The sequence below is a fragment of the Agelaius phoeniceus genome, chromosome 7, assembly GCF_051311805.1.
Source record: "Agelaius phoeniceus isolate bAgePho1 chromosome 7, bAgePho1.hap1, whole genome shotgun sequence".
Taxonomy (NCBI): Eukaryota; Metazoa; Chordata; class Aves; order Passeriformes; family Icteridae; genus Agelaius; species Agelaius phoeniceus.
The window spans coordinates 24,713-95,020 of record NC_135271.1 but is presented as its reverse complement, the minus strand read 5'-3'; the positions used below and the strand labels follow the sequence as shown (position 1 = coordinate 95,020).

The window sequence follows — 70,308 nt, the reverse complement described above, 5'->3', positions numbered from 1 at the left end:
GTCATTTTCCTCTCGAGCTCATCTTTTGCCACACTGGGACAGGCTGCTCCTTCTCCCTTATGATTACTTTCTTGAAATGTGTCCATAATTCCTGGACCCCTTTGTTTTTAAGGGCTTCTTCCCTTAAAAAAATCAGTACCTGATTTGCTACTCCCCAAATCTGCATCCTAAACAGGCCAAAGTCTGCCCTTCCTAATTCCAGTGTAGAAGTTTTGTTGCTGCCCCTCCTTCTCTCACAGAACATTGAAAACTTGATTATTTCATGGTCACTGTGCCCCAGGCAGCCTCTGAGCCCCACATCTGCCCCCAGCCCTTCTCTGTCTGTGAACAGCAGCAGACAGAGCTTTCCTTGGCAGTGGGAGTGTTACCAAACATTCAGTAAAACAGAAAACTCCTTAACACCAGTGTAGCATTAAGAAGCAGCATTCTTTATTCAGCTGGATGCACGGGGGAGAGCTCCTCCCAAAGGCCTGCATGCTGAGCACAGGAAAGTTTCTGTTTATATTCTGTATTTTGCACACACATTCATTGATTGTCCTGGACTAAACATATGATAATCATTTCCCCAAAATCATTGACATATTTCCCCTCCTTTTTACCCATGCGTTCTTCTGTCCTGGGGGTCTCTCTGGTGGTCCCTGGTGGTCGTGGACCTCAATGTTCCAGTGGGCCTGGCTGAGCTGGCTGAGAACTTCCAGTTCTCCTTTTCACACAATGGGCCTTGTGTGGTTTCCATAGGGGATGTGGAGAACAAGCTCCAGGTGTCAGCTCACCTGGTGTAGGCAATTGATCATCTGGTAACATGAGGTCACAGAGTGGGCTATGACATCACAGAGTGGGTCATGTGAGGTCATTGAGAAGCTATGACATAATAGACTGCCTCTGTGACATCATTAGGAAGAGGTCTAACATCACAGAGCAGACTGTGACATCACAGAATTGGCTGTGACATCAGAGACCAGCTGTGTGACATTAGAGAATGGGCTGTGGCATCACAGAGCAGGCTGTGCCATCCCAGAGGGGCTGTGTCAGGTCACTGGGTTGGTCACTCGGCCCCAGCTCCCCCTCACAGTTTCTCCCAACAAGTCCAATGCTGTCCATGCCCAGTGGGGTCCCTGTCCCCTGGGATCCCCCCGGCCCACCTGGAGCCACAGCCTCCACCAAAGGATGTTCCACAGGATCCACCCCAGAGCCTGACATGGGGACAAGGGGCCAGGGCTGTGTGGCCAGGACATCAAGGACATGGATTATCCAGGTCACTGTGGCCTGGGTTGGGTTGCCCAGGGCAGGAAAGATGTCTGGCAGCTGGAGCAGGGTCTGGGAAGGGCCTCCAAGGTGGGGCTGGAGCCCTTGGGCTGTGAGCAGAGGCTGAGGGAGCTGGGCTTGTCCAGCCCAGAGCAGGGAAGGCTGAGGGGCTCCTCATCCCAGCCTGGCAGTGCCAGCGAGGAGGGGATGGAGGACACAGAGCCAGGCTCTTCACTGGGGGCCTGGTGGGAGACAAAAGCCAATGGGTGGAAGGGGAAAGAGGGGAGATCAGCCAGGACAGGAGATGAAATGAGTCAGGCTGGTTTCAGCATTTCCTCAGCACCGAAAGCAGCCTGACCTCCCTTCTCCACCCACCACTGACAGCTTTGCAAATCAGGAATTGTTGGAGCTGTTTTGCCCCCACTCCAGGATGAGCATCCTGATACCAAAAATTAATAGTGTTTATATCTATCACAGAACCACATTTCTGTGAAATTAATGTTAGAATGGAAATGTGGATGGAGGAGTCATCAGACACTGCTGGGACGTTGCAGATAGCTCAAGGAAGAGTGAGATAGTTATAAAATTGTGTCCTGTTCAAATGTGATCTGTTGGCCATGAGGAGAAACTTTCTGTGCCTCTGAGTCTCACCAGTTCCTGGCCCCCAAAGGACACAAACCTGATGAGCTGTGGTTCCCATTCCAGTGCCTGCACTTGCACCTCCCTCCATCCCCAGAGCAGAGCTCCCTTGTCTCAGAGAGTCCCTGGCAATGTAGGTATGAAGGAAACAGGATAGGCTGGGGGGATCAGGGGCAGGGCAGGGCTGGGATTTGGGGTGGTTGTGAGCCCAGGGCAGGATCCAGCCCCTGGCCTTGGTGAACCTCATCCCATTGTCCTGGGCCCATGGCTCCAGCCTGTCCAGATCCCTCTGCAGAGCTTCCTGCCCTCCAGCACAGCCACACTCCCACCCAGCTTGGGCTCACTTGACTGAGGGTGCCCTCGATGGCCTCGTCCAGATCAGCAATAAAGAGATTGAACTGACCTGGCCCAAATCCTGAGCCCTGGGGACACCCCTGGATGTGACTCCATTCCTCAGCTGCTCTGAGTGCCAGGGGTTGGATGTGGGAAATGGTGGGGAGGGGGTAGAGACAAAGTCTGATTCATTGTCAGCCATGAAGGGTCTTGATTTTCATATCTGTTCAGACTGCATTAGGAGGTGCTGGGGGTTAATGTGAATTGGACATTGCTGAGATCAATCTATAAACAGGAAAATAAAACTAAAAAAGACAAAAGAGTTCTCTCTGTATTGTTTTCAATACAGTATATTCACTTTGAATACACTTCTGAAATCTGACTAAGTAGCCAAAGAAGAAGTGAAAAATTCAATTACTCCAATGAGCTTGTCTTACTTGGGTGTTTTGAACAAATCTTTATGAGCTTATATAACTGAATTCCTGAACCAAAGAGCTCAAGAAAGAAGAGGCCTCTGGAGTAATAAAATTCATCAGCAACCTCCAAGTGGCTGAGGATCCAAGCCCATGAGAGCAGCAATGAACAGAAATGGGCACAGCTTTGTGGCTGCCCCAGCTTTGGCATGGGCCCTGGGCCGGGAGCAGGAGCAGATCTTGAGGGCCCCAAGGCCGGGGCTCTTGTGCTGCCCTGGGCAGATGGGATGGCAGCAGGGGCTGCAGAGCTCTCAGCACCTCAGGCCGAGGGGAGCAGGGCAGCCAGGGAGCCTCCTTTGGCCTTGGCCAAGCACCTTCCCCCATGGCTGGGGCTGAGTCCCAAGGCTGCTGTGGGCACCACGGCACAGGGGCCGTTCCCAGCTGCAATGCTCCTGGCCTGGGCTGGGCCTGCACAGGGCCACAAAGGGGCCACGCAGCCGCTGCCGGGGCTGACAGCAAGGCCAGGCACAAACAAGCAATTGCTGAGCATGGCCTGCGCTGGCCAGGCCTGACTGTGCCAAAGGCAGCCCTTGGGGGCTGCAGCAACACTCCAGAGCCCAAAGAACCTCCATGGCTGGGCTGGAGACCAAGGCTGCAGCAGGGAAATGCAGGGCTGCTGCGGGATGGGGAGACCATTGAATTCCAGCACACACCTCAGCTGTCTGATGATCCCAGCACCATGCTGGGCCCTGTTTCATACTGGAGCAGAGCAGATGTTGATGGGACAGGAGCCCTGTGGGGCTGTCAGGGACCTGCAGCTTGCAAGGTGCTCTGCTGTCCCTCAGGTGCTCTGGGAGAGATCCAATCCCAGCTGGGCACCTCATGGCACAAGTGGCACTGCCTGTTCATGGGCACACAGCTGATGTCTGCCTGGAAAGGGGCACAGGTTTTCATACTTGTAAATTTCATAATATGCAAGCACATTTTAATTATCTGGGTCATTTGAGTACTCATAAGACAGGGCAAATTTTTCCCACCAGGAATAACAATTTCCTGGAAGTACACTGATGGCAGGAGAAGAAATACTGATCTCTCCTCTCCTTGAGTCTCCAATAATCTGTGTATTATATCATATCCTTTTTCCTTCAGGTGTTACCAGCTCACCTGTTTAAATGGTCGTCTCTGTGTATATCTCTTCACTAGACACACTGGATCTTTGTCCTTCCCACTGCTGCCAGATTTCTTCCTCCAGATGCTCTCAGGTCATTCAAGTGCCACTCAACTGACTGGGTTCCTGCTTTGAACTTCAGGGAGTTTCCCAGTCTTTCTGATATTGAAATAAATATCACCTTAGTCAACATCATAATTGTGTTTATATCGATCACAGAATTACCTTTTCTTATGTCTTTATCTAAAACTGTTCCAGCACAGAAATCCCTGGAGGATGGGGGACATGTCAGATGCTGCTGGGACATCCCAGAGAGCTGAGGGAAGAGCTGTGATGGTTATTAAACTGTTCAAATGTTCAACTTGTGTTTGTTGGCAAGAAACCTTTCTGTGCCTCTGAGTGTCACCAGGCCCTGAGCCCAAAGGACACAAACCTGATGACTTGTGGCCCCCACTGCAGAGGCTGCACTTGGACCTTGGCTCTGCACAGGAGAGCTCTTCATCCCCTTTCTCCCTTTTCATCCCTCTGGGCATGGAGGGAGCTCCTGACTTCAGCCTGTGACTCGTGTGTGCAAAGAGCAAATCTGGGCAGAATCGGGGCAGGGAGGGTTTGGGGGGAGAAATGGTGGGGTGGGGGTAGGGACAGAGTCTGATTGATTGTCAGCCATGAAGGGTCTTGATTTTCATATCTATTCAAACAGCATGAGGAGGTACTTGGATTCACTGTCAATTGGAGATTGCACATATCAATGAATTAACAGGGGAAAAGAACCTAAACAGGACCTGAAAAATCTTTTCTCACTGTTTTTTAAAATATATTGCATTCACTGTGGATATACTACTGAGATCTTTCTAATTAACCACAAAGGATTTGAAAATTAAAATCAAATTATTCCCAGAGGCTTGGCTTGTTAAGGTGTTCTGAATGTTAATGAGCCCTGCGACACTGAATTCCTGCACTGAAGAGCTGAAGGCTGAACAAGCCTCTGGAGCAGTGAAATTCAGCAGCAGCCTCCAAGTTGCTGAGGATGTCAGCAGCTCCCACTGAGGCCATCCCTGCCCAGAGACCGTGGGGGAATGGGCAGACAAGGAGAGCGTCCCTGGGGCTGGGGCAGCACAACTCAGAGGCACCAGCGGCTCCATCTGGGCAATGGAGTGTGGAATGTGGCTGGGAAAGCCCTGCCTGGGCTGGGCCAAGCAGCACACACAAGCCATGACCCCCATCCCTGAAACAATTCTCTCAAGGAGACATTTAAGAGGAATTCCAATTGTTTCTGTACTCTGAGTCTGATGTACTAGAGAAATACTGACTAGAGATTCTCAGGAGCTGAAAACAACAAAATAGCCTTTACTGGCAAGTTTAGAAAATTAGAGAAACTTGGGAAAAGGTTTAATACAACATTCAATCAATCAAAAAATCTTCTCAAAGCATTAACTTGGCCCATTCAACTTCAGAAACACGTAGCTTGTTCAATTTTAAGTTAATCAAAATTTGCAAGGGGACAAAAATAGAAGAAGACACAGGATGAGAGAAAAATGTGATATAGAGAAGCACACACAGAGCTCCCAACTCCTGGATTCCAGCACTGTTCAGATGGAAATTCCAAGAGGAGGTAGGGTCAAGATGTGTGCTTGCCTTGTGGTCAGCCTTCAATACCCCTTGGTCTCCCTGGGCCCTTCCCCCAGGTGGGGCTTGGGCTCATTTGGTCCCTCAGGAGCTGGGCTGGGGCTGCAGAGGTGGCTGTGGAGCATTGCCTGTGCTGTGCCAGGGACTGGCAGCCACTGCTGGGCTGGGATAGAGGCTCTGGGGGGATTGGGGTTCCAGGGCAGGGCTGGGGTTCCTGGGCAGGGCAAGGCTGGACCTGCCCCTTCCTCTCCCACACACAAAAAATGTTTTGAGCTGACAATCTCCGCCAGTCTGTTACAACAGCCAATGTGGGAGGTGCAACCCCAAATGTGGCCATGGGCATCTGGACAAGGAGGACAGTTCTTTTCCATAGGAAGGAAAGCACAGAGCCCCAGTATTTGAAAGGCAAGTGAGAGCCTCACTGGGCCAAGTCCAGCCAGAATTGTCAGGAATGTCAGATTTTTCTGGGAACAGTCTTTGGGCATAGGGAATTTTGGAGTGAAATCCCAGTCTCGTCCATGAGCACCTGGAGAAGCAGGACAGCTCTTTCCCATAGGAACGAAAGCATGGAGCCTTCCCCAGTGTTTTGGGGATAGAAGAGAGGTGACCTTTGTGAAACCATTGCCAGCCAAATTTGTCCTGGCAATATTCCTATTGGAACAATCCCTGGATATAGGGAAATTTGGAGGTGAAATCCAAATTTTGGCCATGGGTTCTTGGAGGAGAAGGACAGATCTTTTCCATATGAAGGAAAGCATAGAGCCCCAGTGTTTCAGGAGCAGAAGAGAAGAGACCCTCAACATGCCAAGATCAGCTGGACCAGTCAGGTGGCCCCTGGGAGGCCAAACCAGCCAGACCTTTTCTGTGTTCCCTTGGTTTTGTGGGGCCCCACAATGTCCCAATGGTTCCTTGGATCCATGAGGCCCCACAGTGCCTATGGGAATGGTGGAATGGTGACTTGTTTCTATGGGGGCACACAGTTTCACAATGACTCCTAGGTTCCAGAAGGCCTTGCAGTGTCACAATGGTCCCAAAAATTCCATTAGGCTCTGCAGTGTCACAATGGTCCCAATGATGCCATGAGGCCCCACAGTGTCACAATGGTCTCCGTGGTTCCATAGGCCCCACAATGCCATGTGACTCCTCTGTTCCATGAGCCCTGCAATGTCACAATGGACCTTTGGACCCTGGAGGTTTGCAGTGTCACAATGGTCTCCTCTGGCTCCACAGTGTCACAATGGATCATTGATGACAGGAGGCCCCTCTGTGTCACCCTGGAGCTTTGGTTCCATGCAGCCCTGCAGTGTCACAAAGGCTTCTTGGTTGCATGAGGCCCCACAGTATCACAATGATCCTCTTGGTTCTGTGGGCACCCCCAGAGTCACAATTGTCTCACCGGTTCCATGAGGCCTCACAGTGTCACAATGGCCCCTTGGTTCCATGAGGCTGTGAAGTGTCTTAATGGTCTCTCCATGGTTTCATGAGGCCCTGCAATGTCACAATGGACCTTTGGCTCTATGGGGTCATGCAGTGTCACAATGGCCCCTTGATTCCATGACATCCCAAAGTGTCATAATGGTCTCCATGGCTCCATGAGGCCCCACAGAGTCACAATGGACACTTGGTTTGATGGGGCCTCTCAGTGTCACAATGATCCCTACATTCCATGGAACCACACAGTGTCAGTATGGTCCCCTTGGTTCCATGAGGCTTAGCAATGTCACAGTGCTCTCCATGATTCCATGAGGCCCCACAGTGTCACAATGGACCCTTGGTCTCACAAGGCCCCACAGTGTCACAATGGTCCCTTGGTTCCATGGGCCCTGTGCTGCTGCATTCCCCCCTCCTCTTCTCAGGCCACCCTGCCAGCTGAGAAATGCTCCTTGGGCCTCGGCCTTGGCCAACAGCCCCTGGGCTCAGCTCCTCTGCAGCTCCTCACAAACACTTTCTGCTCCAGGCAGTGCTGCTGCCCAACCAGCTCCTGCTTTCTGTAGGAGCAGCCCTAGGAACTGGTTTTGTTCCCTCAGTGGCACAACATCCCTGTTCTCACACTGCCAAAGAAAGTTGCTGATGCCCAATGCGGCCAGGATGAAACATTGCCTGTAGGTAAGGTTAAGTCAAAAGATCTGTGTGAAGTTAAACGCTGCTAAGAGTTGTTCTTTTGCTAAGTTGTTATGTTTAATATAAGTTAAAGGCTGAGTTAAATACTGTTAAATGTTAATCCTCTCTTAAATTGCAAAGTCATAGGTTATAATTTAGCTTAAATACTGTTAGCTGCTGGTTTTGGCTAAATTGTGACATTTAAGATATCAGTTAAGGTTAAGGTATAAGTTAACTCCGTTAAGTTTGAGCTCTGTTAAGCTTTTTGGCCATGTTCCTTTTATCCTTGCCCTCACTGTCCTTGTGTCACACACCCACACACACAGGGACAGTTCTCAGCTCATTTCTGGTTTGATTGCCTGGATTTGCTTTGGTTTTGTTGTTGCTTTGTTTCCTTAGTGTGCCTGAAGTGTCCAGTCAGGAGCAGAGTGACTCTTGCCAAGGAACTTTGTGCTGCTGTCCCTTAATATTCAATCTGGTTTTTGCTGCTCCCTTGCTGGGGATTTTTTCAGCGCTCTCAAGGCCTCGTTGGTACCAGGGTGAAGGAGCCCTGGCCCAGGCTCTGTCCCTGGGGGACACGGGGACGCTGCCGGGGGGTCCCTGTCCCCCTGTGCCACCCCCAGGGCCCCGGCCCCCCGTCCCCGTGTCAGGCTCTGGGGTCGATCTCGTGGAACATCCTCTGGGGGAGGCTGCGGCGCCAGGGGCGGGGAGACCCGGGGGGACAGGGGACCCCGCTGTGCACGAGCAGGGTTGGACTGCTCTGGGGGGAACTGTGAGGGGGCCGGGGCAGAGTGACCTCCCCAGTGACCTCACACAGCCCCCGTGATGTCACACAGCCCCTGTGATGTCACACAGCCATCTCTGTGATGTCACCCTATGAGGTGATACAGCTGCTCTGTGATGTCACAGAAGCCTCTGTGATGTCACAAAGTCACCCTATGATTTCACATTCTATTCTGTGATGTCACAGCCTGCTCTATGATGTTACACAGCCTCCTGGTTATGTCACAACCCTCTCTCTGATGCCACACAGCCACACTCTATGATGGCAGACTTTGCTCTATGGCCTCATATCCTACCCTGTGATGTCACAACCCCCTCAGTGATGTCACAGAACGCTCAAGAACTCAGTTACATTGAAACTCTGAAGTTTCTTGTATTTTGAAGAGATCCCTGTCAGGGACACAACTGAGAAAGTGTCCCCAGGTTCCAGGTAGAGCAGAACACGGGAGGCAGTGATGGCAGCTGGGGACAAGCAAGGCAAAGGTGTCTCTGGTGCTGAGCAAACATGGATGTGGTTCAGGAATGCAAAGGGCCAAGGCCTGAGCCCCAGCCCCTGGCCAGGCAGATCCTGTCCCTCCCTCATTGCTCAGGGCTCTTCCCAGGATGGGCACTGGAATGTGAGGATGTGCAATGCTAAGGGCAGGAGCATGGGGCGGCCCCTGCCAGGCTGCTGAGCAGGCAGGAGGCAATGAGGAGGCAGGAGGCAGGAGGCAAGGAGGCAATGAGGCCCCAGGCCTGCTAGGGTCACTTGTCCCCTTGTGGCCTCAGGCCCAGGGCCAGCAGCCATGGCCAAAGTGCTGCCCAAGTTGGCTCTGTCAGGGCTGTCTTGCAGCTGCTGCCCATCCCTGTGCCCTGTGCAGCCCAGGCTGTCCTACGGTGTCCTTGCCCTGCGCCTCTGTCCCAGCAGGCTGTCGGCATCCCCTGGCTGCCCCACCTGGCTGGCCCCTTCCTTTGCTGATAGCTCTGCCTCCTGCCTGCCCACACAAAGCCTTGGGCTGCTCCAGGCTCCTCCTGGGGATGTGTTGCACCACAGCCCTGCCCTGGCTGGGGCTGCTTTCTCCTGGTGTCCAGTCTGGACCTCCCCAGCTGCCTTTGGAGTTAATTCTTTCTTTCTCTGGCTGTTCTCCACTATGTCAAAAGGATCCACCATCTCTGAAACCACCCTTCAATCCCTCCCAGGGCTCTCCTCTGATGTCCTCAGTCTCCACCCCACTGAGCACACAGCTCCTGTGTCCCTATAGAGTGGTGAAGTGCTTGAGGCCAAGAGCACCTGGACAAGAGGCACAGTTCTTTTTTATAGGAAGGAAACCACAGAACCCCAGGGTTTGAAGGCAGATGAGAAGCAGTCACCAGAGGCCAAGGCCAGCGAGACCTGTCTGTCCTTGCAGCTTTTGTCTGAAAGCAACCTTTGGATATATGGGGAGTTTTGGGTGTGGAATTCCATTTCAGACACGGGTTCCTGGACTGGAATGACAGTTCTCCATAGGAAGGAAAGGACAGAGCCCCAGTGTTTCAAAGGCTGATTAGAGGCAGCCCCAAGGAGGCCAAGGCAGCCAGATCTGTTGTCAGGGAAGAAGCCTTGGAGACACAGAATTTGGGAGGCCAAACCCCACATTTGTCTATTGGGCTCTGGACAAGAAGGACAGTTCTTTTCCATAGGAAGGAAAGTGCAGAACCCCAGTGCGTCAAAGGGAGATGTGAGCTGGCCCTTAGCAAGCCGAGGGAACCTAGATAGTCCTGGAAGCTTTTGTCTGGAGCTGTCCTTGGATTTAAGGAATTCTGGAGGCGAATTCTCAGTTTTGGCCATGGATGCCTGGACTTGAAAGATGTTTTTTCCCATGAGAAGAAAAGCACATGCCCCCGGTGTTTTGAAGGCAGATGAGAGGTGTCCCCCAAGAGGCCAAGGCCAGCCAGAGCTGTCTGTCCCTCCAGGTGACATATGGGAATAATCCTTGGATATAATCAAATTTGGAGGAGGAATCCCAATTTCAGCCATGAACCCCTGGAGGAGAAGGACAGTTCTTTCCCACAGGAAGGAAAGCACACAACTCCAGGGTTTCAGGGGCTGATGAGAAGCAACCCTCAATATGCCAAGGTCAGCTGAACCAGTCAGGCAGTCCCCAGGAAGCCCAGCCAGCCAGACCTGTTCCATGTTCTTGGATCCTTGGGGCCCTGCAGCATCACTATTGCCCCTTGGTTCCATGAGGTCCTGTAGCATCACAACAGGTCTTTGTTTCCATGAGGCCCAGTGATATAGCAATGGTCTCCTTGGCTCCACAGTGGCACAATGGCCCCTTGCTTCCATGAGGCCTTGCAGTGTCAAAATGGTTTCCTTGTTTCCATGGGACTGAGAATGCCACAATGGCCCATTGGTTCCATCACGTGGCAGAGTCTCAAACTGGCCCCTTGTTTCTATTGGGTTCCTCAGGGTCACAATGGCCCCTTGGTTCCACCAGGACTGGATGTGTCACAATGGTCCCTTGCTTCCATGAGTCTTTGCAGTGTCACAGTGGCTGCTTTGGTTATACAAGACCCTGTGGTGTCACAGTGGCCCCTTGGTTCCAGTGGGTCCTGAAGTGTCATAATTGTCTCCATGGTTAAATGAGGCCCCACAATGTCACAATGGACTTTTGGTTCCATGAGCTTTTGTACTGCCCACAACAGCCAACAACAGTCTCCTTGGTTCCACGGTGTCACAATGGGCCCTTGGTTCCATGGAGACTCACAGTGTCAGAAGGGGCTCCTTGGTTCCATGAGGCCCTGCAGAGCCCCTTGATTCAATGAAGCCTCAAAGTGCCATAATGGCCTCCAGGATTCCATGAGGCCCTGCAATATCACAATGGACCTTTGGTTCCATGTGTTCCAGCACTGTTCCATGAATCCTTAGTTCTATGGGGCCCTGTAGTGTCACAATGGACTCCTTGGTGCCACAGAGTGCCACACAGTGCCACAACTGCCCCTTGGCCTGCCAAGACTCCATAGTGTTACAATGGTCCCTTGCTTCCATGAGGCCTTGTAGTATCATAATGGCCCCCTGGTTCATGAGGCCTTTGGTGTCACCATGGTCTACGTGATTGCATAAGGCCCTTCAGGGTCACAACAGACCATTGGTTTCACTGAGCCCCACAGTGTCACTGTGGTCCCCTTGGCTCCAAGAGGCTCTGAAGTGCCACAAAGGCCCTTTGGTTCCATGAGGCCCCAGACTGTCACAATGGACCTTTGGTTCCATGAGGCCCCAGACTGTCACAATGGTATCCTTGGCTCCATTGGACCCTTCATCCCATGGAGACCCACAGGGATCACTGCAGTCCCCTTGGTTCCATGAGGCCCTGCCATGCTATAATGGCCCCTTGGTTCCAGTGGGTCCCAAAGAGTCAGAACAGTGTCCATTGTTCCATTAGGCCCCACAAAGTCACTGTGTCCCCCTTGCTTCCACAGGGCCCCACAGTGGAACAATGGACTCTCGGTTCCATGAGGTTCCTCAGTCACAATTGTCTCCTTGGATCCACAGTGTCACAGTGGCCCCTTGGCTCCATGTGGCCACACTGTGTCACAATGGCTCATGGTTCCATGAGGCCAAACAGTTTTAACAACGGACCCTTGGTTCCATGAGGCCTTGCTGTGTCACAATGGACTTCTGGTTCCATGAGCTTTCACACTGCCCACAGCAGTCTCCTTGGTTCTGCAGGGTCACTATGGACCATTTGTTCCATGAGGTTCCATAGTAGAACATGGTCACCTTGGTTCTGTGAGGTTCTGCAGTGCCACAATGGACCCATGGTTCCACCAGGCCTTGCTGTGTCAGAATGGCCCTGTTGTTCCCAGAGGTTTCTCAGTGTCACAATGGTCTCCTTGGATCTGCAGTATCACAATGGACCATTGGTTCAATGTGGCCCCAATGTGCCAAAATGGATTTTGGTTCCATGGGGTTCCATGGTGTCACAATGGACCCTTTGTTCCATGAGTTTGTTTCTGTGAGGCCTCGCAACAATCAAATAGCCGAAATATCAGAATAAGACTCATTAACACTAATTTGCTGTTTAAGAGGGTATCATTTATTCAGGCCTGAGGTCTAGTGAGGGATAACTTCTAATGCTATGTGGTCATGTAATTCTACCAGCATCACTAAATGTGTATTACAATTTACCCATTACCATAAAATCCACACCAAGTTCCCAGTTTCAGTCCTTCTTTTTTCTGCCATTACATTCTTGAGCCAGATGTCTTCTTGTCTTCCAACCATCCTTGCTGGGAAAGCAGCCCCTGCATGGCTTGTTCCTGTGCTGAAAGTTCACAGGCACAGTAAAAATTAAATTAACCCTTTAGATATCAAACCCAAGGCTTTGTGTGGGCAGGCAGAGGCAGGCAGGAGGCAGAGCTGTCAGCAAAGGAAGGGGCCAGCCAGGTGGGACAGCCGGGGGATGCCGACAGCCAGCAGGGACAGAGGCGCAGGGCAGGGACACCGTGGGACAGCCTGGGCTGCACAGGGCACAGGGATGGGCAGCAGCTGCAAGACAGCCCTGACAGAGCCGACTTGGGCAGCATTTTGGCCATGGCAGACACAAAGAGCACCAAAGCCCCAGAGGGTCATTAAAGCCCTTGTGCTGTGTCTGTGCTGCTGAGCTGGGCCGGGCTCCTGGCCCAGAGGCAGCTCCTGGCAAGGGCAGCAGAGCTGCAGAGAGACAGCTCTGGCCAGGAGCAGCTCCTGTGCACAGCCCAGCAGGGCTGGGGCACTGCCAGGGCCCCTGAGGGACACCAGCAAGGCACAGACAGAGCTCATAGGGGCTCAGCACTGGCAGGGGTTTTGGCATGTCCCAGAGGGGGCTGTGTCACAGCAGCTTCTCTGTGGCTGTGTCATGGAGGCACAGAGCAGCTGTGATGTCAGCAAGGGGCTGTGTGACAGCACGGAGTGGGCTGTGTGAGGTCACAGATTGGGCTATGACATCACAGAGTTTGTTGTGTGAGGTCACTGAGCAGCTACAGCATCATAGAGAGACTCTGAGACCTCACAGAGCAGGCTGTGACATCATGGCATGGCTGTATGACACCATGGAGCAGGTTTTGAGGTCAAAGTGTGTGCTGTGACATTACAGAGTGTCAGTATGACATCACAGAGAGGGTTTTGTGGCATCACTGAGGGGGTTGTGAAATCACAGAGATGGCTGTGAAATCATAGAGTAGGATGAGGGGCCATAGATCAGACTTTGCCATAATAGAATGTGGCTCTGTGACATCAGAGAGTGGGTTGTGACATCACAAGGAGGCTGTGTGACATCGCAAGGGGGCAGTGTGACATCACAGGGGCTGTGTGAGGTCACTGGAGAGGTCACTCTGGGTGACATCACAGGGCAGCTGTGTGACATCACGGGGGCTGTGTGAGGTCACTGGGGAGGTCACTCTGCCCCGGCCCCCCTCACAGTTCCCCCCAGAGCAGTCCAACCCTGCTCGTGCACAGCGGGGTCCCCTGTCCCCCCGGCTCCCCCCGCCCCTGGTGCCGCAGCCTCCCCCAGAGGATGTTCCACGAGATCGACCCCAGAGCCTGACACGGGGACGGGGGCTGGGGCCCTGGGGGTGGAACAGGGGGACAGGGACCCCCCGGCAGCGTCCCCGTGTCCCCCAGGGACAGAGCCTGGGCCAGGGCTCCTTCACCCTGGTACCAACGAGGCCTTGAGAGCGCTGAAAAAATCCCCAGCAAGGGAGCAGCAAAAACCAGATTGAATATTAAGGGACAGCAGCACAAAGTTCCTTGGCAAGACTCACTCTGCTCCTGACTGGACACTTCAGGCACACCAAGGAAACAAAGCAACAACAAAACCAAAGCAAATCCAGGCAATCAAACCAGAAATGAGCCGAGAACTGTCCCTGTGTGGGTGTGTGACACAAGGACAGTGAGGGCAAGGATAAAAGGAATATGGCCCAAAAGCTGAACAGAGCTCAAACTTAACAGGACTTAACTTACACTTTAACCTTAACTGATACCTTCAACTTGACAATTTAGCAAAAGAACAGCACTAAACTTTGATGCCGGCGGGGGGGTTTATTTACAGACACGAACGAGACGGGGCTGCTATGGAAAGTGTCTCGAGCTGTTTATTTTTTCATCATCAGTCTCATTACATGATTATGATAATGAGAGATTAGCTAGCAAGATGCTAGTAGCTCACAATCCAGGAAGCAGGCCAGAAAACTTAATGTTACAACATACTTTATATGCTTCTTGACCAATCACACAAAGCAAAAGCATATTGACAGTAGTTCTATCCAATCACCATAAGCACACGTACCTTTGGTTAAAACAATGCTTGCTTATTTAGAATACAATACCTGTTTGTAGGAGACAATGCACAGAGCTCCATTATTAAGCTTTAACCGTCCTAATATCTTGCTAGATAAACTTTCTGCAACTTAGAGAGCTATTCAGACAAGCATTAATACATAGGCTATTGTTCTATTTGCCCTTGCCTTTTCTACAGTTTTCTACAGAAAAAATAATTTTTCTGCTGCCCTATCTCATGACTGTTGCTTTAGCACTGTTCACAATTCTGCTGTATCTGAGGCCTGCCTTTTGCAGCTTTCCTAGAACCCTCTAATTGTATGGATTCCCACAAAGAGTATTTAACCTAACATACAACCTATGACTCAATGATTTAATGGTAGAATAACATTAAACAATATTCAACTTAGCTTATATTAAACTTTACTTAGCAAGAAAAGCTCTTAACACCATATAACTTATTTCTTATGATGTAACCTTACTTACAGGCCTGACTGACTCAGCTATCCAAGGCTCTCAAACCCCTCAGAGAGCAGCATTTCTGCCACATTTCCCCAGCACAGGCACTCCTGTGTGCACACAGACGCAAAGAGTCACTGCCAAATTCCCTATATCCAAAGACTGCTCCCAGACAAAATCTGCCATTCCTGACAAGTCTGGCTGGCCTTGGACTAGAGAGGCTCTCACTTGCCTTTCAAATACTGGGGCTCTGTGCTTTCCTTCCTATGGAAAAGAACTGTCCTCCTTGTCCAGATGCCCATGGCCACATTTGGGGTTGCACCTCCCACATTGGCTGTTGTAACAGACTGGCGGAGATTGTCAGCTCAAAACATTTTTTGTGTGTGGGAGAGGAAGGGGCAGGTCCAGCCTTGCCCTGCCCAGGAACCCCAGCCCTGCCCTGGAACCCCAATCCCCCCAGAGCCTCTATCCCAGCCCAGCAGTGGCTGCCAGTCCCTGGCACAGCACAGGCAATGCTCCACAGCCACCTCTGCAGCCCCAGCCCAGCTCCTGAGGGACCAAATGAGCCCAAGCCCCACCTGGGGGAAGGGCCCAGGGAGACCAAGGGGTATTGAAGGCTGACCACAAGGCAAGCACACATCTTGACCCTACCTCCTCTTGGAATTTCCATCTGAACAGTGCTGGAATCCAGGAGTTGGGAGCTCTGTGTGTGCTTCTCTATATCACATTTTTCTCTCATCCTGTGTCTTCTTCTATTTTTGTCCCCTTGCAAATTTTGATTAACTTAAAATTGAACAAGCTACGAGTTTGTGAAGTTGAATGGGCCAAGTCAATGCTCTGAGAAGTGTTTTGTGTTGATTGAATGTTGTATTAAACCTTTTCCCAAGTTTCCCTGATTTTCTAAATTTGCCAGTAAAGTCTGTTTTGTTGCTTTGAGCTCCTGACAATCCCTTGTTGCTATTTCTCCAGCACATCCAACTCAGAGGACACAAACAAATGTAAATTCCTTCTAAATGTCTCCTTGAGAGAGTTGTTTGGGGGATGGGGGTCAGGGCTTGTGTGTGCTACTTGGCCCAGCCCAGGCAGGGCTTTCCCAGCCACATTCCACACTCCATTGCCCAGATGGAGCCGCTGGTGCCTCTGAGTTGTGCTCCCCAGCCCCAGGGACGCTCTCCTTGTCTGCCCATTCCCCCACGGTCTCTGGGCAGGGATGGCCTCAGTGGGGGCTGCTGACATCCTCAGCAACTTGGAGGCTGCTGCTGAATTTCACTGCTCCAGAGGCTTGTTCAGCCTTCAGCTCTTCAGTGCAGGAATTCAGTGTCCCAGGGCTCATTAACATTCAGAACAACTTAACATGCCAAGCCTCTAGGAATCATTTGATTTTAATTTTCAAATCCTTTGTGGCTAATTAGACAGATCTCAGTAGTATTTCCAAAGTGAATGCATTATATTTAAAAGGACAGCGAGAAAATATTTTTAGGTCCTGTTTAGGATTTTTTTCCTATTCATAAATCACTATGTGCAATCTCGAATTGACATTGAATCCAAGTACCTCCTCATGCAGTTTGAGTAGATATGAAAATCAAGACCCTTCATGGCTGACAATCAATCAGACTCTGTTCCTACTCCCACCCCACCATTTCCCCCATCCAAGCCCTGGCACTCAGAGCAGCCTTGTGCAAATCTCAGCTCCCTCCAGCCCAGGCTGCACCTGCAGCTTTCAGCTCCTTGGCTCCAACTCCCACCTGCTTTCCTTGGAGAAGGAGCTGCCTGCGACACAGAGGGATGTTCATTTCTTGTCAGCCAACAAAGCCAAGGGAAGGCACAGCTCCATCCAATGCCAAAGTCATTCCTCAGCTGGATATTAAATCTACTTTGCACAGCAGACAGTCTCAATGCAATGGAAAACACCTTCTGTGCCCAGCACAGATCCCAAGGTCCCCCCAAACCCTCCCTGCCCCGATTCTGCCCAGATTTGCTCTTTGCACACACGAGTCACAGGCTGAAGTCAGGAGCTCCCTCCATGCCCAGAGGGAGGAAAAGAGAGAAAGGGGATGAAGAGCTCTCCTGTGCAGAGCCAAGGTCCAAGTGCAGCCCCTGCAGTGGGAGCCACAAGTCATCAGGTTTGTGTCCTTTGGGCTCAGGGCCTGGTGACACTCAGAGGCACAGAAAGGTTTCTTGCCAACAAACACAAGTTGAACATTTGAACAGTTTAATAACCATCACAGCTCTTCCCTCAGCTCTCTGGGATGTCCCAGCAGCATCTGACATGTCCAGATCCCCAAGGGATTTCCAAAAAGGAAAAGTGCTAGACAAGGACATAAGAAAACACAATTTTGTAATAGATATAAACACAATTAAGATGTTGACTAATATGGTATTTATTTTAACATCAGAAAGACTGGACAACTTTCTGGAGCTTAAAGCATGAAACCAGTCAGTTGAGAGGCACTTGAATGAAAGAGAGCGTCTGGAGGATGAAATCTGGGAGCAATGGAAAGGACACAGATCCAGCCAGTCTAGTGAAGAGAAGGCCACTTAGACATGGCCATTTCAACAGGAGAGCTAAAAACACCTGATGAAAAAAGGAGATTAAATAATAGAGTGAATATTGGTGACACAAGTAGATGGAATCATCAGCATTTCTTCTCCTGCCATTAGTAGAACAATCCAGTAGATCCATAAAATTCCTGTTCCTGATGGGAAAGCTTTGCCATTTCTCAAAAGAACTCAGATTACCTAGATAATAACGATTTTCTTGTATATTAGGAAACTAACACACATTAAAACCTGTGCCCCTTTCAAGGCAGACAATAACTCTGTGCCCATGAACAGACAGTGCCACTTGTGCCCTGAGGTGCCCAGCTGGGATTGGATCTCTCCCAGAGCACCTGAGGGAGAGCAGAGCACCTTGCAAGCTGCAGGTCCCTGACAGCCCCTCAGGGCTCCTGCCCCATCAACATCTTCTCTGCTCCAGTCTGAAACAGGGCCCAGCATGGTGCCGGGATCATCAGAGAGCTGAGGTGTGTGCTGGAATTCGATGCCCTCCCATCCCACAGCAGCCCTGCATTTCCCTGCTGCAGCCTTGGTCTCCAGCCCAGCCATGGAGGCTCTTTGGGCTCTGGAGTGTTGCTGCAGCCCCCAAGGGCAGCTGAGCTCTGCCTTTGGCACAGTCAGGCCTGGCCAGCCCAGGACATGCTCAGCAATTGCTTGTGTGTGCCTGGCCTTGCTGTCAGCCCCAGCAGCGGCTGCGTGGCCCCTTTGTGGCCCTGTGCTGGCCCAGCCATGGTGGCCCAGCCCCTGTGCAGGCCCAGCCCAGGCCAGGAGCATTGCGGCTGGGAATGGCCCCTGTGCCGTGGTGCCCACAGCAGCCTTGGGGCTCTGTGCCCCATGGCCTCCCTGCTGGGCAGCCTCTGCCAGCTCCTGCAGAGCCCGTGGCACCTGTGGGGCTGCACAGACAGCCCTGCCCCGGGCTCTGCCGGCCTCTGGGCCAGCAGAGAGGCAGCCAGGGCTGGCCATGGCCGGGAACAGGCCCTGAGCCCCGCAGGAGGATGGAGCTGGGCCACAGCCAAACTCAGCCCAGGCCAAAGCTGGGCTCAGCAGCCAGGGCTGCCAACACATGGGCACAGAGGCTGGCGCTGACAAATGTCCCGGGCCCCCTCCCTGCTCTGTCCCTGCCACCAAGGGCACAGAGCAGCCTCCTCTCTGGGCCACTTGCCTGTTTGCAATGCCTTGCACAGGCGCTGGCCCTGCCCCACAAGGCCTGGCCTGAGTCCTGCCCCTGCACGCTCAGCCAGGCTGAGATGGACACTGATGGTTTCTGGGCCAGGCTCTCGGAGCCCAGCCCAGCTCCCTGCAAGCTCTGCCAGCTGCCCTGAGCTCTGGGCAGCACCAAGGGCCTCTCTGAGCCCAGCCCAGCCCAGCCGGCTCTGGCCCCACAGCTCTGCTCAGGCCAGGCTGCTCTGGGCACTGGCCCCACGGCCTCAGCCCCTGCCAAGGGCACAGCAGCAGCTGCAGCTGCAGCTGCCACAGGACTCAGCCCCAGCCATGGGGGAAGGCACTTGGCCAAGGCCAAAGGAGGCTCCCTGGCTATCCTGCTCCCCTTGGGCTGAGGTGCTGAGAGCTCTGCAGCCCCTGCTGCCATCCCATCTGCCCAGGGCAGCACAAGAGCCCCGGCCTTAGGGCCCTCAAGATCTGCTCCTGCTCCAGGCCCAGGGCCCATGCCAAAGCTGGGGCAGCCACAAAGCTGTGCCCATTTCTGTTCATTGCTGCTCCGATGGGCATGGATCCTCAGCCACTTGGAGTTTGCTGATGAATTTTATTACTCCAGAGGCCTCTTCTTTCTTGACCTCTTCAGTTCAGGAATTCAGTTAGAAAAGCTCATAAACATTTGCTCAAAATACCTGAGAAAAATAGCCCTTGGGAATAACTTAAGTTTTCAATTCTTCTGCGGTTAAATAGAGAGATTTCAATAATTTGTTGAAAGTAAATATAATGTGATGAAAACATTTCAAAGAGGACTGTTTTGTCCAGTTTTCTTTTCCTTTTTATAGATTCATATCATCAATCCAATATATCAACATCCAATTGATATTGACCCCTAGCAACTTCTAATGCAGTGTGGAGAGATATGAAAATCAAGACCCTTTATGGCTGACAATCAATCACACTTTGTCCCCACCCCCTCCCCACCATTTCCCTCATCCAACCCCTGGCAGTCCTTTGGATCAGGAATGGTGTGGCCAGCAGAACCAGGGCAGTGATTCTTCCCCTGTGCTCAGCACTGCTTGGGCAGCACCTTGAGTGCTGTGTCCAGTTCTGGGCCCCCCAATTTAGGAAGGACACAGAGGGGCTGGAGCATGTTCCAGACCCGCCCCCCCAGAGAAGAGCAACAAGGCTGGGGAGGGGTCTGGAGCACAAGTCCTGTGAGGAGTGTCTGAGGGAGCTGTTTATCCTGGAGAAGAGGAGGCTCAGGGGAGACCTCATCACTCTCTACAACTCCCTGACAGGAGGGAGCAGCCAGGTGGGGCTCAGGCTCTTTTCCCAGGGAACAGGGACAGGACAAGAGGACACAGCCTTCAGCTGCGCCAGGGGATGTTTAGGTGGGACATTGGAAATATTCTTCACACAAAGGGTGATTGGGCATTGGAATGGGCTGCCTAGGGAGGTGGGTGAGTCACTGTCTCTGGAAGTGTTTCAGGAAAGACTGGATGTGGCACTCAGTGCCATGGTCTGGGTGACAAGGTGGTGTTGGGTCCCAGCTTGGACTTGATGCTCTCCAAGGTCTTTTCCAGCCTGGTTGATTCTCTGATGATTGTGACACTGCAGGGCCCTGGGGAAGCAAGGGGCCATTGTGGCACTGTGGGGCCTGGTGGCATCAAGAGGACCATGGTGACACTGTGTACGACATGGCAGCACAGAACCAAGGGGCCATGGTGACACTCTGAGGCTGAATGGAAGCAAGGAGTCCATGGTGACAGTCTGGGTCCTGCTGGAACCACAGAGGCCACTGTGAACCTGCAGGGCCTTGTGGAACCATGCAGAGCATTGTGACAGAGCAGGGCCTGGTGTCATGATGGGGCCATCGTGACACTGCAGGGCCCCGTGGAACCAAGGGGCCAGGGCTGCTCCTGAGGGACTCATGGAACGAAGGAAACATGTTTGACACCATGGTGGCCCTTGGGACCAAGAGGCCATTGTGACACTGTGGAACCAAGGAGAGCATTACTGCACTTCCAGACCTCATGGAACCAAGGATCCATTGTGACACTGCAGGGCCTGAGGGGACCAAACCACCATTGTGACACTGCAGGGCCCAAGGATCCCAGGGACTTTGTGACACCAAAGGTTACCATGGAACCAAAGGGACATTGTGACACTGGGAGGCCTCATGGAATCATGGAGACCATTGGGACACTCTGGGTTCTCATGGAACCCTGGTGACACCAAGGTGTCCGGGAGTGTTGATCTGCTGGAGGGTAGGAGGGCTCTGCACAGGGCCCTGGACAGGCTGGATCCAGGGCCAAATCCAGCAAGGAGAGGTTTAACAAGTCCCAGTACCGGGTCCTGCACTTTGGCCACAACAACCTCTGCAACACTACAGGCTGGGGACAGAGTGGCTGCAGAGCTGCCAGGCAGAAAGGGACCTGAAGGGACTGATGGACAGCAGGCTGGACATGAGGCAGCAGTGTGCCCAGGTGGGCAAGAAGGCCAATGGCTCCTGGCCTGGATCAGGAATGGTGTGACCAGCAGGAGCAGGACAGGGATTCTTCCCCTGTGTTCAGCACTGGTTGGGCAGCACCTTGAGTGCTGTGTCCAGTTCTGGGCTCCCCAATTTAGGAAGGACATGGAGGGGCTGGAGCATGGGGCTGGGGAGGGGTCTGGAACACAAGTCCTGTGAGGAGTGGCTGAAGGAGCTGGGGTTGTTTATCCTGGAGAAGAGGAGGCTCAGGGCAGACAAAGCAGTGTCAGGGCACAGGCTGGACTTGATGATCTCCAAGGTCTTTTCCAACCTTGCTGATTTTGGGATTCTCTGAAACCACCCTTGGAGCAGTTGCAGGATGAGCCCTGGGCCTCCTCTGCAGAAGCTCCAGCAGCCCAGGTCCCTCAGCTTCTCCTGGCAGCCCCAAAGCCCATCCTGTCAGTCCTGCAGAGCCTCTGCAGTTCCTCCTCATTGCCCAGAACAGGGAGCTCCAGAGGCAGACACAGCAGCCCAGATGTGCCCCCCTGGCCTGGGGTGCCTCTGGCAAGGGAGCAGCACCAGGCACTGCAGGAGCCTGCAGACAATTCCTGCAGCACTTGTAGGATGATCCTGCTGCCCAAGGGATGTTCCCATGGTGCCAGGTCAGGAACTGCAATGGGGAGTGGGGTCAGAGAGGAAAGGGCAAACAGGGATGGGCTGTTTGCAGGGCAGGGAACAGGGCTGGGCAATAGGAAGAAATTTCTACCAGAAGAGTAAATAAATCAAAGGTGAAGGCAAGGAAATGCTCAGGGCAGTTTGGGGGTGGCTGCCAGGCAGCCCTGGCTCTGAGCAACAGCGTCTGCAGCGGCACAGGAAACTCCCAGCTGATGGGAACAAACTTTCTGGCTGAGTGCAGAGGCCAGGACAAAGCTGAGTGGTTTCCCTGGTGTCCCCCAGGCCTTGCTGGCCCCAGGGGCTGATGGCATTTGTGCTCCCTCAGGTTCATGTCCCCACAGCAACAGCATGGGGGTGCTGGCCCTGCTGTGTGCAATGCAAACAGGGGCTGCTGAGGCAGTGCTGCCGTGTCTGTGCCTGCAAGGATGGGGCACCTGTGTGAGCTGGGGGAGAGGCCAGGGCTGCAGAAGGGGGATGTTGTTGGCAGCTGCATGAGGACGCTCTGGGACGTTGCCCTGGGCTGTGCAGCGCACTGGGCATGGATCAGCCCCTGCTCTGCTGCTCCTTCCCGTCTGCCCCAGGGCCCTTGCAGAGCCCCAGCCATGCTGTTTGCCCCCAGCCTGCCCACGGCCAGCCTGGGGCTGCTGATGGGGGTTTCTGTGCTGAGCATTGGCCTGGCCGTGTTCTTGAGAGAGCCTGGGCAAGGAGCCTGGAGCCCCCAGGGCCTGGCCTGAGGCGTCAGCGCTGCCCCAGCAGTGCCCATGGCCTGTCCCTGCTGCAGCCCCGGCACTGCCACCCCCAGGGCTGTGCCCGGCCCCGAGAGCACTCAGGCCCTGCAGCAACACCAGGGCCACCAGGGCAGCAGGGCAGGCCCACAGCAGCAGCACTGGCAACACCAAGTGCTGCTGCTGCTGCTGCTGGGCACAGCTGCTGGGCCAGCAGTGATCTGTCCCAGCTCTGCACACAGACATTGCTGCTGCAGCTCCAGAGAAGGCAACAAAAGGGCATCTCTGCATAAACTCTGCTGGGAGATCCTTTAGTTCCTTTAAAGCCACCGAGAGTGCAGCCCCTCACGGACACAGTCTGTGTCCACAGGGAAGGTGGAGAGAAACAAAATGAGAATTGGCACAAACAATGACATTTATTTGTAGTCAAGATTAAAAAATGTAAAATAAAGGAAAAAAAAACCCACAACCAAACCCAAAGCAACTTTCAAAGATGATTTTTATTACAAGTGATTTGCAGAAATAGGCCAGCAGTTTAATGTTTCCGAAAGCATCCAGTCATCAGTCTCCACACTGCAGTCTTGAGCTCCTGGTTCCTCAGGCTGTAGATGAGGGGGTTCAGGGCTGGAGGCACCACCGAGTACAGAACTGACAGGGCCAGATCCAGCGATGGGGAGGACATGGAGGGGGGCTTCAGGTAGGCAAATATGGCAGTGCTGAAGAACAGGGTGACCACAGCCAGGTGAGGGAGGCAGGTGGAAAAGGCTTTGTGCCGTCCCTGCTCAGAGGGGATCCTCAGCACAGCCCTGAAGATCTGCACATAGGAGAAAACAATGAACACAAAACAGCCAAAACTGAAACAGGCACCAACAGCAAGAAGCCCAGTTTCCCTGAGGCTTGAGTGTGAGCAAGAGAGCTTGAGGATCTGTGGGATTTCACAGAAGAACTGGCCCAGGGCATTGCCATGGCACAGGGGCAGGGAAAATGTATTGGCCGTGTGCATGAGAGCATTGAGAAAGGCACTGGCCCAGGCAGCTGCTGCCATGTGGGCACAAGCTCTGCTGCCCAGGAGGGTCCCGTAGTGCAGGGGTTTGCAGATGGACACGTAGCGGTCGTAGCACATGATGGTCAGGAGAAAATACTCTGCTGAGAGGAAGAAGAAAAAGAAAAAGAGCTGAGCAGCACATCCAGTGTAGGAGATGTTCCTGGTGTCCCAGAGGGAATTGTGCATGGCTTTGGGGACAGTGGTGCAGATGAAGCCCAGGTCGCTGAGGGCCAGGTTGAGCAGGAAGAAGAACATGGGCGTGTGCAGGTGGTGGCCGCAGGCTACGGCGCTGATGATGAGGCCGTTGCCCAGGAGGGCAGCCAGGGAGATGCCCAGCAAGAGGCAGAAGTGCAGGAGCTGCAGCTGCCGCGTGTCTGCCAATGCCAGCAGGAGGAAGTGCCTGATGGAGCTGCTGTTGGACATTTTTGGTGTGCCTTGGCATGGGGATCTGTAAGAAAAGTAATCATGGAATAGTTGGGTTTGGAGAGGACTTGAAATATCCCAGCACAGCCTGGGGGCACTTTCCCCCCACTGCCTGCCCAGGGCTCTGCTGCCTGGAGCTGTCCCTGCCAGCAGCTGCTTCCCTGTGCCCAGGGCTGGGCCCTGCCAGTGCTGCCAGAGCCCAGCCCAGCCCTGGGGGCTCAGCTCTGCCCTGCAGAGCCCTCCCAGCTCTGGCACTGCCCAGGGGCAGCTCTGGGTCTGCAGGCTCTGATGGCAAAGTTAGAACAACCCTGAGGAGGCTGGAGAAGTGACACTGATGCTGCCTCTAAGAGGCCCTATTCTGATTTCTGTCACTGCCAGGTTTATCAGATCAAAGGGAAACTTTTTTTTTTTTTTCTCAGGCTGAACTGAGGGATGAATATCTGTGTGCAATTTCCCATCCCAGCAACCCAGAGTAGTAGATTAAAAACGCAGGATTTTCCCTTTTATGCAACCCCTGCCTCACTGTGCTCCCTGTATAATCTACTTGGAAATGTTCTGCAGTTAAATGCCATGCTGGGAGCAGTCCTGAACAATGCAGCATCCTCCCCACACAAGGAGAACACTCCCAAGCCTCACCAGCTGTCTCCTGCCACCCAGATCTTGTCCCCCAGTGCTGGCAGCAGCTGCCAGGGCTGGCTGAGAGCTGTCCCTGGCAGGCAGCAGAGTCCCTGCCCCAGCACAGCGCCCTGGGCTGCAGGACCCTGCTCTGCAGGACAGCCCTGGGCACCCCTGGCTGCTCTGCACAAGAGACAATCAGAGAATGTACTCACAGGCTCTGCAGGCATTGGGATGTTCCAGCTTGAGGAGATGGCTCCAGGAGCTGCAGCTGCATTGTCCTGCAGCCAGAGGTTCCTGTGCCAAGGGCTGGCAGTGATTGTGCCCCAGGCACTTCTCAGCCCCTTCCCAGCCCTGACTGATTGAAGCTCTCTGTGCCTCTGTGCTGTGCCCGCGCTGGCTGCAGGCAGTGCCCCAGCCCTGCTGGGCTGGCAGAAGAGCTGCTCATCCAGAGAAATGTGCTTTTGAAGCTCTTCTTGGTGACCAGGAGCTGCCTCTGTGCCAGGAGCCCAGCCCAGCTCAGCAGCACAGACACAGCACAAGGACTTTAATCAGCCTCTGGGGCTTTGTGCTCAGGCCCTGAATGTCAGTCCCTGAGAGGGAGCTGAAGAAACCTCTCCAGAACTCCAAGGCAGAATCCAACTCCAAACTTTCTTGGACTTTTAATGGGTCCCACTGAGGGACACGGCTGAGCAAGTGTCCCCAGGCCCCAGGCAGAGCAGAGAACTGCAGGCAGTGATGACAGGTGGGGACAAAGAGAAACCAAGTCTTGGTGCCCTGGGGCACAGCAGGGTCTGTGCCACCAAGGGCTGGGAGGAGACACCTTGTCCAGAGGCCCTGGGGCCTCCTGGCACAGCCCCAGCCAGGCTGGGCACTGTCAGCCCCTTGTCCTGCCCTCAGCATCCCCCCCTAGCCCACATCCCAGTGGCCTCAAGGATCTGCTGCAAGGAGTCCCTGGGGAGCCTTGCTCAGCAATGGCCCTGGGGGCTCCTCCCTGCAGGGACTGCAGCTTTTTTAAAGGACTTTGGCTTTGGCTTTTGCCTTGGAGTCTCTGAGAGGTTTCTCCAATCATGGCCTCCAATTATCTGCTGTAATTAGTCCCTGGAGAGGCTTTGTCAGTAACAACACTCAGTGGGGCTCATTAATGCTTCAGGGTACTTCAGTTATTTGAAGGTACTTGGTGTTTCCCTTTTGATACAGACTCTGTGAGAGGTTTGTGCAATCATTTCCCCAATTATCTGCTTTAACGAGTCTCTGGAGAGCTTTGTACTGACACTCAGTGGGGCTCATTAATGCCTTGAGATACTCAAGGTTTTTAAGGTACTTTATGGATTTAAGAATACTTTTAGGTACTTTTTAAGGATTCTCCTTCTCACACTGTCTCTGAGATTTTTTTGTGCCAGCCTGGCCTCCAATTCTCTCCTCCAAGGTGTCCATGAGGAGCCTATGTTGGGTATCTTCCCCCTTTCTCTTTTACAACAAAGATACAACTGAAAGAATTGTCTAAGACTTCCTAAAGGCACCCAAATAAACACGGGAAAATTAACAATACAACAACAACCAGTAAGAGAATTAATAGTCCTGTTTTAGCTAGACATCATCCAGCCCTTTAGTACCTTGGATTGGAAGAGTTTATTGAACCAGTCTTTGTTTTCCACTTGAAGCTTCTTGAACCCTTCCTTCAGTACCTGAATGCTCTTGTGAATTGACTCGCTGTGGCTGGAGAGGTTCATGCAGCACATGCCCTCAGAGTCTACACAGCCATGCCCATGTGCCCAGAGTAAAAACTCTATTGCTGTTCTGCAAGGTGGCATGTCTGATGGTCTCTGTGTCTGAGAGCAGCCACTCAATGTGAGGGAGGTAGCATTGGTTTGCTTACTTAACAGGCACCCAGGATGGTCTGATTGTCCTAAAGCTTTAGCTGCAGCCACCCAAGGTAGTCCAAATTGGGGGTGCTACCATCCGATACCTGGATTAAAGCTTTCAAAGCCATCTCTTTGATATCATCCCATACTTCTCTGGGGATACCTGCTGCTTGATCATCTGGTAGGCTGTGTTGTCCTTCTCCAGCTAGATTGTTGATTGTCAATTCCACCCTTGCCTCATTATTAGCATAGTCTGCTATTAATTGATTTAGTAAACACTTCCATCCCCCTTCCCACAGGGTTTGTACTGTAGGTGACAACAACATGGTCATAATATACTTTAAATCATAGGGGGTTAAGATATGTGCTGTAAACATGGCCCTCATGAGGCCATTAAAACAAGGTAAGTCCTTCCTATGGTCTTTAGCTGCCCTTCACAGATCCTTGATTTCCCCATAAACCAATGGCTGATACCTGGGATTCTGCCCCCTTCTTTCATATGATACAGGGGCAATGAGGAATTTTGAGACTATTTGCCAGTCTTATTCCTTTCCCAGGGATTTTCTGGGACTGAGCAGTGAGGTGGCTCTGAGTCTAAACTGTGCTCTGTGGAGGAAGAATAACTTGGAACAGAAACATTTGGATTAGAAATAGTTGGGTGACAATTTGGGCTTAGTATCTTTGATCATGGGGTTATATTGTGGCCAGAGGGTGAGGCAAATGGCGCTGCCACTTTGTGAGGTGTTGGGGAGGAAGGGCCTTGATCTAGGATGGCGGACTTCCAGGGTGGCCTTCTGGAGGCATGGCCCAGGGTGGAGGTGGAATGATTGACAGTGGGGGTGGAGTCTGGAGGTTCATTCAGGGCGGAAGAGAAGGCTGTGGTAGCAGGAAGTGGAGGAGCCAAGATGGAGGGCGGACGGTCAGGCTCAGGGGCATCTGGAAAATTTTTAATGATCCACCTCATGATTGATTTCAATTTCTTCTTTGAAGATATTTGGTCATGATCATTGAGAATTAACCTAAAGCATCCATATATGCACCTCTCTACTTTGGACATCTGGCTGCCCATTTTTCTCTTTCTCCAGCTTAGGTGGAACAGCCACTGGAACACCCCAAATCAGTTATGGGATGTGGATGCGTATTGTAAAAACACAGCGGCAAAATGGGCAATAATTGTCCTGCGTTTCCCCATCCCACCTGCAATCCTACGCAGGTGAAACTGTCGCTGTCCCTGTGGATCCTGGCCGAGGTCCCTCCAAGCAATGATGAATCTGCCGGCCCAGAACAATCCACAATCCCGGGTAGCACTGGCCTATCCATCAGCTAACCCCAGCTGACGTGACTGAATGTCAGGGCCCCTGTTCGGGCACCAAAGGTTGCAATGAGGGTGGCTGTGACAAACCTTTCTGGTTCCCCAACTTCAGGGCAAGGGTGGTGAAAATGAAAAGAAGCAGATGCTCAGGAAGATGAAACTGGAAAGCCTTATAAATATGATTGCCTGGCAAAAGATTTTGAGAATATGGAAACTATAAGTGAGATTGAAATGAAAGCAAGCTTTGAGATACCAAGCCTTAGTTACTGAACAACTGGAAAACAATGGTATGGCCGGCTGAAGACAAACCCTTTTTGGTGAAACAACACCCTCTGCTTGCAGACAGCTCCAAGGGTCAGAGCAGACCCTACTAGCTTGGCAGAAGGGGTGCAAAGAGTAGTTTTTAGGGTTTAAAATGTAACACAGTATGGTAATGTAATGATTCTTATAGGCTGTATGTAAATGCTATAAGATTTGTATCTTGTACTAGACTGGTTAGTGAAAATTAGAATATGCAGCACAGAAGAAGATTTATTGTATTGTAATGGGAACTCCCCTCCTCTTTTGGGCATCCATTTTGGGCGCCTCTTTCGAGCTCCTCTCTCGGGCCTGCTCCGAGCTGTGGCTGGCAGCTCCAAATAAGGCCCCTGCACCCACACCCTTTGCAATAAACCACAAGTTCCAAGAACTGGCTTCAGAGATCTCTCATCTCCGTACATCCCAACCATCCTACCCCCCGGCGCTCCTACAAGCAGGATCAATGGAGTTGCCCAAAAAGAACTTTAGTAACAGCATGAAAAACAATAAACAGGGAGAAGTCGAGCACAGTACGGGGGGTGGGATTCAAAGACCTGAGATAAAGGCAAAGCAACAATATATACACTTGAGGGTAGAACACTCTAGAACAATAACCCTATAGGGGAAACAAGTAACCAATAGGAGAGGAGAGCTTGGACAACGCAGGGAAACAACACTAAAGGCTTATGGGGGAACTCTCAAGCTCACCCTAAGATAAACAAATGATTTACAGGGCTTGAAACTCACACCCAGTTCTTCTGGGGTAAAATCTGGCTGAATCTGAGTTACAGCTGGGCTAACTCCCACATTGCTGATTTGCACTGGCCCCTTGGGACCATGCAGCCCAACAGATCCGCAATGATGTCCTTGGTTCCACGAGGCCCCACAGTGTCACAATGGTCCCTTGGATCCATGGTGCTCTTCAGTGTCACAATGGCCCCTGCATTTCACAAGGCTCCCAAGTGTCACATTGGTCTCCATAGGAAGGAAACCACAGAGCCCTTGTGTTTCAGGAGCTGATGAACAGCAACCACCAGAGGCCGAGGCAAGCCTGACCTGTCGGTCCTGGCAGGTTTGCTTGGAGCGGCCCTTGCATTTTTGACATTATGAATGCAGAATCCTAATTTAAATAATTTGTGCCTGGAGAAGGATGATTTTTTTCCATACAAGAAAGGCAGAGAGCCCTTTCCAGTGTTTGGAAAACAGGTGAGTTCTGGCACTCAGTAAAAGTAAAAGACCAGCCAGACCTGTTTGTCCTGGCAGCTTTTGTCTGGCAGCAATCCTTGGATACACAGAAATTTGGAGGTGGAATCCAAATTTTGGCCATGGATGACTGGAAAAGATGGACAGTTCTTTTCCATACGAAGGAAAGCCCAGAGCCCCAGTGTTTCAGGGGCAGATGGGAGTGGCCTTCCACATTCCAAGGTCAGCCAGACCTGTCAGGTGACCCCTGGGAGGCCAAGGCAGCCACACCTGTTTCATGTTCCCTTGCTTCCACAGGGCCCTGCAGTGTCACAATGGCTCCTTGCTCCCATGATGCCCTCAGGTGTCATAATAGCCCCCTGATTACACAAGTCCTTAAGGATCTTAATGGTCTCCATGGTTCCACAAGGCCCCACAGTGTCATAATAGTCTATTGGTTCCATGAAGCCTGGCTGTGTCCAATGGCCCCTTGGTTCCATTGGGGCCCAGTAGTGCAATAATGATTCCCTTGGTTCCACAAGTTCCCACAGTGTCACAATGGCCCCTTCCTTCTATGAGGCCCCACAGTGTCACAAGGGTCTCCATGATTCCATGGGGCCTTGCAATGCCACAATGCTCTCCATGGATCCACAGTGCCCTGCAGGATCACAAGGGCCCTTTGGCTCCACGAGGCCCTGAAATGCAGCAATGGCCTCTTGGCTCCACAAAGCCCTGCTGCTTTGCACTGGCCCCTTGGCACCATGTGGCCCAACAGAGCCACAAAGATGTCCTTAGTTCCACGAGGCCCCACAATGTCACAGTTGCCCCTTGGATCCATGGTAACCTGCAGGATCACAATGTTCCCCTTGGTTCCACAAGTTCCTACAGTGTAATAGGTTCCACAAGGGCCTGCAGTGTCACCATGGCCCATTGGTTCCACAATGCTCCACAGTGTCACAATGGTCTCCATAGGAAGGAAACAAGTGAGCCCCAGGGGTGCAGGGGCAGATGAGAGGCAGTCACCAGAGACCAAGTCTAGCCAGACTTGACTGTATGGGCAGATTTTGTCTGGGAGTAACCCTTGGATATAGAGAATTTTAGATGCAGAATCCCAATTTTGGCCATGGGCGCCTAGACAAGAAAGGCAGTTCTTTCCCATAGGAATGAAAGCACAGAGCCCCAGTGCTTCACGGTCAGATGGGAAGTGGCCCTTTACATGCCAAATTCAGTGGGACCTGTCAGACAGTCCCCAGGAGGCCAAACCAGGCAGACCTGTTCCATGTTCCATGGATTTCATGGGTCCTAACACTGTCACAATGGTCTCCTTGATTCCATGAGGTCTGGCAATGTCACAATGGCTTCTTGGTTTCATGAGCCCCAACAGAGTCACAAGGGTCCATTGGCCCCACGCAGCCCCGCTGTGAAACAATGGCTCCTTGTTTCTGTTTTACATCAATCACAATCAAACCACAGTTTGATCATGGATCCTTGCTTCCATAGAGCCCATGATTTGCACAATGGTCTCCTTGATTCCAGGATTCCTGGATTGCACAGTCTCACCATCGTTTCCTTGGATCTCCATTGTCACAACTGAGCCATGGCTCCATGAGGTTCCGTAGTGTCACCGTGGTGGCTGTCAGAGGCTGGATGAGATCCATGTCCCAAGACACCTTGGGATGCTCGGGATGCTCGGAATGCCCGTGTGGGGCCATGGCCAGGTCAGGCCTTGGTTTGTGGTGGGACAGAGCCCTGCCCCCAGCCCTGGCCTGGCAGAGCTGCCAATCACACAGCAGGGGGTGATGTTAACCCAGCTCTGATTGGCCCAGCTGTCAATCAATCAATCACACACCAGCAGCTGGTGCTACCCTGGCTCTGATTGGACAAGCAACTGGCAGTCCCACCCCAGGGGCGGGGCCATGAAGGCCCAGGGGTTAACAGCCGGAGCACGAGGCCAGCCGAGGGTCTGGATCCTGCCTTCTCCTGGGGTTTCTCTGTTGGTGATGCTGGAACCCCAGCAGTTGGTACCCATGTGCGTGTCTTTGTATGGATTTCTGTCTTTTTGTTTTTCCCTATTTCTTCTCCTTCTAATCCTATTTACCTGGAACATTTTTGGGTATCATCCCATGTTAAGGGTTAAAGGATTTTAGGTGAAATGTGTGGGAATCCAGGGCACAGGGAATGTTTTTCTGTCTGCGCTGAGGGGTCCTGACCTGCAGAGAAACTCTGCCTTTAACATTTGCCTATGGAGAAGTCCTCCAGGACTTTGAGAGCGATTAGAATTTACCAAAGTGTGAAATAGGTAATAGAGAGTAGTATGCTATGTCCCTTTGGTGAGAAATTTAGGTTTTGGGATTTCTAGTATGGTGTAGATCGGAAGCAAGATGCAGGAATTGGAGTGTAGTCCCTGTCTTCTTCTTCTTCATCTACTCCATTTTCTACAGTGTTGGTGGCACTGGTTGATTGGTCAAGGAAAGCAAAGGGCAGAGGTTTTGTGGACAGTCAAGGGACGAGTTATTGGTTGATAAGTCAAAATACTATAGGTTTTAAGAATTAATTGGATGAGAAAACTTTAAAAGACCTTGAAACTGTACATTTTAGAGCCATTTTGAGGTATTTTCCCAGCATGCTGAGCCTGGTGTGGAAAGCAATGCAAAACTTTAGATAAGATAATAATAAACAAGAAGCTGAAGACTGAAAAAGTCCCGTGTGTGTCCTTTTACCTGGCACAGAACTGCTACTGGAGCATTTCCCCCATCCAGGGAGCCCCCAGAAAGGCCAAATGTAAAACAAACATCAATACTGGTGCCCAAAAAATATTTGTAATAAGTTGACTTTTTTCCATAAAGTTGTTTACTGAAGGGTGTTGTCTTAATAGACCAATCATGTGAAATGTGTTGATTAAATGACCAGTGGGGTCCACCTGTAGCAAATCAAGATATAAAAGAAGAGGATTGAAAAAACAGGTGGCTTTTAGCCCTTAGCCTTCTGATCTAAGTTTGTGTCATCTCTAACTCAGAGGTGACATTTGGGGATCTGTGGGGGCTGTTCGGGATCCTTTCTGCACCTCAAGACCCAACAGGAGCTTCTCTAATAAACACTGCTTGAAGCTCCCACTGTGCCCATGGCAGGAACCCCTGTGAGTGTCTGGGACATCCCGGCTCTTTGGCAGCCTGGGGACTCCTGGGATGTCTCCATGGAGCCCCCATGAGTGCCTGTGACAGATGGGTGCCTTTGCAGCCCAAGGTGCCCTGGGATGTCACCATGGAATGGCTGTGATTGCCTCTGACCACAGGGCTCTTTACCATCCCAGAAAGCCGTGGGAGGTGTCCATGGAGCCCCTGTCCCTGCCTGTGACATTCCAGCTCTTGAACAGCCTGGAGACACCATCTAGAGACGCACATGGAACGCCTCTGAGGGCCTGTGACAAATGTGATCCTTAGCAGGCAACCATCACCAGCCTGCTGTTGTTATGGTCAGTTTCCATGGCAACCATCACCAGCCTCCTGTTGTTATGGTCAGTTTCCATGGCAACCATCACCAGCCCCCTGTTGCTATGCTCAGTCCCTTGGCAGCTCCATGGAGACCCCATGCCAGGGGTGGTTGCCATGGACACCAGCTCAGGCCTGCAGCCAGAGCCCATTGCCATGGCAACCATTGGCAGCCCCATCCCCAGGCTGATGGGATACCAGAAGCACAGAATGGGCTGAGCTGGGAAGGACCCATCAGGATCCTCCAGTCCAACTGCTGGCCCTGCACAGGACACCCCAACAATGCCAGCCTGGGCCTGGCAGCGCTGGCCAAACACTGCTGCAGCTCAGAGAGCCCTGGAGCTGGGACCCTTCCCTGGGGAGCCTGGCCAGGGCCCCAGCAGCCTCTGGGCAAAAACCTTTTCCTGACATCCAACCTGAGCCTGCCCCGACTCAGCTGCAGCCACTCCCTCCGCTCCTGTCCCTGGGCACCAGAGGGAAGAGGTTCCCACAGCCCCAGCCAGGGACCCGCTCCCAAGGCTGCTGCCATGGCCACCAGGGCTGGCACCAGCTGGGATGCTCGGTTCCACGGGCCGGGCTTCAGCAATGGGATTCCCCAATTTCCTGCTCCTGCTAAAACCGCGCTGCCCTCGCTGCCCTCCCGCCTCCCATGGAAAGCACAAAAGGCAAAGATCCTGGGCTGGGATAAGAACAATTTATTGGGAACAGCAACCAGATAAGGAACAAACAGGAATAAAAACAATATTGTCAACAGAAAGGATAAGTAAAACTATTTACAGGGAAAAATACATCATCAACCACTGTCTCTGCCTGGCCACGTATTTCATCCTTTCTGGAAAGGACAGCCTTCTCCTCAGGGAGAGAGACAGAGAGAGAGTCCCTTTCCTGCCCCTGGCAATGTTCTGAGGTGGGAGTGAATGTAATGACAGGGCCATGGCCAGACCCTCATGTTCTTCCATCCCACATCATGTCATTGGCAGGGGCAACAAAAGGTACAGGTGTCTTCCCAGCATGGATCACGGGGAACATGGATCACCAGGGCTCTTCCCAATGTGGCTTCTCCCATGGGGGATGAAGCTGGAGTGGTGCATGAAGCTGTTCCTGCAATCGACGCGCTTGCAGGGCTTCATTTATTGGTGGCTCCGTTGGTGTTTTGTCAAATGAGAGCTCTGGGTGAAGCTCTTCCCACACTGGGGACACTCGTAGGGCCTCTCCCCAGTGTGGATGCGCTGGTGGGTGATGAGGGTGGAGTTCTGCTTGAAGCCCATCCCACAGTCAGGGCAGTGGAAGGGCCTCTGCTCTGAGTGAATTCGCTCATGCAGGTGGAGACTGGAGCTGCTCTGAAACCTCTTCTGACACTGGGGACACTCGTAGGGCCTCTCCCCAGTGTGGATGTGCTGGTGGATGATGAGGGCGGAGCTGCAGCTGAAGCCCTTCCCACACTCCCCACACTCATAGGGCCATTCTCCAGTGTGGATCATCTGGTGGCGGATCTGGTGGTTACTCTTGCTGAAGCTCTTCCAACACTCCAAGCACTTGTGGGGCTTCTCCCCATCATGAAGCTGCTCCTGGGCCACCAGCTCTGAGCTCTGGCTGAAGCTCTGTCCACCTTCCTGGCTCAGGGTGGGTCTTTCCTCCTCAGAGCACCCTGGGCTAGGTTTGGAGCCCATCCTCCTGTGGGATCTCCGGGGATTTTCCTCCCCATTGGAATTCTGCACTGTGGAGTCACTCAAAACTGCCATTTCCACAAGGGTCTGTCATGGAGATTTTTCCTCCATGGTCTCCATCCTCAGCTTCTTCCCTGGGGGAGGAAGGCCAAGGAGAGGATGGGATTTGCCTCCGTGCCACAGGGAAGGGGAAGGAGATCCCCCCAGTGCATCCCCCGCAGGACGGGGTTGGCAGCAGGGTTGTCCTGCAGCCAGGGGCTGTGCTGGGCTGGGAGATGGAGCAGGAGAGAGGGGGAAAGGGGCACTGACTTCCTCCTCACCTGCCTGCGTGTCCCAGGGCTCCCTCCTGTTTCTTGCAGCCTCCTCCTCCATCCAGTCAAGGTTTGGGATTGGGAAATCCTGTTTCGGGAACCAAACAAAGGATGTGCATATTGTCTTTTTTTCTGGTTTGAAGGCGAACCTGGAGGAGAGTCTAAGTCGGATATACAATTTTTTAAGAAAATGAAGATCAAGGCAATGATACAGAAACACTGCCTTAAACTGACAGAGTCAGGATATAACCTGACACACTGTTGCTCAGGGTGGTGGCTGCAGTCCCATTAAATGGTGGCTGCAGTCCTGTTGGAGTGATGATCGTGATTCTGTCAAAGCAGTGATCCTGTAGAAGGGTCTGGTCTTCCTCTGGAGGTCCAGAGGTGGTTCTGGAGCTCTTGTCCTCTGGGAATCCAGTAGGCAAGCTGCTCCTGGTGTTGAAAGCCTCAGCTTATATCCAGGTAGGAATGCTTGGATCCTCCCCCTGGGCGGAGCATCCCACAATGGGAGGATGGAATTTTATCAGTCCTGCAGTGACACTCAATGGCCCATTCACAGAAGATATCTCCCCTGGAGGGCGTTATCAGGGCTGAGTCATGGAAGAGATCAAGACACTGCCCCACCTGTTTATAGCAGTTGATGAAGATGGGGATTGAAAACATGCATTTGGTTCCATCTTACATTGCAGCCTGAAACAGTGGGGTAATCCCTGCTCAGGGGGTGAACACCACCCCCCTTACCCAAACTGGCTCAGATGTAAAACCCCCACCCTGGGAAGGCCGCACACACAGGGGACAATGTCACGCTTGCCCTGCCCCAGGGGAGGTCTCTGTCCCTGTCACTCCCTTGCTCTCCCCCCTTTTCTCTTTCTTTCCATCTCTCTCTCTACCTCACATTTATTGTTTAATAAAATCCACCTTGGATTTGGTTTCATTAGCACCTTAATTGGGACAGAGGCATCTCTCTAATAATATTCTTAACATTGCAACATTATTTTGGCACAGTGAGTTCAGGGCACTGTTCTCTGACTCCAAGTGCCTTTGACAACAGCATGGTTCCCTCCTCTGAGGAGGTTGTGGTTCTCTCTGGAGGAACTCTTGGAAACATGGACGCAGCTTCCTCTGAGCAACTTATTGAGAGAACTGATGAGGAAAATGGCTGTTGTGGGTGGCCAGTGTAAAGAAAATATTTTGTTATCCTTCCTTGAACAGTCTGAAAAAATCATTGGAGGAAAGGGAGCAAATGTTACCAGCATCACTGACGAGGTTCACTCACCGCACAGTGAGGAGCACAAGGCTGCTAAAAGTCCTATGAGAAGCCGAACTCAAGTAGCTAAATTCCCGAATAACTCCCAAATTCCCAGGCTTGGGGACTTTGCCAAATGTGAGAATCATTATTCTCCTCATCCCTGTCACCTTTGTGAAAGCCACACAGAGCTTCCCCTTTGTCCAATGCCCAGGGGATGCTCAAGGGGTCTCTGTGCCTCTCGCCCTGGGGGATGCTTGGGAGGGGCTTGGGGGGGTTGTCCCTGTCCCTGTCACCCCAGGCCATTCCCCTGGGGGTGTCCCTGTCCTTGTCACCCCAGGCCATTCCCCAGGGGTCTCCATCATTCTCACCCCAGGGAATGCCTGGGGGGTCTCCCTCCCTCTCTCCCCTGTGCCAGGGGGTGCTCGGGGCAGTCTCTGTCCCTCTCAGCCCAGGGGATGCTCGGGGCTCTCTGTCCCCTTTCCCTGGGGGATGCTCGGGGGGTCTCCATCCCTCTGGCCTCAGGCAATGCCTGTGCAGGGCTGGGCACCAGGGGCTCTGTGTCCCTCTCACCGCTGAGGCTGCTTGGGGCTGGGGGGGGCTCTGCCACCTTCTCACCCCTGGGGAGGCCGGGGGGGTCTCTGTCCCTCTCAGCCCTGCTGTGACCCCACCCAAACATCATCGGGGTCACAGGGACAGAGACACACCCAAACCCCCAGAAGGGCTGAACCTGGGATTTGCTTTGGGGCTGAGGATTTAGGAAGGGGCTGGATTTGGGGCTGGGCTTGGAGTTGGGGCTGAGATTTGGATTAGAGCTGGGATTGGAGTTAAGGCTAGACATGGGATTGGCTTTAGGGCTGGGGTTGGGATTGGGTCTGGGGCTAGATGAGTTCGGGACTGGGATGAGATTAAATACAGAACAGTGAGTGTGTCTAAATGTGGAGTGAGATTGAGACCAGGATCAGGGTCAGGTTTGGGACTGAGCTCACCCAGAGCAGGACAGGGGGGATGTCACTGCAGAATGTCCCTGGCATTGTCCCAGCCCTCCTCAGGCACCTCCAAACATGGGGGGCAGCTGGGTGCCACAAGATCCAGGTGCTCCCACGCTGCCCCTCAATACGAGGTGAGCATTCCCTGAGGGCAGCCCTGACTGTGACCCTTGGGGCTCTGGGATCAGCCCTCACATCCCTGTGGGAGTAGCTGCAGACAGGATGAGAGATTTCCCCCCTCTCTTTCCTGTGGGAGGATGAAGCCCGGCTGCCCTTTTCTTCTGGTGCCTCCTCCTCTCCTCAGCTGAGGATGTCAAACTCCCCAGGAGCAGGAAAATCCCCATTCCCTGTTTGCTTGTAGCTGAAGCCTGGAACATCCACCCAGAGTGAAGGACTTTCTGACAGCCCTGCTGAATGACACTGGGAGGAGGTTTGTGAGAAGGGGAAGAAATTGTATTTTGATAGTAAATAAAAGGGGCAAGATTATTTCTTTCTCTCATATTCCTTTTCAGTCAGTTCTGGTCTGTTTTCAGAGTGCCACCTTCTCAGCTGATTGTGTTTGTGTTCTCCTTTCTCTCCTGCCTCTCTTTGCCTGCTCTGTTTCTCTCTCAGTGTCTCCCTTGACCCAGGGCAGCTCCCACCAAAGACCCTGCCCTGATTTAATTCCCCATCCACGAGCTACAACAACCATGGGTGAAGTTATGAAGGCTGGCAGTGAAATGTCACTGTAAGATCTTGCTCCACTTGGCTTTTGGCTCCTTCTTGAGAGCTTTGCCTTCCAGGGCAGGAACATCTTTTCCTGGCTGGGAACTGGAATTCCAGCCCCTGGCAGTGTGTGCCATGGATCCCAGAGCGGCATTCCCGAGGCTGCCAGGGTGCTGCTCCTGCCGTGCCTCCCAAGGAGCTGTGCAGGGCCAGGGGACAAGGTCCAGCAGCTCTGTGGGCTCCCAGAGCACACAGCAAAGGTGGCTTTGCTGGACATTTCCCAGCACCTTCCCCGCTGGAAGCAGAGGGAGGGAGGAAATGGAAGCGAGTCCCCGACAAAATCTTGGAAGGATTGGGCTCGGAAAGGACCCTACCCATGGGTTACGATTTCGCGAGGGAGAGACGCCTCTGCCCCAGGGAAGGTGCGAATGAGAGCGTGGGAAAGCAACCTGTGGATCTGCTCGAACTTGGATTGAACTGAACAAGAAATGGGGAAGAGAGAGGGAGAGAAAGAAATCGGGAAGAGATCTCAGAGAGAGAAAGAAATAGGAAAGAGTTCTCAGAGGGGGAGAAAGAAAGAGGAAAAGGCTCCGGCGCGGACTCCGCAGCTCCCGGGGCCACCCGCGGGGTGCAGCGTCTTTCACAATTCCAGCCAATCAGAGGACGCGCTGAACAATTTCCAGCCAACCAGAGCTTTTCTCGCCGATGACTCACCGGTTGCCAGGCGGACCCGCAGAGCCCAGCGGCCCCGGAGCGGAGTTTGGGGCTCGGGCCGGGGGCACGGATCCGCCCCGGGCGGGTCCCCGAGCCCCCTGCCCACCCCTGGGGCCGATCGGGGGATCCCCCACCCAGCAGCCGGGGCTGCGGGGCCGCGGGGCAGAGGGGTGGGAAAGGGGGGTCCGGGCTGGCAGCGGAGGAAATGCGGGAGGAAGAGGAGGGAGAGGAGGAGTAGGAGCGGGAGCGGGAGAATCCCGGCGCTCGCAGCGCACGGACGCTGAGCGTGCAGCAGCCCCTGCCCCGGGAGCATCGCCCCCAGCCCCGAGCCGCAGGTGAGGGGGAGGCCGAGCTCGCCCCGGCTCCAGCCAGGGGTCTCCGGGAGGATTTTTTTGGAGCGTGTTCGGAGCCGGCAGATCCCGGACTCGAGCCCCGGATATCTCCAGGCTCCCTAAGAGGAGCTTTTTCGGGGCCAGAGGAGCCGCGATCGCCCCTCGGGAGGGTCCCGGGGGGTCCACGTGGGGATGGCCCGGTACCGACGGGGCGGGACATTGGTTTTGGGGATCCCCGTGAGAGCCGGGGCTGTGGAACGGGGGACCCCCGGGGCGGGGAGAGGGGAAGGGGCGATACCGGAGCTGGGGCACCCCCGGCAGCCCGGAGATGAGGCGGGGACGGGACCCCCTGACCCTGACAGGGGCGCGTCCTGGGGTGACTTCATGATGCTCGTGCCCCATCGGTGCGTTTAGCCCAGAAATGAGTTCTGCACCTTTAAGGCTGGTTCTGAGGGCCAAGGGGAGGAGAAAGAAGCTGCAGTTTGTTTTCATACACTGCACTCACTCCTCCACATTCCGGCTCCTGGATGGACAGAGGGTGGGACAGAGCTCTCCTTTGCTTTTAGTTAGTTTTTAGCTCGCTGAGGCAGAGAAGTTCCCTGGACTGTGATTTTTCTTTTTCTTTGGAGCTGTTTAAACCTGCTCTGGACTGAACACCCAGAACACCACCGGCAGCTCCCACCTGTGGCCCACCTGGCCAGGCCTGGGCTGTGGCATTTCCAGTACTGGAGGGACTGATAAGAGACTGATAAGACACCAAGTGAGCTAAGCTAAAGGCCACGGAGGGACTTTTTGAGTTTGTCATCTCTCTTGTAGCGGCAAGAGGTTTTATTGTTTAGTATTGTTCATTTTTTGTGCTGGTGAATGCTTTGCCTGTTAAATAAAGTGGGTTTTTCCACTTTTCTCCAAGGAAATATTTTCCTGATCTGATTGGGGGAGGGCCTGCTTGAATTTGCTTTTTAGAGAAAACGCCTTTGGAGGTTTTTTTCCAAATTTGCCCTAAACCAGGACGGGGCGGTGGGAAGAGGGGGGAGCCCCAAGTGGCTGGATTGGGGGGAGGCTGGAGAGGGGAACCCTGGGACCCCAAAATCCGCCTGCATCCCTTAGCAGGACCCTGGAGAGGGGGGATCCCCAGGATCCATGGGATCCCCAACAGCCCTGAGATGGGGGACCGCAAGAACCCCAGAGGGATGAGACTGGAAATGGGACACTCCTGGTGGCTTTTTTTGATTCACTCTTGATTTTTGGAGGTTTTTATGGACATCAAGCAACTTCTAGAGATGGACTTGGGCGGGAGGAATCCCCAACCCAAGGTATTCACTCCTTGTTTTTCCCCAAACCAGGATTTCCCATTCCCAAACCTTGATTGGATGGAGGAGGACAAGGCTGTGAGGAAGAGGAAGGAGCCCTGGGACACCCAGGCAGGTGAGGAGGAAGTCAGTGCCCCTTTCCCCCTCTCTCCTGCTCCATCTCCCAGCCCAGCATGGCCCCGGCTGCAGGACAACCCTGCTGCCAACCCCGTCCTGCCGGGGATGCACTGGGGGGATCTCCTTCCCCTTCCCTGTGGCACGGAGGCAAATCCCATCCTCTCCTTGGCCTTCCTCCCCCAGGGAAGAAGCTGAGGATGGAGACCGGGGAGGAAAAATCCCCTTGGCAGAACCTCATGGAAGAGGCCGTTTTGAGTGGCTCCATGGCACAGGAATCCAATGGGGAGGAAAATCCCCGGAGATCCCACAGGAGGAGGGGCTCCAAACCCAGCCCAGGGGGCTCTGAGGAGGAAAGACCCACCCTGAGCCAGGAAGGTGGGCAGAGCTTCAGCCAGAGCTCAGAGCTGGTGGTCCATGAGCAGCTTCACAATGGGGAGAGGCCCTATGAGTGCTTGGAGTGTGGGAAGAGCTTCAGGCAGAGCAGCACCCTGATCCGCCACCAGATGATCCACACTGGGGAACGGCCCTACGAGTGCTTGGAATGTGGGATGAGCTTCAGCCACAGGTCCAACCTGGTTGTCCACCAGAGGTTCCACACCAGGGAGAGGCCCTACGAGTGTCCCCAGTGTCAGAAGAGGTTTCACACCAGCTCCCACCTCCTTGTACATGAGCGCATTCACACAGAGGAGAGGCCCTTCCTCTGCCCCAACTGTGGGATGGGCTTCAGGCACAACTCCACCCTCATCACCCACCAGCACATCCACACTGGGGAGAGGCCCTACGAGTGTCCCCAGTGTGGGAAGAGCTTCTCAGGCCGCTCGTTCTTTACCCGACACCAACTGAGGCACCGGTAAGGGAAGCCCTGCGAGAGCCCCGGCTGCAGGAAGAGCTTCATGCACTGCTCCAGCTGCATCCCCATCAGAGGACCCACATTGCTCAGAGCCCTGGTGACCCACATTCCCTCTGATACACAGTCAGAAGTGGCTGGTGTTCCTTTTATTTTGCCTCTCATTATCTTTTGATTTCTCTTCCTCCCTTCAAAACACAGAAAACCGGGGTAAAAATCAACAAATTCATCAAAGGCATCTAAAGCATCACATTTTACTTGTGTTTTGGGGGAATCTTGGATTCCAGGAGGTATCTGGGAGGATATGGCAGGGTTTGGGGGGGATTTGGTTTAGCTGTCTTTATTTCTTGGCACTCCAAAAAGATGAGAGGGATTGATCTGTCAGCTCAAAACCACTCAATGCCACTGAGAACTACTCAATCCCACCCCAAAATTCCTATTCCACAGCCCTACAGGATGAAATGGAGTTGGAAGGAGATTGGGCAAAGTGGAATGCAAATCAGGAGGGTGAGATGAGCATTGGGTGGGGCAGGATGGGTGGGATGAGGTTTGGGAGGTGTGAAATGGGGGAAATACAGCTTGGGAAGGGGGTCTTGATATTCAGGAGGGGTGGGAAGGGTTGGGGTTGGGATTGGGGATGTGGGCTGGGGTCTGGAATGAGACAGCCAAAGTTTGGGGACAATGAAGGGAAGGGAAGCCCATTACTGAGTGAGCTTTTGGATATTCCATGTTCATGAAGAGATTTTGAGGTATCTCATGTTTCCAAGGCAGTTTTGGGGCACTCCCCAGCTCTTGGGGGTTTCCTGAGAGCAGCTCCATGGAGCCCCATTGCCAGGGGTGTTTTCCATGGGCAGGAGCTCAGGGATGTAGCCAGAGTCCATTGCCTCGGTGCTGGAGAGCAGAGAAATGATGAACGGCCCCAGACATCTCCAGTGTGTGTTTGTGTAGGCCTGTGAGCTGACTGGGGAGGGGCCAACAGCAATGCCCTGGAGAGATGCACCTTAGACTCCGGGCGTTCCTCACAGCTCAGGATCAACCAGGCAGAAAGGGACCTGCAGGGACTGATGGACAGCAGGCTGGACATGAGGCAGCAGTGTGCCCAGGTGGCCAAGAAGGCCAATGGCTCCTGGCCTGGATCAGGAATGGGGTGGCCAGCAGGAGCAGGGCAGGGATGGGCTGTTTGCAGGGGAGGGAACAGGGCTGGGCCAGAGGAAGAAATTTGTACCAAGAAAAAGTAAAGAAAGCAAAGGTGAAGCCAAGGAAATGCTCAGGGCAGTTTGGGGATGGCTGCCAGGCAGCCCTGGCTCTGAGCAACAGCGTCTGCAGTGGCACAGGAAACTCCCAGCTGATGGGAACAAACTTGCTGGCTGACTGCACAATGGCCCCTGCATTTCACAAGGCTCCCAAGTGTCACATTGGTCTCCATAGGAAGGAAACCACGGAGCCCTCATGTTTCAGGAGCTGATGAACAGCAGCCACCAGAAGCCAAGGCAAGCCTGACCGGTGTGTCCTGGAAGGTTTGCTTGGAGCAACCCGCGGATATTCAAAATTATGAATGTGGAGTCCTAATTTAAAATATTTGTGCCTGGAGAAGGATGATTTTTTTTTCCATGCAAGAAAAGCAGAGAGCCCTTTCCAGTGTTTGGAAAACAGGTGAGTTCTGGCACTCAGGAGTAAAAGACCAGCCAGACCTGTTTGTCCTGGCAGCTTTTGTCTGGCAGCAATCCTTGGATACACAGAAATTTGGAGGTGGAATCCAAATTTTGGCCATGGATGACTGGAAAAGATGGACAGTTCTTTTCCATACGAAGGAAAGCCCAGAGCCCCAGTGTTTCAGGGTGTCCTAGGGTGACGTTATGATGCTTGTATCCCCATTCATGTGTTCTGTTAATATTGGATATTATGTTCTGTACCTTTAAGACCGGCTCTGAAGCGGGAAAGTTTTGTTTTGGTTTTCTTATCAGCCTGGCGGGACACGGAGACTGCGGCTTTTGCTTTTGCTGCTTTTGCTTTTTGCTTTTGCTCTCTCGCTCTTGCTCGCTTTGCTTCTGCTTGCTTTTGCTCTTTAGCTAATTCAGCTAAACTGTCCAATTTCTTCCTGGACGGTTTCTCCTTTCCTTTTTCTGATCACTTCGAACCTGCTCCGGACTGGGACCTGAGAAACACCAAGATCCTGCACCTTCTGGCCTGCAGCAGCAGCCCCAGCGCCGGAGGGACTGAGACCAGAGTGACCACCCCCAGAGAGACTTTCTGAATTTGTCATCTTTTTTCAGAGTGGTGTCATCCGGTATTGTTCATTTTGTGTGCTGGGGGGTGCTGTGCTTGTTAAATAAACAGGTTCTTTCCACTCCTCTCCGAGAAATCCTTCCCGAACCGGTTGGGGGGAGGGGCTGTGTGGGTTTGCTAACTGGAGGAGCCCTAATTTGGAGATTCTCCTCCAAATTTGCCCTAAACCTCGACAAAATCTTGGTGCCCAACGCTGGGCTCGAGAGAGTGAGTGGAAAAAGCCTGTTTTGTGGGTATTTTGGTTGCCATTACTCTCTGTTTGAAGCAGCTAATAGCCATGCTTTTTGAATTCATGATGAGTGTTGGGGTGAAGGCTTGCATGTGCTTCTGGTCCCTAGGGTTTTTCGAGATTTTAATACCTCTGTGGTCCCTAGGTTTATTTTCCTATCCTGAAATAGTTCTAGTATTGTCCCTCATACGTAGTTTTTACAGCAGAGGGGCAGTGACCAGAATGGCTATCCTGCTGGGCTTGATGGCAATGATGTGCAAGAAGTTTATAAACATGTTGGGGTCTGCTCCAGGTATGAATGGTTCTTGGCTATGGTTATTCGTCCAGTTTGTTAGAGGAGGAGCAGCAGGGAATGAGGCTTTTCAGCCTTTGGTTTCCTTCCTCTCCTATGAATCGGTTGCGTCAGTAGTAAAGGATGTTCAGTTTCCCCTGAATGTTAGAGAAACCATCTTTCTTGTATTCAATCTGGTAACCTTCCTCTATACAGTCTGCTGTCTCTCCAGAATGAGGGCTGAGATTTCTAGACGGGCTGATGAGACCCCTGACTTAGGAGTAGACCCAGGTGTGAAACATCCTGAGTGGTGTGGGAAATGGGAGGAAATGGGCCACATCCTGAAGGAATTCTCCGACCCTATAGTCTGGGATTTTCCCCATAAACAAATTCAGAACCCAGCTGAGGTGGGGAAATATCTGAAAGAGAAATACCAGGATGAGCCTAAGGAGAGAAAGGTCATTGCAGTGAGCTGGGCCCTGGCATATGCTTATCGCACTCTGTTGGAGACTGTAGGACAGCAGACGGAGGCAGGGGGGCAGGGAGATAAATCAGCTATCCCAGTCACTCAGGCTGCAGCCAACACCACAGGCTCAAAGCCAGCAGCCAAACCAGATAGTGAGCCTAAGCCAGCAGCTAAACCAATGGCTGTTGCTACCAGTACCAGAAGTGGGAAATGCACAGACAAGACCAATCGACCAGTGGATGATGATGATGATGATGATGCAGCAGAAGGAACCTCAATGCCTCCTGACATAAAATCAGGAGTCAAAGCAGCAGGTGCAAGACCAGATGCAAATATTGAGTCCTTTTCCCTGAAGGACCTTCGTGGCTTACGGAAGGATTACACCCGACGACCTGATGAATCCATAATTAGTTGGTTAGTCCGTCTCTGGGATGCTGCAGGCGAGGCTACAATTCTGGATGGCACAGAAGCGAGGCATTTGGGATCCCTGTCACATGATCCTGTCATTGACCAAGGAATGATGAGGGGGGCAAACCCTCAGAGCCTCTGGGCACGGGTCTTGGAAAGTGTTGCACAAAGATACCTGTGTGCAGATGATCTTTATATGCAACAGACACAGTGGAAGACCATAGAGCAAGGGATCCAACGCCTGAGAGAGATGGCAGTGGCAGAGATTATCTTCTCAGATGATGTGACAACTAGGAACCCAGACTTGGTGCCATGCACGTCTGTGATGTGGCGGAAACTTGTGCGACTTGGGCCACACGAATATGCTTCTGCCCTAGCCATAATGAAGCGGGATGAGAGGGACGAGACTGTGCTGGATATGGCAAGGAAGCTCCGAGCATATGCAGATGCTGTGCATGGCCCAACACATGCCAGAATTGCAGCGGTAGAAACACGTCTGCAGAACTTAGAGGATAAGATAGAGGAGAATCATAAGAAGCTCAGAGAGGAGATTAAAGAAGACCTTCTCCAAATCTCGGCAGTACAGATCAGAGGTTCTGGTATCCAAGGCAGACGTTCCCCAGATGGCCAGAGAAGGTACACCCCACGAACAGAGCTGTGGTTCTACCTGCGTGACTGTGGAGAAAATATGAGGAGGTGGGATGGAAAACCTACTGCTGTTCTGGCACGACGGGTGCGTGAATTGAAGGAAGCCACCAGGAAGAAAGCAGCTCCAGTTGCCCGTAGCCGAACCGCCAGGTATGATGCTGATGATGCCATGTCTGATCCCCTTGAAGGAACATCTAAGACATATGCCCAGGGAAAGAAGGATAACCAGGCTTAGAGGGGCCCTGCCTCTAGCCAGGTAGAGGCCAGGGAAAATCGTGTTTTCTGGTCTGTGTGGATTCGTTGGCCTGGCACATCGGAACCACAAGAGTATAAAGCTTTGGTTGATACTGGCGCACAATGTACATTAATTCCGTCGAGACATGTGGGGACAGAGTCTGTTTCTATTGCTGGTGTGACAGGGGGATCCCAGGATTTCACTTTGGTGGAAGCTGATGTGAGCCTCACTGGGAATGAGTGGAAGAAACATCCTATTGTGACTGGCCCAGAGGCCCCATGTATTTTGGGCATAGACTACCTTCGAAGTGGGTATTTCAAAGACCCAAAAGGACTCAAGTGGGCATTTGGGATAGCTGCTGTAGAGACAGAGGGCATCCAGCAATTGAACACCTTGCCTGGGCTGTCTGAGAATCCATCTGCAGTAGGATGTCTGATGGGAGAAGATCAACAAGTGCCAATTGCCACCTCCATAGTGCATCGACGACAGTATAGAACCACTCGAGATGCTGTGATCCCCATCCATAAGATGATCCGTGAGCTGGAGAGCCAAGGGGTGGTCAGCAAGACCCACTCACCCTTCAACAGCCCCATTTGGCCTGTGCGAAAATCTGAAGGAGAATGGAGATTGACTGTGGACTACCGTGCATTGAATGAGGTGACTCCACCACTGAGTGCTGCCGTGCCAGACATATTAGAGCTCCAGTACGAGCTTGAGTCCAAGGCAGCGAGGTGGTACGCCACTATAGACATTGCCAATGCATTTTTCTCCATTCCTCTGGCAGCAGAATGCAGGCCTCAGTTTGCTTTCACATGGAGGGGAGTGCAGTATACCTGGAACCGACTGCCCCAGGGGTGGAAGCACAGTCCCACCATCTGCCATGGACTGATCCAGACTGCACTAGAAAGGGGTGAGGCTCCAGAACATCTGCAATATATTGATGACATCATTGTGTGGGGGAACACAGCTGCGGAAGTGTTTGAGAAAGGAAAGGAAATCATCCAAATCCTCCTGGGAGCTGGTTTCGCCATTAAAAAGAGCAAAGTAAAGGGACCAGCTCGTGAGATTCAGTTCCTGGGAGTGAAGTGGCAAGATGGACGGCGTCAGATTCCTACAGACGTCATCAACAAGATCACAGCAATGTCTCCACCCACCAATAAGAAAGAGACACAGGCTTTCCTAGGTGCCATAGGCTTTTGGAGGATGCACATTCCTGAGTATAGTCAGATCGTGAGCCCTCTTTACCTGGTCACCCGCAAGAAGAACACTTTCCACTGGGGCCCTGAGCAGCAACAGGCCTTTGTCCAGATCAAGCAGGAGATAGCTCATGCAGTAGCTCTTGGCCCAGTTAGGACAGGACCAGATGTGAAGAACATGCTCTACTCTGCAGCCGGGAACCATGGCTTGTCCTGGAGCCTTTGGCAGAAGGTGCCTGGGGAGACTCGGGGTCGACCACTGGGATTTTGGAGTCGAGGCTACAGAGGCTCTGAGGCCAACTACACTCCCACAGAGAAGGAAATCTTGGCTGCCTATGAAGGAGTCCAAGCCGCCTCAGAGGTGATTGGTACAGAAGCGCAGCTCCTCCTGGCACCCCGACTACCGGTGCTGGGGTGGATGTTCAAAGGCAAGGTTCCTTCCACTCACCATGCCACCAGTGCCACATGGAGCAAGTGGATTGCTCTTATCACTCAGCGCGCCCATATAGGTAAACTAAATCGCCCTGGGATTTTGGAGGTAATTACAAATTGGCCCGAAGGTGAGAATCTTGGTGTCACAGATGAAGAACAGGAACCAGTGACACGGGCTGAAGAGGCTCCTCCATATAACCAACTGCCCCCAGAGGAAACACGCTATGCTCTTTTCACTGACGGTTCCTGTCGCATCTTAGGGATGAACCGGAAGTGGAAAGCAGCCGTATGGAGCCCCACACGACAGGTTGCACAAGCTACTGAAGGAGAAGGTGGATCAAGTCAACTTGCAGAACTCAAAGCCGTTCAACTGGCCCTGGACATTGCAGAAAGAGAGAAATGGCCAAAGCTCTACCTCTACACTGATTCATGGATGGTAGCCAATGCTCTGTGGGGATGGCTGGAGAGGTGGAAAAAGGCTAACTGGCAGCGTAGAGGAAAACCAATTTGGGCTGCTGATGAGTGGAAAGATATTGCTACCAGGGTAGGGAGGCTACCTGTGAAAGTCCGCCATGTAGATGCCCATGTCCCCAAGAGTAGAGCCAATGAGGAGCACCAAAACAATGAGCAGGTAGACCAGGCAGCAAAGATAGGGGTGTCAAAGATAGACCTAGATTGGGAACACAAGGGAGAGTTATTCCTAGCTCGATGGGCCCATGATGCCTCAGGCCATCAGGGCAGAGATGCCACCTATAAGTGGGCAAGAGACCGAGGGGTGGATCTAACCATGGACAGTATTTCACAGGTTATCCATGACTGTGAGACGTGTGCTGCCATCAAGCAGGCCAAGCGAGTGAAGCCCCTGTGGTACGGTGGGCGATGGTCCAAGTACAAGTATGGGGAGGCCTGGCAGATTGACTACATCACACTGCCCCTGACACGCCAGGGCAAGCGTTACGTGCTGACCATGGTGGAAGCCACCACTGGATGGTTGGAAACCTACCCTGTGTCTCATGCTACTGCCCGGAACACCATCCGGGGCCTGGAAAACCAAATCCTGTGGAGACATGGTACCCCTGAGAGGATTGAGTCAGACAATGGGACTCATTTCAAGAACAGCCTTATCAGCACCTGGGCTAGCGAACATGGCATTGAGTGGGTGTACCATATCCCCTACCATGCACCAGCTGCAGGCAAAGTGGAGAGGTACAATGGACTACTAAAAACCCAGCTAAAAGCTTTGGGTGGGGGATCTTTCAAAAATTGGGAGCAGCATTTAGCAAAGGCCACCTGGTTAGTTAACACCCGAGGTTCCACCAACCGAGCAGGTCCTGCCCAGTCTGAGTCCCTGAATGTAATAGATGGAGATAAAGTCCCAGTGGTACGTGTCAGAGGTTTGTTAGGGAAGACTGTGTGGGTCAATTCTGCCTTGAGTACAGACAAACCCATTCGTGGGGTTGTCTTTGCTCAGGGACCAGGTTGCACATGGTGGATAATGCAAAGAGATGGAACAACACGATGTGTACCACAGGGAGATCTGATTGTGGGGTGAGAAAACCATACAGACATGAGATAGAAGGAAATGTGTAAGTGTTGAAGGTCTGGGCAAGTGGGAGATGGAGAAGGAGATGGGCAAGTGTCGAAGGTCTGAGCAAGTGATAGATGGAGCTTTGAGTGAGTAAGGTGAAAGGGGTGAAATCCTGCCGCCCTGTAGTATAGGGCATGGATTCAGTGGTCCAGTGTGGGGATGTGATGAGGACATAATGAGTGTTGCTTGTAAATTGTGGGGGAGCAGATGAAAATTTTGTATGAATAAATGCATGATGTGTGGTAGTATGTTGATGATATGGGGATAAGGGGTGGAATGTCCTAGGGTGACGTTATGATGCTTGTATCCCCATTCATGTGTTCTGTTAATATTGGATATTATGTTCTGTACCTTTAAGACCGGCTCTGAAGCGGGAAAGTTTTGTTTTGGTTTTCTTATCAGCCTGGCGGGACACGGAGACTGCGGCTTTTGCTTTTGCTGCTTTTGCTTTTTGCTTTTGCTCTCTCGCTCTTGCTCGCTTTGCTTCTGCTTGCTTTTGCTCTTTAGCTAATTCAGCTAAACTGTCCAATTTCTTCCTGGACGGTTTCTCCTTTCCTTTTTCTGATCACTTCGAACCTGCTCCGGACTGGGACCTGAGAAACACCAAGATCCTGCACCTTCTGGCCTGCAGCAGCAGCCCCAGCGCCGGAGGGACTGAGACCAGAGTGACCACCCCCAGAGAGACTTTCTGAATTTGTCATCTTTTTTCAGAGTGGTGTCATCCGGTATTGTTCATTTTGTGTGCTGGGGGGTGCTGTGCTTGTTAAATAAACAGGTTCTTTCCACTCCTCTCCGAGAAATCCTTCCCGAACCGGTTGGGGGGAGGGGCTGTGTGGGTTTGCTAACTGGAGGAGCCCTAATTTGGAGATTCTCCTCCAAATTTGCCCTAAACCTCGACACAGGGGCAGATGGGAGTGGCCTTCCACATTCCAAGGTCAGCCAGACCTGTCAGGTGACCCCTGGGAGGCCAAGGCAGCCACACCTGTTTCATGTTCCCTTGCTTCCACAGGGCCCTGCAGTGTCACAATGGCTCCTTGCTCCCATGAGGCCTTGCAGTGCCACAATGGTTCTCTGGCTTCCATGATGCCCTCAGGTGTCATAATGGCCCCTTGGTTACACAAGTCCTTAAGGATCTTAATGGTCTCCATGGTTCCACAAGGCCCCACAGTGTCATTGGTTCCATGAAGCCTGGCTGTGTCCAATGGCCCCTTGGTTCCATTGGGGCCCAGTAGTGCAACAATGATTCCCTTGGTTCCACAAGTTCCCATAGTGTCACAATGGCCCCTTCCTTCCAAGGGGCCCCAGAGTGTCACAATGGTCTCCATGATTCCATGGAGCCTTGCAATGCCACAATGCTCTCCATGGATCCACAGTGCCCTGCAGGATCACAAGGGCCCTTTGGCTCCACGAGGCCCTGAAATGCAGCAATGGCCTCTTGGCTCCACAAAGCCCTGCTGCTTTGCACTGGCCCCTTGGCACCATGTGGCCCAACAGAGCCACAAAGATGTCCTTGGTTCCACGAGGCCCCACAGTGTCACAGTGGCCCCTTGGATCCATGGTACCCTGCAGGATCACAATGCTCCCCTTGGTTCCACAAGTTCCTACAGTGTAACAGGTTCCACAAGGGCCTGCAGTGTCACCATGGCCCTTTGGTTCCACAATGCTCCACAGTGTCACAATGGTCTCCATAGGAAGGAAACAAGTGAGCCCCAGGGGTGCAGGGGCAGATGAGAAGCAGTCACCAGGGGCCAAGGCTGATCAGACTTGAATGTATGGGCAGATTTTGTCTGGGAGTAACCCTTGGATATAGGGAATTTTAGATGCAGAATCCCAATTTTGGCCATGGGCGCCTAGACAAGAAAGGCAGTTCTTTCCCATAGGAATGAAAGCACAGAGCCCCAGTGCTTCATGGTCAGATGGGAAGTGGCCCTGGACATGTCAAATTCAGTGGGACCTGTCAGACAGCCCCCAGGAGGCCAAACCAGGCAGACCTGTTCCATGTTCCATGGATTTCATGGGTCCTAACACTGTCACAATGGTCTCCTTGATTCCATGAGGTCTGGCAATGTCACAATGGCTTCTTGGTTTCATGTGACCCAACAGAGTCACAAGGGTCCATTGGCCCCACGCAGCCCCGCTGTGAAACAATGGATCCTTGTTTCTATTTTAAATCAATCACAATCAAACCACAGTTTGATCATGGATCCTTGCTTCCATAGAGCCCATGATTTGCACAATGGTCTCCTTGATTCCAGGATTCCTGGATTGCACAGTCTCACCATCGTTTCCTTGGATCTCCATTGTCACAACTGAGCCATGGCTCCATGAGGTTCCGTAGTGTCACCGTGGTGGCTGTCAGAGGCTGGATGAGATCCATGTCCCAAGACACCTTGGGATGCTCGGGATGCTCGGAATGCCCGTGTGGGGCCATGGCCAGGTCAGGCCTTGGTTTGTGGTGGGACAGAGCCCTGCCCCCAGCCCTGGCCTGGCAGAGCTGTCAATCACACAGCGGGGGGTGATGCTAACCCAGCTCTGATTGGCCCAGCTGTCAATCAATCAATCACACACCAGCAGCTGGTGCTACCCTGGCTCTGATTGGACAAGCAACTGGCAGTCCCACCCCAGGGGCGGGGCCATGAAGGCCCAGGGGTTAACAGCCGGAGCACGAGGCCAGCCGAGGGTCTGGATCCTGCCTTCTCCTGGGGTTCTTCTGTTGGTGATGCTGGAACCCCAGCAGTTGGTACCCGTGTGTGTGTTTCTATGGATCTTCTGTTTTTCTGTTGTTCTCTATTTCTTCTCCTTCTTATTCTACTTACCTGGATCATTTCTGGGTAATTTAAAATCTTAAAGGTTAAAGGATTTTAGGTTAAATGTGTGGGAATCCAGGGCACAGGGAATATTTCTCTGTCTGCTCTGAGGCATCCTGACCCCCAGAGAAACACTGCATTTAAACTTCACCCATGGAGAGGACTTCCAGGACTTTGAGACAGATTAGAATTAACCAAACTTTGAAATAGATGAGAGGGTAGTATACTATGTCACTAGGGTGAGAAATCTAGGTTTTGGGATTTTTAGTATGGTGTAGATAGGAAGCAAGTTGCAGGTATTTGGGTGTAGTCCCTGTCTACGTCATCTACTCCATTTTCTGCAGTGTTGGTGGCACAGGGTGATTGGTCAAGGCAAGCATAGTGCAGAGTTATTGGTAGATAAATAGAAATAATGTATGTTTTAAGAGTTAATTGGATGAGAGCAACTTTACAAGACCTTGAAACTGTCCATTTCAGAGCCATTTTGCGGTGCTTTTCCAGTGTGCTGAGCCTGGTGTGGACAGCGTGCAAAACTTTAGATAAGGTAACCATAAACAAGAAGCTGAAGACCAAAAAAGTCCTGTGCATCTCCTTTTACCTGGCACAGAACTGCTGCAGGAGGGTTTCTCCCACCCAGGGAGCCCCCAGGAAGGCCCAACTTAAAACAAACTTCAATAACTGGTGCCCCAAGGCTGTTTGAAATAAGTTGGCTTTTTTCCATTAAGTTGTTTACTGAAGGGTGTTTTCTTAATCAGCCAATCATGTGAAATGTGTTGATTAAATGACCAATGATGTCCACCTGTAGGAAACCAAGATATAAAAGAAGAGGATTGAGAAAACAGGTGGCTTTTAGCCCTTAGCCTTCTGATCTGAGTCTGTGTCATCTCTGACTCAGAGGTGACATTTGGGGATCTGTGGGGGCTATTGGGGATCATTTCTGCACCTCGTGACCCAACAGGAGCTTCTCTAATAAACTTTGCCTGAAGCTCCCACTGTGCCCATGGCAGGAACCCCTGTGAGTGTCTGGGACATCCCGGCTCTTTGGCAGCCTGGGGACTCCTGGGATGTCTCCATGGAGCCCCCGTGAGTGCCTGTGACAGATGGGTGCCTTTGCAGCCCAAGGTGCCCTGGGATGTCACCATGGAATGGCTGTGATTGCCTCTGACCACAGGGCTCTTTACCATCCCAGAAAGCCGTGGGAGGTGTCCATGGAGCCCCTGTCCCTGCCTGTGACATTCCAGCTCTGGAATAGCCTGGAGACTCTTGGAAATCCCCATGGAGCCCCTCTGAGGGCCTGTGACAAATGTGATCCTTAGCAGGCAACCATCACCAGCCCCCTGTTGCTATGGTCAGTTTCCATGGCAACCATCACCCGCCCCCTGTTGCTATGGTCAGTTTCCATGGCAACCATCACCCGCCCCCTGTTGCTATGCTCAGTCCCTTGGCAGCTCCATGGAGACCCCATGCCAGGGGTGGTTGCCATGGACACCAGCTCAGGCCTGCAGCCAGAGCCCATTGCCATGGCAACCATTGGCAGCCCCCATCCCCAGGCTGATGGGCTCCCAGAAGCACAGAATTGGCTGAGCTGGGAAGGACCCCTCAGGATCCTCCAGTCCAACTGCTGGCCCTGCACAGGACACCCCAACAATGCCAGCCTGGGCCTGGCAGCGCTGGCCAAACACTGCTGCAGCTCAGAGAGCCCTGGAGCTGGGACCCTTCCCTGGGGAGCCTGGCCAGGGCCCCAGCAGCCTCTGGGCAAAAACCTTTTCCTGACATCCAACCTGAGCCTGCCCCGACTCAGCTGCAGCCGCTCCCTCCACTCCTGTCCCTGGGCACCAGAGGGAAGAGGTTCCCACAGCCCCAGCCAGGGACCCGCTCCCAAGGCTGCTGCCATGGCCACCAGGGCTGGCACCAGCTGGGATGCTCGGTTTCCACGGGCTGGGCTTCAGCAATGGGATTCCCCAATTTCCTGCTCCTGCTAAAACCGCGCTGCCCTCGCTGCCCTCCTGCCTCCCATGGAAAGCACAAAAGGCAAAGATCCTGGGCTGGGATAAGAACAATTTATTGGGAACAGCAACCAGATAAGGAACAAACAGGAATAGAAACAATATTGATAACAGAAGGGATAAATAAAACTATTTACAGAGAAAACTACAACATCATCAACTGGCTCTTCCTGGCAACATATTTCCTCCTGTCTGGAAAGGACACCCTTCTCCCTGGTGAGAGAGAGAGAGAGAGTCCCTTTCCTGCCCCTGGCAATGTTCTGAGGTGGGAGTGAATGTAATGACAGGGCCATGGCCAGACCCTCATGTTCTCCATTCCCACATCTTGTCATTGGCAGGGGCAACAAAAGGTACAGGTGTCTTCCCAGCAAGGATCACAGGGAAAATGGATCCCCAGGGCTCTTCCCAACATGGGGTCTCCAATGAGGAATGAAGATGGAGCGGTGCATGAAGCTCTTCCATGCATTTGGGGCATTTGCAGGGTTCTCTTACCGGTGCCTCCATTGGTGTCCTGTCAAGTGAGAGCTGCTGGTGAAGCTCTTCCCACACTGGAGACACTCTTAGCGCCTCTCCCCAGTGTGGATGCGTTGGTGGATGATGAGCTCTGAGCTGCAGCTGAAGCCCTTCCCACACTCCCCACACTCGTGGGGCCATTCCCCAATGGGGATCATCTGGTGGCTGATCAGGGTGCTGCTCTGCTTGAAGCTCTGCCCACACTCCAAGCACTTGTGGGGCTTCTCCCCATTTTGAAGCTGCTCATGGGCCACCAGCTCTGAGCTCTGGCTGAAGCTCTGTCCACCTTCCTTGCACAGGATGGGTCTTTCCTCCTCAGAGCACCCTCGGCTGGGTTTGCAGCCCCTCCTCCTGTGGGATCTCTGGGGCTTTTCTTCTCCCTTGTATCCCTGTGCCATGGAGCCTCTCAAAACGGCCACACACCCCTGTGATGTCACACAGGCTCCCTGTGATGTCACACAACTAACTCTATGATGTCACACAGCCCAGTTGATGTCTCTGCCTAGTCTGTGATGTCACACAGCCAGCTGTGGCTTGTCACATAGCCAACTCTATCATGTCACACAACCCCTGTGATTTCACACAGCCAACACTATGATGTCACACAGCCCCCTGTGATGTCACACAACCTTGGCTCAGTGCTGGGCAGCCCCGGCACTATCCCAGCATTGGCCTCTCCCTCCTGCCCCGTCCCTCAGCCAGTGCTGCCCTTGGGGCGCTGGGCCTTGGCTTCCTCTTCTCCCTGGGCATCCTCTGCTGCCCACCCAGGGTCTCCCAGGGAGCTGCTGCCCCTGAGGCAGGGGCTCTGCTCTGCTGCCCTGGGCACCCCGTGGCTCCTGAAACACCCCATGGCCAGGGTGGGCCCAGAGTGTCACAATGTTCCCCTGGTTCCATCAGGCCCTGCAGTGTCACAGTGCTCCCTGTGCTCCCTGAGGCCCCACATCACCCAGCCCAGGCCATTGCCCTGATTCCAGTCACTCCCAGTATGATCCCAGTGACCCCCAGTCTCTCCCAGTATATCCCAGTTGATCCCTGCATGCTCCCAGTCACTCCCACTTTCAGTTGCTTCCAGCATGATTCCAGTTGCTCACAGCTACTCCAAATCACCCTCCAGTGCGGTTCCAGTTTCTCCCAGTATATCCCAGTTGTCTCCAACATTGTCCAAACTGCCCTCAGCATGCTCCTGGTCACTCCCAGTATGATCCCAGTCCCCCTCAATGTCGTCTGAATTCCACCCAGTATGATCCCACTTGCCCCCACTTGCCCCAGTACGGCCCCAGTCACTGCCAGTATGATCTCACTGGCCCCCAGTACAGACACAGTCACTCCCAGTTGCCCCCAGTTGCTCCCAACATGGTCCCAGCTGTTCCCAGTGTCGTCCCCTCCAGTATCATTACAGACACTCCCAGTATATTCCAGTTGCTCATTCCCAGTCACCCCAGTTGCCCCAGCATGGTTCCAGTTGCCCATAGGCTGATCTCACTCATTCCCAGTATATCCAAGTTGCGCCCAGCACGCACCCATCATTCCCAGTTGCTCCCAGTAGCCCTCAGTGTGCTCCCAGTCGCTCCCAGTATTTCCATGTCCGTGCTCCAAGTGCTGCTCCCAGCCCTGATCCGTGGGCATGGGAATGTCCCACTCCCTTGCCGGGGCAGGGTCACACCTGAGCCAGGTGTGCAGGGCAGGACCTTGCCCTGACCCCAAGCACTGTCCCAGCTGCAGGATCTGCTTCCCATCGGCTCTTCCTCCTTCAGCTCCAAGCCCAGCTTGATGCTGAACAAAGGGTCTGGGCTGGGGTCATCCCCCAGTGGGGGCTGTGCACCCCCTCTGCCCCCTCCCCAAATTCCCTCTGGGGGAGCAGGAGCTGGGGCAGGAGCCCTGTGGGGAGGGACAAGGAGGTGACACGAGGATGGGAGGGTCACACACAGTCCCTGAGGACCGCCCCTCACCTCTCCTGCAGCACCAGGAGGATGAACCCCAACATGGAGCCCCTGACCCCTGGCAGTATCTCGTGGGGTGGGGTCTGGTGGCTGCTTTGGGGGTCTGGGAGGTCACGACCACCCAAAAACCCCCTCCCAACCCTACAGCTACTCCCAGTCCCCTCGCACCACCCCACAGCTCCTGGCCAGGACACCCCCAACCACTCCCTGCAACATAAATGTCCCCAGAAACCACAAAACCCCTTCCCATCTCCCCTAAGTCCCACCCAAATTCTCTCCATAACACACAGCCCTGCCAACACACACAAATCCTCACAACCCTCCCAGAAGGCCTCCAAACCCTCTCCCAGCAAGACAAATTCTCCCAAGAGCCACAAGAGCCTCTCTCAGTCCCCACAGGAGTCCCTAAAACCCCTTCCACCTCCCATGGCACTGAGCAGGAGAGGTTGGTGGACAGGAACATCCCCAGCCAGGAGCAGCTTGGCACTTCAGCAGTGATTTGGGCACTTTGAGGGAACACCCCAAATGGGGGGACCCAGGCCAGGAACTGGGACAGACAACCAGAATTCCTGGAGAACAGATGGAGTCAGGTGAACACATTCTACCAACACACCTATGAGGTTGTGGCCATGTCCCCTGGTTTTGACAGCCTCAGAACACCCAAATCCTCTCAAATATTCCATTGAACCAAGCCCAAATTCACCCCCAAATCCCAGTAAATGGTGCAGCTTTAGATCTCTTTGTTTAATTTCTTTATTTTCACCCCAGATTTGGTTGTTTAGAGAGGGTGAAAATGGAAATTATTTCGATGGAAAAGACCTCCAAGATCATGCAGCACTGCTTGATGCCACCAGAAGAAACAATTGAACAGAGCAGGTGAGATTTTTTGGGGTGTAAATTCAACAAATCACTTCTTCCCAATCAATTTCCAGTTTAGATCAGAGTCCTGATGGATGTTCCTGCTGCTGTGTTCATCCAGGGGATCCAGGAAGACATGGATAAGCAGCCAGGTGTCTCCTCAGCAGGGATCACTGGGAACATGGATCACCAGGGCTCTGACCAACATGGGTCCTCCCATAGGGATGGAGCTGGGGCAGTGCACTAAGCTTTTCCTACAGTTGGGGCACTCGCAGGGCTTCCCTTACCGGTGCCTCCATTGGTGTCTGGTCAAGTGAGATCTCTGGGTGAAGCTCTTCCCACACTGGGGACACTCTTAGGGTGTCTCCCCAGTGTGGATGTGCTCGTGCTTGACAAGACTGAAGTTTTGCTTGAAGCTCTTCTCGCAGCTGGGGCAGTGGAAGAGCCTCTCATCCACGTTGGAGGAGATCGGAGCTGGTCTGAAACCTCCTCTGACACTCAGGACACTCGTGGGACCTCTCCCCAGTGTTGATGCATTGATGGGTAAAGAGGGTGGATCTGCAGCTGAAGCCCTTCCCACACTCCCCACACTCATAGGGCTGTTTCCCGGTGTGGATCATCTGTAGCACATCAGGGTAACTGCTGCAGCCAAAGCTCTTCCCACTCTCCAAGCACTTATAGGGCTTCTCCCCATCATGGGGCCGACACTGCCATCCTCGACTCAGGACCCCGGCAGTCTGGGAGCCCCCCTGGCAGTTCTGCCACGGAGCCAGCCCGCTCCTGCCTGGCAAACCCGTGTGTTCTCTGCTGCCAGCACCACCGCCGGGTCACCTCCATGGATCGGTGCCTGCCGCAGCCCCTGAGACCCCGCCGCCCGTAGGGAGCGGTCAGACACCTCCCAGCCTTGACAACCCCAAACCTGGCGTCCCCAGGTGCTCCTGACATTCTTTTCCTTTCTCTAGTCAACTTATCCTCTTTTCCCTTCAAGGAGGGCCCGTTCTGCTAAACCCTTTCTGGACCTCAGTTCGGCATTGAATAACCTCCTAACAACCGTGTGTTAAGACACTTCCCTGCCTTTCATGCAAAAAACCCGCATTCACACTTCTGCTCTCTTCTAGCACCAAGATGTCATCACTTCACATTCTAACATCTCAGAGTTTGCTAACCACCCCGCTACTTCAACTTCTCTCTTTCTTTTCTTCTTACCTGTTTTTTGGGGTTTTTTTTTTGATTTGTTTTGTTTTTTTTTTTTTTTTTAATTCAACACACCTCAGATGGTACGAGGTGAACCTAACTAAATTACTTCCAAAAGTAGGCTTACAGCTTTCTTTTACTAGGATTGCAGTAGCTGTTAAATACCTACTGGCTAGCTGTGGCTTACTGAGTCTAACATCTTTGATATATGAGCTACTAGATATTTTTTTACTCTTCCTTACTCTTGAATTAAAATTTTATGAGCTACTCCATTTTCTGTATTTATGTATAAATGATAAAGGATTTTTCTAACGAAGGTAAGCTTAAAGCTGGTACTTAGGCTAGTTTTAACTTAACTCTTTTAATTTAACAATATCTTCTTTGGTCTGTTTTACATCATCTCTTTCTGTCAATTTTTTTCATACATGAATTTTGCTACTTGTGCGTACCCCTCAATCTATAATCTATAATATTTCAATAATCTAGGTAATTTTCTGATCTCTCTCTTTGAAGAGGGAGGGAGAATGAATAAAATTCTTACAATTTTCTCATGGTTGGTTTTCTAGCTACTTTTATTTATTAAGTGTCTAAGATATTTTACCACTGGGTAGTGAGTCTGAGTTCTTTTATTAACCTCCCTTTAATCTTATACTAGTCTATAACTCCCATCAGACTTTACTGGGGGAAAAGGGATATTATGAGGAAACATACAAGGTTCTAATGCCCCATCCTTTATTAGTCCTTCTATTACTGGCTTCAAATCTTCCCGTCCTTCTAAAGATACAGGATACTGACGTACACGCATGGGACAATCTTCCCTCTCAATTGTAACCCTTATGGGGTCAATATTTAATCCTCCCCTATTTCCTTCTCCAGCCCAAACTTCTTTGTTGATTTTTTTTTCTTCATCCTCTTGGCCTAATTTTAAAACTCTAGCTGTCATTTTCCCATTTTCTGATATAACTCCCATTCTTAATTGCACTTGTAAGACTCTTCCCAATAAGTTGCTACCTGCCCCTGGGACCAATAAGACATCTCCCATCCAAATTCTAGTTTCTTCCCTCAATTACTACATCTTTAATGAGCAGAAATGTAAAACTTTCTCTTTTTGCCCCTGTTACTTTCACTATATGTTTGCTCACACTATAACTTTTTGGAATATTTAACAGGCAGGTTCTCTCTGCCCCTGTGTCTATTACAAATTCCAATTCTTCTTCTTGGGGACCCACTTTTAAAGTTATCACAGGCTCCAGATGGTATTTGTTCCCCCCAGAAAATTAGAGCTTATGACCTCCCTATTCCTCCTCTGTGCCCATCTCTTTAAAGATTTTCAGATCTTCCGCTTACTTAGGACCATTTTCCTATTTCTCTTAAGTTTGTTTTTCTATTTAGCTGAAGTTTCTTCTTTCCCCTCTAAAAGCTGTCCCTTAAAAGCTTTTTTTTTTTCCTGCATTTCCCCTTTGATATGCTGACGCATTCATTCCTTTGATTATGTAATTACGATAATTATTCACGTGTTTACTCCCCTCCTTATTATTTTTACCCCACTCAGGAGGTACAGTTGGCATTTTGTCTTCTCTGGGGGTCCCCACAGATTATCTTTTTTCCTAAGCTTTTATTTCAGCTGCTCTGATTAATTGCCTTTCTTCCTGAGAAAAATATTATTTTCATTACAGACCTCATCTCTTCTCAAATATAAATGTTTGGACCTAAAAATTGGTCTAATGGTTCAGCTATGGCTATGGGATCCTCCAAATATCCCTTTTATTTATTTCTTTAAATTTCAGACCTCAGACGAAGTCAAAGGAGCATTTACAAACCCTGGTCCGCCCCCTCCTATGGGAACCTCTTTTAATGGAAATAGACCAATCCCTTTATCCCATTCTTTTTGGATTTTTATCTTCTATAGCTTTTCTCCCGTATTTTTAGGAAGAATCAGGAGAGGGTTTTCTTTTACCTGAACTTTTAGTGTTTCGATAAGGTGATTCCTTTAGAGAGTTCCGCTGAGCAGCCGGAGCTGCGGTTACCAAGGGAGCTCAGGGCAGGACGGGGGAACTCGGCACAGTTCAGGGTCTGGGTGCTCCAAAGGCGGGGTCTGCAGGGGGAATCGCCCGAGGGGATCGGCACAGCTCCTGTCGGGTTCGGCTGTCTGTCTCTGCCCCGACACGGGTAGAGTGGTTCTTGGGTGGCACACGATTCAAAGGACGAGTCTGGACTCTTCAGCTTTTCGATCTTCAGGTTGTTTATTATTTCTTATCTACAAAATTTTCTGTCTGCCCAACAGAGGTCTGATCTGCAAGCAGTCACAGGCACTCTCTGACCACCCACGGGGCAGTCATGTCTTTTTATACTAAAATCTACGTACACAATATTTACCTTCATTTCCCAATGCTTTTCACCCATATTAGCAAGTGCACTTTCACCAGAAACCAATCCCCAAGTGCCAACATCATCACAGGAGATGGAGGACAAGAAGAAGAAAGAAGAAGGACGAGACACACCCTGATCCCTCCATCTTGTCTCCATAACCCCCCTGTACCAAAAACCTTAAAGTTTATATCTCACCCTCTAAATGTGTCTCTTTTACACCTTTTACTTTAAAGTGATTCTCTTGTCCTCAAACTCTTGTTACTTCTGTGGATGGATCAAAATCTAGCCACCAAACACTCTTGGCAACATTCCAGGATTTTCGAGACCCCCAAGGGTTCTCCTGGCATCTCTGGACATCGGGAATGATGTGCTGAGATCCCACAGCTCCGGCTCTGGATGCTCCAAAGGCGGGGTCTGCAGCCAGGATCGCCCGAGGGGCTCGGCACAGCTCAGGGTCTGGATGCTCCAAAGGCGGGGTCTGCAGGGGGAATCGCCCCAGGGGCTCGGCACAGCTCCAGGTCTTGGTCCTCCAAAGGCGGGGTCTGCAGCCGGGATTGTCCCAGGGGCTGTTCCGGTGCAGACCGAGCTGGAGCGTGGATCGGCCCCACATGGCTCACGGCGGCTGATCCGGCAGAGACAAAGCCGGCGACTGACCCCGGCTGCAGCGGCGGGAGCCGAGCAGAGTCAGGGCAGCCGGGGATGGGACAGACGGGACCCCCCCTCGGTGCGGTCAGCGCAGTACCCACGGTGCACATGGCAGGACGGACCCCCCGCCCCTTCCGCCGGCACGGCCAGCGGAGCGGCCGCGGGCCAGGCGGCCGGGACCAGGACAGACGGACCGTGCCAGAGCTGGCACAGGGGCTGGGGCAGCCGCGAACGAGTGGGGGAACAAACGGGAATGGATGAGGTAATATTTCTATAAGCAAGATTGAAATGAAAGCGAGCTTTGAGATCCCTCAGTTACTGAACAACAGGAAAACAATGGTGTGGCCAGCTGAAGGTAATCCCCTTTGATGAAACAACACCCTCTGCCTGCAGACAGCTCCAAGGGGCCGAGCAGACCCTACCAGCTTGGCAGAAGGGGTCCAAAGAGGAGCTCTTAGGGTTTAAAATGTAACACAATATGGTAATGTAATGATTCTTATAGGCCGTATGGAAATGCTATAGGATTTGTGTATTGTACTAGATTGGTTAGTGAGAAATAGAATATTCAACACAGAAGATGATTTATTGTATTGTAATGGGAACTTCACTCTCTTGACCTTTTACTCGCTTACCCCTTTTTACTCTCTTATGCTTTTGCTCTCTTACCTTTTTATGCTCTTACCCTCTCATCCTCTCAACCCCTCTCTTCTCTCAGGCCTGCTCTGAGCTGTGGCTGGCAGCTCCCAGCAGGCCCCTGCACCCAGGCCCTTTACAGTAAACCCCAAGTTCCACGACCCGGATTCAGAGATCTCTCGTCTCCATCCGTCCCGACCGTGCTACCCCCCGATGCTCCTACAGCTAGAAACTCACTCACTAGCAAGGAAAAATCCTTCCAAAGCATTTTTTTCTATTTTTATCATCCGAGTGTCCAACTTCTTTTGCTAAATTTCTACAGATTGGAGCTCAAATTACCATTTCTGACCAGTGCAGAGACAAATGATGAAACATTCCTAAGTTATTCTTACTCTTCAACTTATGGAAGTAGCCAGCACCCAATTTGCATGATCTAACCAAAGTAGACATTTCACAGAAAAGCACTTTCTATAGCAATATTGAAAAACTATAGATTGAGGTAAAACGATCAAGTTTCTGTCCTCACTGCTGCAAAGTCACATGTTTGAAGACCATCCCACTGAATTTTCTAAAGATGTGTGAATGTGTCATCTGGACCACAGGAGATAAAGCAGGGTTAAAACACTGAACAAAACTGAAGTTAACAAACACAAGGTTCATCAACCTTGCAATAGAAGCTTGCAGAAACCTTTCAAGGCCTATCCAATAAAGTCCTGTGGCACTTTGTTCTTCCCCCTCCTCCCAAATCTCCATCCGTCTGAGCCAGCATCAGCAGGAAATTTTTCACGGAAGCTTGCCAGATAAAATAGCTATATCATCTGCCATTAGTTTTAGAGAGTTATTCAAAAATAGATTAAAAATTATATATTATTTTTTAGCTGTGTCCTAAGTTAGGGATGGGCCAAGTCTTGTGTCTTTGTCTCACAAAAAGGTGGTTCATGTGTCCTTTAATATCATATGTGCAAATATTTCCAATCTGCATTCTGCCTTATCAGAAGGCTAATTAATTACTTTATTATACTATATTACATTACATCTAAACTGAATCTGCCAAGTACTCAACCCTGCACACACCGCACACAACTCGTTACTGTCACCCAACAGTCCCGACACGCACACACACTTGGCCCCGACAGGCCAAGGAAACAAAACGCCATCACTTTGGGTGAACAATCTCCACGTTGCCTTCTACTTCGGCACAAACACAGGCACAGTAAATGAGATAAGAATTGTTTTTCCTTCCTCTGAGGTTCAGAGAATGTGAATCCCAGAAATATTCTTGGGAAGAATTGTGCCTTGCTTTTCTCTGTGAAGAGAAATGCGGTGACAAGTGCACCCTTGCCTCCAGGGCAAAGAATCATGGAATGGTTTGGGTGGGAAGGGACCTTGAGGTTTATCTTTGATTTATCCAACACTTCAACAGGCAAGAGGAGGCTCATCTGCTTCAGAGGTGCTTGCTTTTCTCACACCTTTCACAAGCAAAGCCTGAAGCAAACCCTCCCGAGTTGCCCTATCGACCAGGGGACCCCTCAGCACTCGGTGACACTGCCAGCAAAACCTCAAACTTTTACTCACACAGGGACGAGGCCGTGCACTCGGTTGTAACCCAGATTCTCTTTTTCCAACAGTAGCCTCAAACTTCCTTTGTTCTCTCTGCAGGCCTTTTTGCAAGCACACCAATTAACAGACTACACAAGTTTCACCAGCAGACTTCAGCTAAATCCAAAATTGGTTTCTACCCCGAGTAAAATTTGCAACCCCCTGTCTCACCTGCGATGTTTGGAATTTTAGGAGGTGGCAACCCACTAGAGATCAAAGGTCCCGGGCAGGGTGCAGGCCCACGGACACAAATACCACCCCTTTTCCACAGGAAACAAAACTCATCACCCCAGTTTCCTTACATCAGTTTGCCGAAGACGTTCACCGCTCCCAGGTCACTCAGAGTTCTCGTTGGCTGCAGACTCGGTCTTGGAGTTACGGAGTTACGCTTCCTCCTAACACTCACCTCCTCACCTCAGCCCCCTGCTGCTGCGTCCCTTTCTCCACCCCTAACCCTACTCTATTTTCCAGCCTGCCCTTGCTCCATCCCTCACTCCGCCCTTAACCCGTCCCACCACACTTCCCGCTCCATCCATTACTTCACCCACCGCCCACCCGTGAGTCCCCTGCAGCAGCACGCAGGAGCCCAAACCCTCGGAGGACGGCGCAGCTCTCGCAGCAGGACAACACCCAAGCGAGACAGGCAGGGACAATGTCTGTGGGCTGCAGGGTGTCACAAGGGGCTGCAGGCTGAGGGGAGGGGGCTGGAGGGTGACACAGAGGATGGGAGGAGCTGAGAGGCAGAAGGGGGCTCTAGGAGCAACTGGGGGGCTCCAGGGTGGCACAGAGATGCTGAGAGGCTGAGAGCGGGGAACTTGAGGGTGACAAGAAGAGGGTGAGGGGAAGCAGATGCCTTGAGGGGCAAAGTGGGGGCTGCTTGAGGGTGACAGGTGAACCAGCCCTCACACCACCCCTAACCAGGTGGAGAGTGCACGGTGGAGACCAGGGGGCTAAGGGACAATGTCAGAGGTCTCGGGGTGGCACACAGACATTGCGGGCTGAGGCGCAAGGAGGGGGAGGCTTGACAGATGGAGAGCTCACACTGAGGGTTAGGGGTACAAAAGACACAGGGTACCAGGTAGGGTTAGGGTACAGGTGCAGCAGCCCTCAACTCAACCCCAAAGTCACCCTAAAGAGCACCCCTAGGACCCCAGTTTTCCCCAACAGCAGCACAAGGCAATAACCCCAATGCTGGGACAGCCCCAGAACTCTCCCAGCAGCTGCAGGCAGCAACCCTAATAAAAAGGTAGCAATGATGTTTGTGGTCTAGAGAGTGACAGGTAGGAGTTGCGTGCTGAGCAGTTTTTAGGGTTTTTTTTAGGGTTTTTCTCATGACTTGAAAAGGATATTTTAGGGCTTTTTTGGAGGAGTTTTCCAGGAATTTTCTGGGAACATTTAGGATACTTTTAGGGCTTTTTCAGGCCTTTTAAAAGATTTTGTTAGGGTATTTTAAGGGCTTTCTTAGTACTTTTAAGAATTGATTGGGGGGGGATTTGGGTGTTCTTGGGGGTTTTTTAGGACTATTGAGGGTATGTGGAGGATTTTTAGGGCTAGGGTAATTTTAGGGTTTTTGAGGAAATTTTTAGGTTTTTTTAGGGTCTTATCAGGGCATTTTAAGGATTTTTGGGGTATTTTTTGAGCTCTTTTTGGACTATGTAGGGTATATTTAGGGATTTCTAAAGGTTCTTTGGAGATTTTTAGGGGTTTTTTAAAAGTAGGATATTTCCAGTTTATTCTAACAGCATTCTGAGGCTGTTTTTAGGTTTTCATGGGGTTTTTAGGACATTTTGAAGATTAGGAGGTTTTCAGGGAATTTTTAGGTTTTTTTAGGGTCTTTTCATGGCACAACACATGGAGGCTGAGGGGCAGCTTGAGGGGCACTGTGGGGGCTTGAGGGTGACAGAGGCTGGGAGCTGAGGGAGGAACAGGGAGAGGGGACAGCGGGTGACACACAGAGATGCTGAGGGTGGCAGGGGCAGCTGTAGGGTGACACAGAGAAGCTGGGGGCTGAGGGGCAAAGGAGAGGGGTCAAGGGTGACACACAGGAGCTGAGGCCTGGGGGGGCAGAGGGACCGGTTGAGGGGTAAAGGGAGAGGGCTTGAGGGCTGGACAGTCCAGTGGAGATCAGGGGTGCACGGTACAGCTGTACCACCCCTCACCCCAGCCCTAACCTCAGCCTAAGCAGCCCCCCTAAAAACAGCCTTTTCCCCCAACAGCAGCACAACACAGCAGCCCTAACAGCGAGACCAGACAGCAACCCTCACACAGCAGGACAATGACAGAACCTTCAGAGGACAACAGACCCACTGCAAAAAGGTAGGGACGACATCTGTGGGCTAGACAGCAAGAGGTAGAGTTTGGAGACTGAGCATGTCTTTGTGAGGCTTTATTTCCAGGATTTTTAAAGGTATTTAGGGGATTTTGGAAGGGACTTTTCTGGGACTACTTAGGGTATTGTTGGGGCTTTTTCAAAGCCATTTTATGAGTCTTTAGCATATTTGGAAGATTATGGTCAGGGTCAGAGAAAACATCCTCCGAAAAGGCAGAGTTTTAGGACTGCAGTGGAATGCTTTAGAAAGGGGCCAGCAGTGGCACAGCGGGTTGGGTCCCACGCTGCCAGTCCGAAGGTTATAAGTTTTAGACCCAGCTAAGTTGTTGTGGTTAGGGTTAGATGCTCTCAGCTTTGGTCTGGGAGAACTTCTGCACAGAAAAACTCACCCCCCTCATCTCCCGATGCCAGTTTGCAGGAGGTACTCGGCACTGCCAGGGCAGCCCGAGTTCTCGGCAGGGGCAGCTTTGCTCCCAGAGAAATCCTGCGCTGTCCCTCTTCCCTGTAAAGCCAAACTCACCCCTGCTGCGCATTGACGTCCGTTCTCAGGAGGCACGTGGCGCTCCAAGGGCGGCAAGAGTTCTCGGCGTCGGCAGCCACGGTCCGTGAGAAATCATTCTCTGCAGTTTTGGAGGCCGAATCGCAGTTTCAGCCACGGGCACACAGAGAGGAAAGAGTTAATTTCCTTAGAAAGAAAAGTCTGGCACCCCATGGTTTAAGGGGCAGACGAAGGGCTGTGTAGGGGAAAGAACTCCTCACAGGACCTTTCTTCGCCTCAAGCCCCACTCCAAGGTCTAGCAGCCCCCTGTGTGACCAGCTGCTGTCAGAGGGTTACCCGGGCACACCCACACAGGGAGCTGCTAGTCCAGAGGGGCTAACAGGGGCATCCCAAGGGTCCCTCCAGGAACTACGGTCGGAGCATCCAGCACGGACTAGGGAGCAGCCAGACCCACCTCGGCATGGAGCATCACTTTGGGAAAATGCCAAGGGAAGAGCCCTTTTGCCAAGGGGCAGCATCTGAGCAGGCCAGGCAGCATGTGGGGTTCCAGGAGAGGGCTTTCAACTTTCTCCTTTTACTGTGTCAGTCCCTCCCCAGGGCCCCCAGACCCTCCACAGCACTCCCAGAAAGGAGAGAGGTTATTAGGAGAAAAAGGGTTTAGAAAAAAGGCAAAAAGCTTCCTTTTCCTTTATTTTTTGTGTTCAGACTGGGAGGGACTCTGCTTCCCCTGCAATTTTAATGGTCTCAGTTGAAAGAATCCCTGCCTTTTCTATGCTGTTAGGGGTGTTAATTGACAGGGACTTCTCATTTTCTATTATTTTCCAGTTTAAGTAGAAGGGGAAAATATTGAAAATGTTTCTTATGGGTTTGAATCAAGGGTAGCTGGCCCCTTTTTGTTGTCCTGAGGCCTAAATTCAGGGAGAAGCCCAGCTATCCCTCCATAAGAGTTTGAACTGTGGGAAAAATCCCTCTTTTTTCGTCACTGGAGAGATTTAAAGTGAGGAAAACCCCTCTTTTCCCAGTACTTAAGGAGAATAAATTAAAGGGCATAAGCTATTTATTTGCCATTGTATTAGTTTCAGTAGAGGTAACTGCCCCATTTCCTCTGTTTAAGGGTTGCACTGGAAGGAAGCTCTGCCTTTTTCAGCATTTTAAGGGTTTAAAACTACATTTCAGGGCCCTTCTTTCTGTGCCGTAGGACCAAGTACCTCAGAGCAGGGTGAGCCTGGCATGCACTTAACCCTTACACTGCCTGGGAAGCTTTTATTTTTCTTATTTTTACTTATAATGTAGATAGGCCTAATTAGAGGTCCCAAGGAGACTTAGACTATTCATATCATAAGCATCCTTCTCCACCCAGCTCAGTCACACGTGAAGTACTACTTAGTAGCCACTAAGGAATAATTATAAGTAAGTTAACAGCAAATTACCCAATTTATCTAGTTATGCTGCCTAAGCAGAAAGTTATATTTCTTACTAATTTTCTGCCCTTTTACTCCAAGTAGTTGTTGCAAAAAAGAAAGTGCTGTTATTTTTCTGAAGAGTTTTCTTCTATAACAAGCCCTTTGCTCCGCTTGAATTTGAGTTAGAGGAGCCAAACAGCTGTAGCTTCTCTGAGGGCTTTTATGCCCGGTGGGATCAGCCCCCTCCCTTTTCCTGGGTGCCATGGGAACGAGAGGCGGGCACCATCAGGGGTATATTAACCCCAGCTTTTGCTGAGGGGGTTCATTCCCTCTCTGGGCTGTGCTGGGATAAGAGCACTTCTCTCATTTCAGTGAAGAAGCTCTTTCAGCTTATCTCAGCTTGTTTTCAGTAGGTGTTTCTGGGCACCTAAAGCAACAGAGGCTTTGAAGATATTGTGAAGAAAACAGCATAGAATACAGGCAGTATTTAAGTTCACAATTTTGGGTTTTGTGTTTAGGGGTGGTAAAGTGCATTTGTAATTTCTGGTTTTGTTCGTATTTTGTTTTGTATTTTTTTTTAGGAAGAGTGCAGCTTCCAGAGGCTCCAGGTTGTGTTAACTACAACACTTTTCAGCAGATTCATCATGTCACAAGAGGAATCTGCCCAGTGTCCAAGATGATGTTTGAGATTGAGGCTTCAGGTGAGTTGAGGATTGTGACTGGGAGAGGGAGGCTGAGCAGGTATCCAGTTAGGAGTTATTGTTGGGGGGGTGGTTTTGAAGGCAGTAGGGTGAGAAAGGGTGTTTATTTGAGGCCCCCCCACCCCAAGGCTTTTCAGAAGCGTAGCAGAGGCATTCACATGTCTTACAGCACACAAAGTCATCCACTGCACTCACAGGAATGCCATTTCACTTTGCCTTTCTCTAACTCAGATGCCACTCATAATAATGGCCGCAGCCTTGGAATCAGGATGAAGCTGGAGCCTGAAAGAGCCAGGCACACTCAGGAGAGGGCAAGTAGCTGACTTGCTGGGATTTGGCGCACATAACTCTGTAATCATACTTTGGTTTTGTTTTTCTTTATTGTAGCTGACTGAGAGGCTAACAGGCAATCACGAGGCCCTCCGAGGCAGACTCATTTCAGGTGCAACGTGGATCCTCATCACCGATCATCCAAAAGATAAGTCAGGGCCATGGCCTGGAGGTGGGATGATGGGAGAGTAGTGGGTTGGGAGTTCCTGGGACAGATTTAAAAATTAGCAGAGGGAAAAGTAATCTTCTCCAAGGGGCCTCTTAGGACAGCTAAAGGGAGAGGCTCTACTTTTGATGGCAGCTTTCAGGCGGGCAGCGCAGAACAGTTCCGGTCCACGTCGTGTTATCCAGTGTACTGTGTTACCTAGTGTGTCTTTGGGGTCCCTTTTGCCTTTTCCCCTTGAGACCCTCACCACAAGCATAATGTGTCGTGTTTAACGTCCCCCGTTTGTCACGTTCCGTGTCACGGGTGTCCGCACATATTTGTGCCGGAGCTGCTCTGCCCTGCCGCATAGCCTGCTGCAATAGGACAAGTCCCAGGGACTTGCAGTTTGTGGGGTGTTGCCAGACTCTAGATGATATTCCTAGATAGACACAAGATGTTTGGAGCTGTGAAGTTATCCTCCAGCCCTTTGACTTTTGTCCTCACTTTCTTTCAGACGCAGAAGGATAAAATCCAGGGCAAAATCCATCCACCCATCCCGAGTGAGGAGGTTCCCCCAAGCAGGTCAGTCACTGTTTGTCTCTGCAGGGGGAGTGTAAAGTGTGACTGTTACAGCACTGTTCTTTTTCTTTTCAGGAGGTAAAGCTGGATATCAGCAGTCAAGATGAGGTGGGCAAGGTGAGCATTGAGCAGTTGTTATTGCTCAAGTCTCACTTTCCGGTGCAACTCTAAGCATCCGTTCCTGTTTCTGCGCTTTAGGCAATCAACTCGGAGTACGCCGAGCCCCAGTCACCAACCGGCCGATACACCCAGTGTGCCGCTCTCTGGAGCCCTGCGGAAGAATCACGGGACTCGTCGATGAAGCCTCTGCCTTTTCTATTTAAAGGTGTCACCAGGGTAGCCTTGGGCACCGGCCGAGGAGTCGCGGTGAGTCAGAGAAGTAGGGAGGAGGAGCTAGGGTCTACTCAGGTTTCAGTAATGCCACATGACCTCGTCTCCTTTTAACCCAGGCTTACCCCGTGACAATGGCATCAGCCTCGGAGTGCGGCCGAAGGGTGCGGCCCCAGGAGCCAGGCATTCTTAGGAGAACGGTGAGTAGCAGAATTGTTGGGTTTTGGTCAGTGTGCTGCAGAGATCATGCATTGATATTTGGATTTCTTTCATGTAGCTGACTAAGAAACAACAGGGAGCTGTTGAACAACAGTGCCAGCAGGAACTTCCTAGATGTTGAGGCTGCCTTCTTTAGCACCTGACACGGATAGGCATCCCCGGATCTCCGAGAGATAAGTAGAGGGCTACAACCCACAGAGGGGATGAAAGCGGGGCGCAGGGTAGGGACCCACAGGGAGGGGTTTTTGAGTCACCTTTGGAGATGGGGGTGTCCATGAAGCGGACACCCTTAGGCCCCATAAAAGGCAAGCCTGAGTTTTCATCACAGTGCTGAGGTGCGCAGGGCAGAGCAGTCCCGGTGTG

The 70,308-nt window shown here is 52.0% G+C and overlaps 2 protein-coding genes, 1 long non-coding RNA gene and 1 pseudogene across 4 annotated transcripts; 2 read left to right on the top strand and 2 right to left on the bottom strand.

The window, feature by feature from the left end:
• Positions 1-23,156: 23,156 nt before the first annotated feature.
• LOC143694438 (olfactory receptor 14J1-like) lies at positions 23,157-24,089 on the bottom strand. The gene has a single exon (XM_077180912.1). The coding sequence runs from the start codon at positions 24,087-24,089 to the stop codon at positions 23,157-23,159; it is 933 nt and encodes a 310-aa protein (XP_077037027.1).
• A 9,889-nt stretch (positions 24,090-33,978) lies between these two features.
• On the bottom strand, positions 33,979-56,155 carry LOC143694492 (uncharacterized; annotated as a pseudogene).
• LOC143694472 (uncharacterized) lies at positions 38,703-41,310 on the top strand. Of its 2 annotated transcripts, none has more exons than XM_077180929.1 (3): positions 38,703-38,815; positions 40,156-40,237; positions 40,423-41,310. In XM_077180929.1, exons 2-3 carry the CDS (start codon positions 40,183-40,185, stop codon positions 41,091-41,093), a joined length of 726 nt encoding a protein of 241 aa, XP_077037044.1. In that variant the 5' UTR covers positions 38,703-38,815; positions 40,156-40,182; the 3' UTR covers positions 41,094-41,310. The 2 variants fall into 2 exon arrangements, with proteins under 2 accessions (XP_077037044.1, XP_077037045.1); XM_077180930.1 differs by lacking the exon at positions 38,703-38,815 and adding an exon at positions 39,416-39,572.
• On the top strand, positions 42,929-49,634 carry LOC143694473 (uncharacterized). Its single transcript, XR_013182957.1, has 2 exons — positions 42,929-43,373; positions 49,248-49,634. It is a non-coding gene; the product is annotated as an uncharacterized LOC143694473 (long non-coding RNA).
• Positions 56,156-70,308: the final 14,153 nt, after the last annotated feature.

Coding starts and splice junctions, on each gene's coding strand:
- LOC143694438 (XM_077180912.1), bottom strand. CDS start 24,089: ATGTCCAACAGCAGCTCCATCAGGCACTTCCTCCTGCTGGCATTGGCA.
- LOC143694472 (XM_077180929.1), top strand. CDS start 40,183: ATGGAGGAGGACAAGGCTGTGAGGAAGAGGAAGGAGCCCTGGGACACC. Junction 40,238..40,422: donor GCCCTGGGACACCCAGGCAG/GTGAGGAGGAAG, acceptor TTCCTCCCCCAG/GGAAGAAGCTGAGGATGGAG.